The sequence below is a fragment of the Poecilia latipinna genome, unplaced genomic scaffold, assembly GCF_001443285.1.
Source record: "Poecilia latipinna isolate Pla-1442-1.1 unplaced genomic scaffold, P_latipinna-1.0 Scaffold2195, whole genome shotgun sequence".
Lineage (NCBI taxonomy): Eukaryota > Metazoa > Chordata > Actinopteri > Cyprinodontiformes > Poeciliidae > Poecilia > Poecilia latipinna.
Window position 1 is genome coordinate 35,290 of NW_015114811.1, and position 63,872 is coordinate 99,161.

The 63,872-nt window shown below is 40.4% G+C and overlaps 3 protein-coding genes and 1 long non-coding RNA gene across 10 annotated transcripts; 1 reads left to right on the forward strand and 3 right to left on the reverse strand.

Moving 5' to 3' along the window:
* Positions 1 to 16,899: 16,899 nt before the first annotated feature.
* Positions 16,900 to 24,998, reverse strand: gmeb1 (glucocorticoid modulatory element binding protein 1). Of its 3 annotated transcripts, none has more exons than XM_015017815.1 (10): positions 24,698 to 24,998; positions 22,636 to 22,811; positions 22,444 to 22,496; positions 22,242 to 22,357; positions 21,276 to 21,379; positions 20,950 to 21,098; positions 20,303 to 20,428; positions 20,057 to 20,194; positions 19,680 to 19,817; positions 16,900 to 18,702 (listed from the first exon to the last, which is right to left on the reverse strand). In XM_015017815.1, the coding sequence occupies exons 2-10, from the start codon at positions 22,761 to 22,763 to the stop codon at positions 17,849 to 17,851; spliced, it is 1,806 nt and encodes a 601-aa protein (XP_014873301.1). In that variant the 5' UTR covers positions 22,764 to 22,811; positions 24,698 to 24,998; the 3' UTR covers positions 16,900 to 17,848. The 3 variants fall into 3 exon arrangements, with proteins under 3 accessions (XP_014873301.1, XP_014873303.1, XP_014873302.1); XM_015017817.1 differs by having other exon boundaries at positions 19,680 to 19,802; positions 24,698 to 24,997; XM_015017816.1 differs by lacking the exon at positions 24,698 to 24,998 and adding an exon at positions 24,514 to 24,537.
* Positions 24,999 to 27,233: 2,235 nt separating this feature from the next.
* rab42a (RAB42, member RAS oncogene family a) lies at positions 27,234 to 37,489 on the reverse strand. Its single transcript, XM_015017823.1, has 2 exons — positions 36,165 to 37,489; positions 27,234 to 32,036 (listed from the first exon to the last, which is right to left on the reverse strand). The coding sequence occupies exons 1-2, from the start codon at positions 36,521 to 36,523 to the stop codon at positions 31,595 to 31,597; spliced, it is 801 nt and encodes a 266-aa protein (XP_014873309.1). The 5' UTR covers positions 36,524 to 37,489; the 3' UTR covers positions 27,234 to 31,594.
* A 1,007-nt stretch (positions 37,490 to 38,496) lies between these two features.
* Positions 38,497 to 40,287, forward strand: LOC106936682 (uncharacterized). Of its 2 annotated transcripts, XR_001422190.1 has the most exons (6): positions 38,497 to 38,650; positions 39,170 to 39,219; positions 39,444 to 39,481; positions 39,648 to 39,700; positions 39,912 to 39,972; positions 40,127 to 40,287. It is a non-coding gene; the product is annotated as an uncharacterized LOC106936682 (long non-coding RNA). The 2 variants fall into 2 exon arrangements; XR_001422189.1 differs by having other exon boundaries at positions 39,648 to 39,972.
* Positions 40,288 to 40,376: 89 nt separating this feature from the next.
* Positions 40,377 to 55,413, reverse strand: LOC106936680 (CTP synthase 1). 4 transcript variants are annotated; one of them, XM_015017820.1, is made up of 19 exons: positions 49,860 to 50,159; positions 48,974 to 48,980; positions 48,150 to 48,331; positions 47,914 to 48,084; positions 46,805 to 46,905; positions 46,569 to 46,685; positions 46,350 to 46,433; positions 44,000 to 44,080; positions 43,774 to 43,925; positions 43,555 to 43,687; positions 43,009 to 43,097; positions 42,836 to 42,930; positions 42,684 to 42,746; positions 42,546 to 42,589; positions 42,365 to 42,461; positions 42,234 to 42,289; positions 40,844 to 40,940; positions 40,629 to 40,773; positions 40,377 to 40,557 (listed from the first exon to the last, which is right to left on the reverse strand). In XM_015017820.1, the coding sequence occupies exons 3-19, from the start codon at positions 48,316 to 48,318 to the stop codon at positions 40,488 to 40,490; spliced, it is 1,764 nt and encodes a 587-aa protein (XP_014873306.1). In that variant the 5' UTR covers positions 48,319 to 48,331; positions 48,974 to 48,980; positions 49,860 to 50,159; the 3' UTR covers positions 40,377 to 40,487. The 4 variants fall into 4 exon arrangements, with proteins under 4 accessions (XP_014873306.1, XP_014873307.1, XP_014873304.1 ...); XM_015017821.1 differs by lacking the exons at positions 48,974 to 48,980; positions 49,860 to 50,159 and adding an exon at positions 55,399 to 55,413; XM_015017818.1 differs by lacking the exon at positions 48,974 to 48,980 and having other exon boundaries at positions 49,858 to 50,158.
* Positions 55,414 to 63,872: the final 8,459 nt, after the last annotated feature.

Below are 63,872 nucleotides of genomic sequence, written 5' to 3' on the forward strand. Positions count from 1 at the left end.
TCCCTCTCTCTCTCTCTCTCTCTCTCTCTCGTGCTTGTTTGGATGCATAAAATCTCAGAAACGGGGCGCCGCCACAGGGGCCCCTGCAGCTGTAGACAGTGGCTCTTCTGTGTTCAAAGGGTGGACAGAAAATTCTCTATCTACCCCACCGTGACTAAACAGACCCATCTTTCCTCTAACCTCACTTATTTATTCTCTTCCAAGTTAGCATAATTGACCATTTCTTACCCATTTTTTAGCTATTTTGCTCTGACCACCTATATGTCTTTGTCCTCTTTAGTTGAAAAGCCGTAGTTTTGCTTTTGTAATTATTTTTCTTCAGTAGCGTACTACCAAGCAGCTACAAAAGAGATTTAAATCTTCCAGAAGAGCCTGCCAGCACTGCTGTATTGACTCACTGAGGCGAAATAAATCCAGGAGCCTCCAGTCTTGCCTTTCAGCGGACCCCCATCCCTGAAACCAAGGCCAGAACAACTCCAGAGCAATGAACCTGAACGGCCTTCCTTTGGGATGTTTAGCTTCTCTCCCTCTCTTGATCATCTACCCTGCCTTCACAAAGAATGACTTGAGCTGCTTAATTAACGAGAAAAAACCCCTACACCCAGCTCGCAGTTTCTGCTGCGACCCCGCTTCCCTCCTCCTCTTCATCCTCCTCTTCCTTTTCCACCATGCACATTTCACATAGAAGACATTTTTTTGTTTTCCATGATGATAAGAGAGCTTCTGATTGCTACAAACAAGAATATCTGAAATGCCAACATTATTAAAACCAACTGTCAAAGTTAGTTACAGTGAGAGGGTCTCACCACTCAGAAATAATTCATGGCAGAGTTAAGTTTTATTCATTTACATCCATTTGTATTGATTTAAAAACTCATATTTTTATGCCTTCACATTAATTATTATCTACAGCAATTCCAAAATGTATTGAATGTAATTACTTAATATATACTAACAGTTTGGACAATTAAAGTTGTAAAACAAACAAGTTTATGTTATTTAAAATTTACGTGAATGGTTTTCATTGAACTTATGAGAAGTGAAAGGGGGAAAACAGAAACCATGTTCTGCACCAGTAGGTGGCAGTGATGTCCCTTTAAACTGGCTGCCAACTATCTTAAAAACAGCAAAAGAAGAAGAGGACATCCTTCACTTCCACGAGTCGCCAGCACTCAGGTCCATGTGATTTTAAGCAATCTGATAATGTTGTATTACTTCTAAATGTCCTAATTGTGCAATTTATGTCACTTCAATATCATTTACATCGTTTATTTGATAGATTTGTGTTAAAATTATCTAAAAAAAAAAAAAGCAGTAAATGGGAATATGTCAGGTAATAAAGTTACATAAATCTTAAGTTAGGGTTAAATATTCCTGTGAATGTACCTGCCTAATCATTAAAACCCCAATGCCAGGTCTTAACAACCACCAAAAAAAAAAAAAACTGTTGAAAAACTGTTTTTTTTTTTCCTGCCAGTGAGCTGCAAACATCCACCCACATCCACAAGTGTCCATAGGTACAATCTCAATGACAGACTCTGCCAATGACCGGACATTGATATTCAAGCCCGTGGCGAGGTCAAAACTCTCACCCTCACTTTGTGCCCACACACTGGCTGAATCCATTTAACCATCTCCAGCAGAGACACGAGGCACCGCAAAACACCCAGGCTGCCCTCTGGCAATTTCTGTCGCCAACAACGCTTTGACAACACAGATCTCCTGTTGCACCAGCAAAAGTTAGAGGTCAGCCATGAGTCAAGACACCAGAGGTGCTGTCAGCTCCACAGAACCAGGATTTTTAACTGGGTGTTGGATTTAGTGCTGGAAACGCATGTGGGAGCTTTTTTTTTAAATGTATTTATTTACCCAAAAGGGATAATACAATGAATGAAAAATAGCACAGTAAATATGCCAGGAGGAGCCAGAAGGCTATTTTACATCTGTAGTGCCCAGCAGGTCAGCAGGTCAACAATCAATTCACCACAGCATTGAGCGAGAAAGAAAAGGAAAATACTAACATAAATTGGTAATGAATTAACGGTCAAACAACTGATTCCCCATCCGGATTCAAATGAAGTGTTATGTTCTCTTACTGCAGCTACAGTCGCTACCCTTCACTGATAACACATGCTAACTGAATGTTGTGCCTCTAAAAAGTAGAGTGGACCCCGACTATTCATAAATAGCTGAAAACTTGAGACTCCCTCTAAAAACTTTTATATCTGCCTATATATATGCACACAGAGTTAGTCTTTAGCCAGTTGGTAGACCAACCTCATACCATGATGAGGTAGGCAAAGAAGAGGGAACAAAGATAATCCACAAAGAAGGAATTGCACCCTCAAAAGGTAGAGTAGCATATGGTGAGGAGAACTAAAAGTACCACAGGCAGCACAGACATCACCTGGTCAAACAAGATTTGTGTCCAGTGTCACCATATAGGTAGAAAGTTGGAAGTCAAAATCAAGTAACCCAATTGTCAGAAAGGGAATACAAAAGGAGCTTTTCCACTGGACCACCTCTAACTGGTCCGCCTCGACCAGATGAAGCGCCATCAGCTGGAGATTGGCACCAGCAGCCCTCACAACCCCACTTGAGATAAGTGGGCATGGTGGACGGACGGATGGATGGACAGAGGTCTAAAATATAACTTTAAGTAGGTTTCAAACACCAACAAGAAAGCAGTTACTGCACCCAGGGTTTTTAGTTTGTTTACCTCAGTTTTCTTAATGCTTAGTAAGAACATTGGTTATGTAAGGTAAGGTAACGTAAGGTAATTTAATTTATATAGCATATTTTACATGAATTAGAGGAAATACAACAAAACAACAAACTAAAGGAAAGAGCAAAGGAAGAAAAATAAAATAAACAAAAAAATATATAAGGATAAGTAGTCCGTGATTTATAAACTAGTAGGGCTGTGTCTGGATTCTTGTTCTGATCATGTTGATCTAAGGTAATGAGTAGTTTATCCAGATAAACTAATAAAGAGTTTCTCTGGATTCCAAGTCTGCTCTATTTCCTGTTCTGGGTTGAGTGAAGTATGTAAACTAAATGTTCCTGCTCTGGGTTGCTAATCAGAATAAGAATAGACCCTCTGGATGTTTTGTTCTAACTAATAGGTTTGATTCCTGTTCTGGGTTGAGTGAATACATAAACTAGATGGTCCTGTTATAAGTAAAAGTGCTCCATAATTTATAAGCAAGACTTTAGTTCATTCATTAGTGCAGTCACATCCTCAACAAAGGTCAGAGCTGCTGTGTGCTCAACCAACTGAGCCACCGACTACTCCAAGGTTTTCTTTTTTTATATTGTTAGCTGAACAATTTAAGTGTCAAGAGCTAATTTCTTGTTTAACATTCAACACCAATAAAAAACGCACTCATTAATTGTTCAAGTGAGCAACATTTACCTGACCTTGTCCTGTGATCCATGTTTTGTGGTTTTAACTTTAACACAGTGGAGACAAGGGGGGTAACCCCATAACTGTCAGTCCCAAAATGCTTACATGTTACAGAAAGGGTCCGTGAGGATTCCTGTGTCCTCATGACAGTAAAGGGGGTTTAAAAACAATCCAACTAAATATTAACCACAGACAGGAAAAGTGCTGCACTCCTCTTTCCTTAAACCCAATCCCTATTTCTCAGAATTATTCAATACCACTTTCTGACATCTGACACGATTCCTAATCTGTGACTCCTGTTAACTGCAGCTACCTCCTTACACACACATTTACACACAAAACTGTTGCTGTCCGCTGAAATGAAGACGTGACTGACTCGATTACCATAGAGCACACAGCAGAGTGTCTCCTAGAAACCTCTTTATCCTCTTTTCCCTCCCCCGACTCCTCTGTGACTGATGGGTTTAATTAACAACTGGTCCTCTGTCCCGGCCAAAAAACTGGGTAACGGAGCTGACAAGTGGTTTAGGGGGAGTGAGGGTGGAGGGAGGTGAAGTGGAGATATGAAAACAATCCATAGCCCACTTTTGTGTGCATGTCATTAGAGATATGTGGGATTTGTGCCAGAAAGGTTGCGGGTGTGACGGCACTGTTTTCAACAAGTAATTTATGCTGGAATAACAATGACAAACATGTCACACATTGTTCAGAATGCATACTGGTGTCAAGTGTATCGAGAGCCACTGTGGCCCCAACCTGCATCTACAATTAATCACAAAATGATTCACGCCCCTCCCAGAAGGGGCAATATTTCAATTTGAACAATAGATTTCCTCTGTTTGGAAGTAATGTGAAGAGTTTTTAAACGCTTCAACCAGAGTCCAGATCTATGGAGAGATGATGGCATGGAGACTTTTTGAGAAATGGTTGAAATACCAGTAAAGACATGGAAGACACTGGTCAGGATTTGATTACTGTAAAGTAAATGTTATGTTTTTCCACTCATTAGAGAGAAGGGTGATAACTTTAACATGGTGTTTTCTTAAAATAAGTGGATCTTCAAAAAAGTTTTTCCCTAAAAATTGATGCCGTTTTGTGTTTTGTGTAGTTCTTTGTCTCATTTTCTATCACAAACTTCGTTGTTGAAAAAAATTTAATGTTGAAATTTGCTAAGCGTATGACTAATTTTGGACCTAATTGTATTTAAAGGGTTAAATTGAAATTATATTGCAGGTTGTAGTAAACTTTACTTAGTGAAGAGGGCCAACATTCTGCACAACAAAAATATTTAATGTAAATTTAGCATATGTTTAAAAAATCTACATTTTAGATTGAGTCTGATTATTGAATGTGAAATATATAATTTCAATAGTTGTCCAGTAATCACTATGTTGAGATATTTTTGCAATTATCTGCTGCTTTTCCAAATTAAATATATAATGTAGATTTCAGTTTTATTTATTTATTTTACTGTACAGTGAGCTAATCAAATAATTCTTGCATTTTATAAAACTGTTTGATTTTTCACTCCCCCTGAGCTAAAATCATGACATGCTTCTCAAATTGTCAGGATTTCGGAGGTTGAAATGTTTTTGATGAAGATTTTAGTAACTATGCCAGAAGTAGTATGAACACTTTAGCAATCAAAACTCAATTTAAGGAAGACAAATTCTGTTCTTGCTTCCTATTATGAAATTGCATTATTTCGTCAAGGTGACCAAAGATGGGTGGTGGTGGAAATGGCAGCAGGATCCTGGGTTCCTCTCACACAGGAAACCCTCCTAGGATGAGCATGTATAGACTGGTACAGAATAGTAAACTGAGCAACATTTCTCACACAGTGTGAGCCTCAGTCCAGTTACCTGCCGGAAGCAAAAAACATGTTTTCTTTAGTCTCATGATATATTAATTCCAGTCTAAACCTTCCTCAGGAAGCATGGAAAAGGAAAAAAAAAAAAAGAATTAATGGTATGCTTTCTTCTGCTTTCTCATCACTTTTCACATATTTAGATGATTTCACCAACAACAAAAGCATGTAAAATGCTTCCGTTAATTATAATAAAAACAAAAAGTAGATCTGGCTCTAATCTCTCTTGGGTCATCTTCGCTCCGGTGGTGTCTGGGCCGGCATCATCATCCTCTCGTCCCATGTTATTATTGTGTGTGTGTCTGCTGACCCAGGCCATCATGCCATCTGCTCACACTCTATTGATGCCGAGATTAGGGGTGTAGGCCACAACAGCAAAGGGAAACACATGTTCAGACCAGAGAATTACTGTCACCCAAAGGTGGCCGCTTAGATTAGACCAACAGGCCATGGCGGATGCAACGTCAACAGCCGCGGCTCAGACAGGAATCTGTCTGCCACCTGATTTCCAAGCTGTGTTCACCAAATTAATATCAATGCTGTCAATAACCTCCCCGCTCATCTTGCTCTCCACATACTCATCTTTTTATCTCTCCAGGTTCAACATCTTGGTTCTCACTTTCAGGGCTTTGAATGTTCCATCACCGACACACACCACAGAACTGTTACTGGACGCCCACTCATGTGACCGAGAGCTTCTAGTTGGACAGCTGAAAGCTAAATGTGACAGACTTGAGCAGTAAACCTAAATGTCCTGATTGTTGTTAATGGTCAGAAAGGTAGAACACATTTGTTAAACTACTATAAATCATTTAATACTGTGAAATTTAAATTCATGCGTGAAAAGTTTCTAATTTACCAAAAGGAATGTTTAATTTTTAGGATGTGAAAGCATTACATTTCCACAAAATGTGAGTTATTTTTCTATTGAACTGTTCAAACTAATAACTATTATGATTAGATACTTCCTTTGTGATACATGGAATTAGGAAAAAATTAAAATGGAGGATCTGAAATATTGATTTCAGCTTTGGACCATCGACATACAAAGGACCACATCTGCCCTCAAAGACCTCAAGACCCCCCTACACACTTATAGCTCCCTGTTTTAATATTTCAACCACCAAATATACCTTAATACAGTTTAATATGCACCATGGAAACCAGCATAGCATTACCACAGAATCAAACACAAACAGTCTTCAATCAGCCAATCAGCAACAAGGACAATAAATTTGCTGCTTTGCAAAACCCAACCAATAGAATGTCAGGTAGCATTGTGGTGACGTATTTTAGATGCCCAAGCTGCATTCTAGATATGTGCTACTAGAAAAATCCATAAATATGTAAATATAAATATAAATCATTTGGAGTTACAATACACAGAAGAAACCGTGAAAAGGTGAAACTGTGTATAATTGTCAATATGTGGGGGTCTATTAAAGGGAACATTTTCTTGCACATTAGTTGTAAACAAATCTAACCAACAGGATTCCTCATCCTTGGTTGTTCCAAACTTTTTACTTTATCCAGAAATCTGATTCAGACCTTTCTTAGAATCCGAAGTCAGCCGCAGAAAACTTCCCGAGCTTTGAAAACCCACAACTTCACAAAATCTTTGACGTATGTGCCTGAAGTCGTCTTTGACCAAACCAACACGTTACCCCATGAGAATAATACTACAGGCCCTTCTGTCCAATGTAGGACCAGGTCACTTCCTTCATGTGAATGCTTTGCACGGTGCAAAGACCAAACGGGCTGGAACCCACCACACTCACTTCATGGCCTTCAGAAGGCAAACGGAGGAGGTAAATTTCTACAGGTAAATTAGCACTGTTGCAGGAATCATTGCGAGAAAGAAGCGAGAAAGAAGACGGAACATGTTTAAAAAGTGCATACCGAGTTGTTAAAAGAGAAAGAAGTAGAACAGATGGGTTGAGAGGCAAAAGGGTGAAGATAAGGATGCTATAAGCTATCTGAGGTTCAACTCTCAGAAGGTACACCCACACTGGAAGAGTTTGCTGCATTCATTTCAGATTGAAGTTTGTTTATTCAGAAAAATATGGCTTATTTTAACACCTTTTCTTTCCCTAAAACTGCCTCAACTTCCTGCAGTCACACCAGGCTGCTCGGTAGAAAGGTGTCAGGATGTTTGATAATGGTAAAGGAGCCAGTTTGGCCTGGAAGACCAATTATTTTAGAGCTGTTAGACAAGCCTGCTGCAGCTGACCAGGGTGCAAAGAAATTACGTAATCACTAAAGTAATTTAAACTGCGCTGCTAGTCACATAATGGAACTGTTGTTTTTGTTTCAGTTGTAGTGTCTGAACACTAAAACTGAGATACATTTTAAAGTTTATTTTTGTTTAAACAAAACAATTTTTTTTTCCCCTTTCAAATTTAAAAATGTTCACTACTTTGTATTGGTCCATCTTTGTTGTTCCAACGAGACTAAATGTGGAAAATCTCAAGGAGTATGAATACTTTAGCAGGAAGCAGTTATCTCTTGTGGTGTTCTACACAAAATACATTCAAAAACCATCAGAACTTCTCTTCTTCTATTCAACTGTATAGAAAATCTGACCTCAGGATGCGCACACTGGCATCTTACCAAACTAGACCTTCAGACGCCTCAGCAAAAACTTTTCTGAGATGAATTATTTCTTGACTAAACTGTCAAGAAATAATTCAGACTGAACTTAACTAAACTGTTGTCAAATCAGTCATTATCAGCTGAAAGCTAGCAGATGCACATTTCCATTCTGCTGATTAAACCGCTCTTTTTTATTTGATCAAACATTGTTGAGTTTGATGCTGCCTATAAAAATCTCAGGCACCAATCAATCCACATGGTGAGGCTGAGAGTCAGGTTATAAACAAAGACAGACCTGACCTACCTCCACCCTGCCTTGGGTGGGGTTTTCCATGCCATCTATTTTAATAGAGGTAAACCTGGTGTGTGTCCTCCATCCTAATGCTGCTGCTACGTTTAGGAGAAAATTGACGAGTAAAAGACGGCTCTCACTTTGTGGTTTGATTTAAGTCAATTTTATCCATTTCAGCATGAGTGCATCCATATTCCTACAGTAATCTGACTGTAAGCCGAATAAAAGCAGGAGTGTTGACTATGCAGGGTATGAAATGTAGCCCAGTTGCTCTGCAGGCTCAGATGTGTCTGCTGAACAATATGGACAGATCAGCTTTACTTCCTGGCACTGAATCAATTTTTTTGTTTCCGTGCCGTTCCATTATCATATTCTATAATAACGCTGTCTTTTTTTTTTTCTCGACACTATCCGGTTATTTTACAAACCATAACTGTTCTGCTGAAGACTTGTGTTATTTTCTCCTAAAACATCCAATTTCATCATTAGCAACAAGACGCTCTATTTTCTCAAGTCACCCCGTCATGTTTGCCTCCTGAGAGCTGTGTATGCATGTGTGTGTGCATGTGTGCGTGCGTCCGTGTGTGTGTGCATGTGTGTTTGTCAAAATAATGCTTAGGTGGATCCACACTGCTAAATGCAGAGATCCCCCAGCCCCCTCCGCTCTAGCAGACCACCTGTTTGTGGTACCACCTGTTCTCAGTGTATTCTAAGATTCATCCGACTTTCACTCAGTGTGTGGGACTGCATGTTGAAGCTCACTCACATGACTTCATTCCAAAATTAGAGTGTTTTCACACCTGATAGTCCGGTAGACTCAGTTGGATTGGAAACCAACGTTGCAACATTTATTCCATTTCCAGCTACTGTTCTCTCTCTGCCTGTTCCCCCTCCTCACCTGTGGTGGCGCTGTACCAAGAACCACTATAGGAAACCACACAAAAACCTCTGAAGAAGACACTGACTTCCTTCATACAATGCAGAAAGCAACGGATTGGCGTCAGATTTTTTGCGGTTTTAGGATTTTGTTCCATTCGCACCAAACTCTCCATCTAATCTGGCTAATCTTGAGCTACTTTGATCAATTTTAAAGGAATGTTAACATTAAACTTTTAATATTGGAGCAAGACCTAGAGAAACTCCTGTTAGTTTACAATTCTAGAACAAACTCAGAAAGTACCATCTAGTTTAATCAGAACAAGAAACCAGAGAAACCCCTACAGACTACTCTTTCTTAAACATGAGAAACTAATTTGTAGTTTTATGCTTTTTTTGTTTTCTCTTATTTCCCTTTGCTCTTTCCTTTGGTTTGTTGTTTTGTTGAATTGTCTTCTAATTCATGTAAAGCACTTTGAATCGCTTTGTTGCTTAAAATGTGCTATATAAATGACACTGCCTTACCTTACCTTAGCATCTAGAAACGCCAACCTCATACAGGCATGCATGTGACTGCAGTTTATGGCCTTTGCAATTCTACTACATTTTGTGTTGGTAAGCCAGAAACCTACCAATAAAACAGCCTGAAGTCATTACTTTAAGAAGGTGTGGAAAAAACTTTGTATCCAGGTTTCAGCCTGAGGTTTGGTAGAGAAATGAAGCTCTCTCCGTACCTATTCTGTTCATGCTAATTATCTTCATCAAGTGTCTGCGTGTGATGACAGAGCTGACCTCCACGAAGGGAGCTAAATCCACGCCAAGGTGTGTCAAAGTCCTTTTTCCCGCAGCCCTATTCATTTGAAAGGTTGCTTGTTACATTAACTCTTCCCAGTAAAGCCCAGTTGATCCTGTGGAGCAGGGAGTGGTTTAGTTCGGTCTGTTCAGCAGCTGCTTCTGCTTATCATGGAACTGACATCCATGTGGCAGAATATTTATAGCCCATGTCACAAAGGAAGAAGGAAAGAAAGAAAGAAAAAAACAAAACAAAAAAAAAAACAGCTGACACTTTCACTTGTCAGCCATGTCACTGGGGGCACTTCTCTTCAAAACCACAGAAGATAATGTTTGGAGGAATTCAGGAATTGTCACAATGTGTCGCAGCGATTTAATGTCAAAGTAGCCACAGGCGAACATGGAGAGGACTGGAAGTCGTGTCTGAAGCAGGCTCTGTGGATGCCAGGTACTGTCGTAGCCCCAAATCCCCCGTTCTGAACATTGAGCGTCTGTCAGAGTACGACTGACACACACACACACACACACACGTCTGGATCAGCACCGAGGTAACAAAAGCTCTTGAACAGTCACACATTCTGGATGCATTTGGACATGTTTAGTGGTTACAAAGTGAGCAGGAACATGTTGGTCAGACTGAAAGAGCGCCACCTATCTCTTTTATTAGGCAACACTGGTTTTGGACTACAGTCTGCAAGTGAACAGCATGTCTTTGACTGCAGCAAAAAGGTACTGTATCCAGAGCAATAAGCACTACTTAAATTAGTTCTCAATCAGTTCTCTATTTTCTTTGTCTAACATAAATATCAATTCTTCATAATGATAAAAAAAAACTAGATTTTTTTTTCTGCAGCAATAGAAATTTTCATCGTTATATGTTTTTATGTTTATTTTTCCTTCAGATATTTTATTTTTGCTAAAGGTTATTAGTTCAGCTCATCTGATTTTTATTTGTAACTGGAAACAGCTAATAAACAAAAAAACTAATCCCTAATTCAGCTTCTTCAGTATTCTCACCTCCATCCTGCTTCAGGAACACCAAAACAAAGAATCCAAGTCATTCAGAGGAAGGAAAGTGAGGAGATCTTTTCCAGAAAATATACATTTTTTATTATTATTAAAAAATCACCAACTGACTGAGGGAGAACTCTATCAATGTTTCCTGACAGGCAACTTTGTGGTTACTGATCCACATTCCACTTTTATGTTACAGATTCCTCTCTTAGATCTAAAAGTGAGGAACTTTCTCAGGATGATGATATTTATGATGGCACCAATGACAAATCTAAGACAGCCCAGTGATCTGCAAACAGCTCATTTACAATTAGCACACCGAAGTTCAAGACGCCCAAACGCTTTAAGAGGAGGAATTATCTCAGCAACGCCTGACACACGGCCAGGTAAAAGTGACTTTCTAGCCTCAGTGCGAACTTTAAGACTTCACAGCAGAATCTCTCCGCCATGTCTGCTTTACCTGTTGGTCGCTCCAGGTTGTCTGCGCAGATCCGGACGGCCAGCATCAGTAGCAGCGCTGCTGAATACATGTCGGCGGGTCGCGAAAGTAGTAAAGGTCCAGTCCGGCTCGTCACAACAAGCAAATCCTAGAGAGAAGTGTTGCCGCAGCTTGAGCGGCGGAACGGCGGCTGAAGAGAAGTTGTGGGGTGAGCTCCATTCAGGGGGGCGGCCGCCTGCTTCCTCCACAGCCCGCTCTGGGTGCTCTTCATCCGCAGCTGAGGGATTCAAAAAAGCCCCCCCATCCCTCCGACTACTTTTTTTTTGACTGTCAGGCGAGCAGTTGGGACGCAGAAATGTGAGTCAGCGGCGCCTCCATGTGGCGAGACTGCGCACACTGCTAAAACCACAAGTTTACATAAACCGAATAACAACAAAAAACACCATTATTTTCTCACCGTCTGAAGTTAAATCAGACCAAACTTCTCATGTTTTTTATCTCGCTCAAAATGACCTAAATTATTTCTATTTGCTAACAGGCACAATAATGACAGAAATAATATGGCGGAGATGTATATTAACGTCTTCAAGATCATAAGTTTACATACAGAATGAGTACTGTCTCTTTAAACAATGAGAGCAAGAGCAAATAATGGCGTCACGACGTCATAAACGTCATAAACCTTTGACAGGTAACTGACACATTTAAAATTTTATTATGCAGGCGCTAAAACATTGATTTTAGATGCTTTTTTTTAACATGTGTGTCCTGTACAATAAACATGTTACATCAACAGCTTACTACTGATTAAGGGAGGAGCGGCCATATTGAAATACAAAGTTGGTTTTAACTAGTCGGATTCGCTCCGAGTGTCCCAGTGGGAACTCTGACTTCAGAGGGTGTTCCAGTTGATTTTTCAGACTGTAAAGTCGGATTCCCAGTTCCAAGTACAAATGGAACCACAGGTAACAGAGAACTGGTCCTGGAGGCTTTGCTGGCCACAAGGTTCCACTGATGGATTGCACCATAGGCGTATTGGAGGGGTTGACGAGGCGCACGAGACCCTGCGACACGATGCGTGCGACGGGGTCGGCGCGTGCCCGCTTCAACGCTCACAATGAACCACAATAATTTCACCTTAGTTGCAATAAACTTTTGATTTAGAAATTGTCCACTCATGTGATTTCAAGGTGAGCCCGCTCCTAATGAGTTCGGTGTACATAGAAATGTGAAACTGGCTGCCCCAGTCATTGTTGACTCATGGTTGCATAAAGTTTTACAAGACCGACTGATTTTAGTGAAATTGTGAGTGTAAAATATTGAATAAAATGTTATGCTATGTGACTGGCATTATCTTTACTCTTCCATTTCACTCTATGACACGCAAAATTACAAGAGAATCGTCCTTATTGTCTCCAAGTGTATTCTGAGTAAAACTTGTCATCAGGCTTCCACCAACGTTATCATTAGTCTCTTTGCAACAGATGGCAAACTAGCTAAACCATTTTTTTGGACTAAGTTAACAGGAGTGGAGCTCCATCGAGCAGTAAAGTGAACAGGATGGGGAAAAAAAGCCCCCTCTAGGCCCGGGCCAGGGGCCTGCTTTTGATTCCACAGTCATATTTTGTCAGGACTCATGTTTCAGAAACTGAAACAATCATGTAATTATCTTTATCTGAAAAATAACATTTGAATGATGATGAAAATAAAAAGTAATTACATATTGTAAATACTTAATTACTGACAACTAAGTATTGTCAGTAATTAAGTGCATTCATCCAACCCCATTGCCCCTAGTGGGAGACCCACTAGGGGGAACATTTCAGACGAAACATTCCTCCAGATGTTCCCCAGTGAACATTTAGGAGCGAGAGGCAGCTTACAAGCCAACACAGAGACAGACAGGACAAACAACCATACACACACACATACACACCTACCTAAGGAGAATTTAGAGACCAATTAACCTGACAGTCATGTTTTTGGACTGTGGGAGGAAGCCGGAGTACCCGGAGAGAACCCACGCATGCACAGGGAGAACATGCAAACTCCATGCAGAAAGGCCGGGAATCGAACCCACAACCTTCTTGTTGCAAGGCAACAGCTCTACCAACTGCGCCACTGTGCAGCCCGGTATAAACCCTCTAATAAACACTTTTAAGTCATTCAATACTTACGTCACGAGGGAACTTTTGACGCAGCTTGGACCCTGTGACGTGTTTGACCCATTCCATTCTGTTCTATGTGACAACACCGCCCTCTGCTGGTCTTGTTTTGTTCCTCCTACTCATGGACTTTCACTGGCTGCATTCTGTGAAGTCCTCTCCGCTGTTCTGATTTGCTTGATCACTTTATATTTCAACATGAAAACTAAGAGTCAAGTAAAACGAGAGAAACTAAGATATTTAATTTAAATGTCTGCAACTTTTAAAGAAGTTGTGGTTCTTCTGTGGTTCCAATTCTGTCAGATTGGAACCACAAACTCCATCCATACGTCCATCTATCCATCCATCCATCCATCCATCCACTCATTTTTAAGACTAGGCTATAGTAGACCGATTTGTCATTTAAGTAATTTATTTACAAAAATGGTTTGAACTTTCTCTCCTTTCTCTGGATCCATTCAGTCTCTGTTTCAGCTCCTCTAGGAGTTTGGGGTCAGAGTTCACAGATTGCTTGAGCTTTCGGGATGCAATTTAGCTGTGTCAGGACTTAGTGTCAGGACTCATGTTTCAGAAAATCTAGTTTCTGAAACATGAGTCTCCAGTGAACATTTCGGGAGTGAGGCGGGTTACACCCTGGACAGGTCGCCAGTCTGTCACAGGGCAACATAGAGACAGACAGGACAAACAACCATACACACACACTCACACCTAAGGAGTGTAATTGGTCTCTAATTTAGAGACAGTCATGTTTTTGGACTGTGGGAGGGAGCTGGAGTACTGCAAATAAACTGAACCAACATACACCATACTGCACACTGATTGGTCATTAGTTAGTGTAAAGCTTAATAAATGTGGGAAAAGACCCTATCATTCTGCCTTGTGAAGCAGACTACAGTAGATCATGAGGATTTGCACACAATAGATTAAAACAGAAATCATTGTGAATAATCGTTTTGAATTGAAAATCGATTTTGAATTGAACCGTGACTCCAAAAATTTAAATCAAATCGTGAGATTGTTAAAGATTCCCACTGCTAGTGTTTACTCCATCTACATAATCCGGTCTGCATAATGACTCATGTATCAGCAACCTGTGACCAGAAAGTTAATGTCTTTTGTTATTTTCCATAATTAAAATCTACAATCACCCAGGTAATTGAATTGCAGATTTATATGACTTAAATATTTCCTTTTATTTTTTATTTTTTTTTTGCAGGCAGAGTGGAACGATGATTTATTAGGTTCCATTCTGAGGCCAGAAGAGGAATTGGGCATTCCTTTGGAATGCTTAAAACACCATGGCACTGCATCTTTCTGTGGGTAAATTACCTTTCTGTGATGTTGTCATGTTTTTCATTTTGTTTTTCAGTTATCAAAACAAATCAAAGAGAAGTCAGAAGTTGTTCAAAATCATTCAAAATCGTTTACTGATCTACAGCATTTTATAATTTCATCTTGTAACAACGTGGAGGATCTTAATCAAAGGAAATGTCTATATGAATCACATAACTCTAAACTCATATCAGCACACATGACTAACTAGAAGAGATTGTTTTAATTGCTGATTTTGACAAGCAGATTCACACTTCATCATCTCTATCTGCCGAGCAGAATCCAATGGAAAAGGTTCCAGAACAGAACAATCAGAAATGACCCTGATGAATCACAATTTTCTCCAGGAACTACTGAAAGGTTTTTACATTAGAAAAATAAAGAAAAGAAAAGAAAAGAAAAGAAAAGAAAAGAAAAGAAAAGAAGAAGATATGCCATTATTACCATACAGTAGTCAAATTGTAGTAAGATGATATGCTTTTTCTGTTAACATTCTTCCGCTACCACAATCATAGTATTATAACACTGTTTTCATAATTTTATATATATATATATATATATATATATATATATATATATATATATATATATATATATACTTACTTCATAAATGCATGACGGCCATTGCAGATAGAAAAAAAAAGTAGATTTCCATGAACAAATTCAGAACATTTTAGATCATAAATTGTTTAGAAAAAAAAGGAAACGTCTGAGTATCAAGTCAAAAATATATTTTTTTTCTAGAAAGTGTTTTTTCTATAAATATTCTGAGATAAATCACAAAACTTCAGAGTTTTATCTAGTCATTTTTTGACTTTTGGAGCTGAGACATTTTGTAGCATTTTCTAGAAAATTTCTGAGATTTTGGCTGAAATATATTCCTCCTTTTTTTTCTATCTACACTGGCCCTAATACGCTACTGTGTAAATAACTTTCTTGTATTTTCTTTTTGAAGAAGAATCCTCATCAGCGGCACAGTCGACACATAACTCTCTCCAAGAGCCTTTTTGCAGTGGGTCAAATAGCAAAACATTCCTGTTCTGCAGGAGAAGAGGAAGAATTTAACACTCAATGTCATCTCAACAAAACAATGTTTGGGAACTCTACCTAGCTCTGGCCTGGACCTGTACAGGACCTGGGTGGAGGGAACGTCAGCCATGCTGAGTTTTCTGCGCAAACACAGATCTTAACTGAAAACAATTGGAAGAGACAGATCCAATAAAGACGCTAGCAATGAATCTGTAAGCAGCTAATGCTAGGAGTCAACTAATCAAAGCTGGCTGCAATTCAATCTGTGGGTATCTCACTATTTGCAGATGATGGGATTATTTGGATTAGGGGGAGAAATGCAGAAATTCTTAAAGGAATTACACAATGTAGAATCTTGTGTACGGCACTGGAGATTTAGATTTTCCACATCCAAAGAAAAAGTTGTCTCTACAAATATGAAATCAAATCTTCATATTTATCTCAAATTGTAGGAGAGTACCATTTTAGCCTATAATATACTGTATTACATTCGATCTAGGCAAATTCAATCTCAAAAGATCACAATGAACATCTTCCTCTGCAGATTGTTCTTGCATCACACTGTGTGGCATGTGGTGAACACATGGTACACTCTGGTGGCGAAACACACAAACAACACCTTCAGTTTGTTTGTTTCTTTTAATCTGATATTAAAACACATTACAAATTCAGTATGCAAATGCTCTCATTTGTTAAATTAAATTATTGAACAGGTCTTTGTTGGTGCAAGCTGTAGCAAAGAACTTAAATTAATTCATCCACATCTGCACATCAAACAGGCCAAACCTCTACAGCTTGAAAACTAATAAATATATCAGTAATTTACAGGCAAATCAGACCTCAGGCATGTCCGTTCTTTCAGTTCATAACCTAGCTGTCCCTTGAGCTCAGACAGTTCATCACAATGAGAGGAACGGAAGATCGGGAGCAGGTGAGGAAACCACTGCAGGCCCGGTGAGGAGATCAGCCTGTGTAGACAAAAACACTTGGGACGCCCCAAGAAACGGGGCCACATTCTGAAGAAATGTCTACATTGTCCAAAAGTCTTTAAAGACATCACACAGTGCAAAAAAAACAAAAACAAAAAACAACTGAACCTGGCTGAAAACCCCACATGAAGCAAATCGGTTCACCAACACCAACACTGTTCTTGGTAATAAGTCCTATGGAGAGCAGAGAGAGAGGCACCCAGCTGGGCTAACATGTAGAGCACAAAGTTGGCCCTGGAGGGCCGGGATCCTGCATGTTTTAGTTCTCTCTCTGGTGGTAGTAACGACCTTCTCACCAGGTCAATGTTCTTCTTAGTCCTTCTAATGGGCCATCATTTGATGCAGGTGTGTTAAACCAGGGAGAAAACTAAAACATGAAGTCCCTCCAGGACCGACTTTGGGCACCACTGATGTAGAGTCACCTCAATCTTTGGCTTGTTCACAAGTCTGATTCAGTACAACTTGGTTCTCATCTTAATGTTTGACATTTTTAATCAGAAAGAAAGAATTGCTTGGTTCCATCAGCAGTGGAACAGTAGTTATTGGATGGTTTCTGAAGCATCCAACAGTGAGTGAGTGAAGATCAGGGGACTCCTAGTGGGCGTCAGACAGCACTACAACAACTCGATGGCGTTTGAAAAAGGTAACATTTTGGACTCTAAGCTGGACCCTTATATGGCTGTCCAGATTCTAGGCCCAACAAGTTTTGCAGTAGCCTGATGTTGAAACCCACATGAGGGTTTATCTAAATAGAAGTCTTTATTTGCAACAAACCAATAAAGACTTTTTTAGACTTTGCTGTTCTAAACAGTAAAACTGATCAGAGTTGAGGGCTCTACCAACAAAGTCAAATCAGAACAGACCTCCATAGGATTCTGTTAGTTCACTGTTGTTGAGGGCAAAGGTACTAGCATAAGAACCAAGTTGCAATGAACCAGACTCATCTTTAAGATTAACAAACCCAAACATTGAGCTCCTTTTAGCTGTGAAATTAAATTCTGTTGCAGTGTTTCAAACACACAGCAGTGAGAGTGACCAGAGAGTCCGTCTTGGCCTTATTTGGCCTTGTTGTCATCCTGAGTATTTTCCTCTATCACCACGATCTGCACCCCTGATAGCTGTCCACTAGCATCCAGCTGCAGCCCCTGAACAGCCTCAGTCTGTGCCTCCTGCAACTGGCACTGCGTGTCCTCTGCGTCCGCCGCCATGGTTACCTCGATCCCGCTCTGGACCACCATGGCGGTGGCGTCCCTGCCCGGCTCGTCGGCCAGCTGCAGCTCCATCATCCCCACCGTTTGCTCTACAGGGGTGGGGTTGATCTCGATGACTGTGTGCTCCTGGCCAGCTTCCATGTCCCCTTGCATCACCTCCTGCTGCACCAGCATGGTGCCGTCCACCACTTGACCTTCAATGGGGACCATCTCCGCGGCACCGGCGTGCTGGCTCAGGTGCACCAGCTCCACAGGGCTCATCACCGTACCAAGCTGGCTGGAGTCTTGAACTGCAGTGGCGCCTACAAGCGTGAGGCCCGAGGAAGGGTGCAAAGTGATGGCATCTCCCTTTCCATCTCCGGCCACCATGTAGCGAGTGAAGAGCTGGGAGCCGGCAGGGAGCAGGGTGACTGTGTTGGAGGACTGGGCTAAGGAGGCGATGGGCAGCCCTGCCACGGTGAACGGCTGCCCTACAGAGGACAGGGAGATGGGGGAGAGTACAGTGAACTGCTGGGGCTGCAGGGTGGTCTGCTGGCTGATGGGGGACGTCAGGAGGGTGGTGGTGGAGGCCGGCCTGTGGAGGCGGGGACGCTTGGTTGGACGCTTAGCGGTGGCTTTGCTTTTGACCGCTTGAGGGGAGGAGAGCAGCGCTCGCACCTGCTGCTGCTTTTTTTGTTCTTCCAACTGAACTTCCAGGTCTGCAGAAACACAAGATCAGATTTGTTAGCTTACCCTCATATCAGGACACATCTGACATTCGACAAATCTCAATAACATATTTGGGAATATGTTAAAAACCATCCATACATAACATACATTTGGTATCAATGTGAAAGCACTAAACAATGTTTGTCATAATCTCCCAAAGACATTTTATCTGTTGCATGAAGGTGACTGCAATCTAAAACAAATCTCTGAAGTAGTACTGAGACAGCTGAGGGGGGAAATATGACTCTTGCTGAACAGCACTGAACCGGTCTCTGTCCTTTCAACCCGTCTGTCTCTACAGCGTCATGTTCTCACTCAGATACATGTTGAATGAGATTCAAATTAGGTCTACCTCAAATCTGTGCTATGTAACTTTTATAATTTTTTTTACATATTTGTTGATGTTATGAGACAAGATCATCTGAGAAAGGATCGATCTCCTCTGACTCCTCCCTGACCTATTGTTGATGACGTCTGAAGAAACGCACTGCTCCTGACCAAGAGCAACCAATCAGAGCCAGGGGGAGGGTCTTACCGCTGTCAATCAACCCTCATGTACTCACTCCTCTCTGCCATTATGTGCTAATGGCAGAGAAAAAACTTACTGTTACAGGACAACTATTTATCCACCTCATCTGTGGCCATACTAACTATCCTTGACATTCACAACAGGCTGTGCCAGCTGCATCGCAGCAGAGAGTAAGAGGGTGACAGAGAGGTGGGGATGGGCAGCGCCACACGGAGAGGTGATTAACATCACTAAAACCCGGCTCCTTGCTCTGATAGGTTGTTTCTCGTTAGCACTGGGAGAAGGTGGAGGAACTCGGTTTTTTCTCAGATTATTTGTCTCATACCATAATGTCATGACATTTCAATAAATATGTAAAAAAATATATAATTTTTATAAAAGTTTTATGCCTTGATGTAATGAATAATCATTCTTGGGCAGTTTTCTGGCTGTACTCACGGGTGAGGGTGCTGAGGATCTGCTCCTGGCTGGGGTCCGTCTGCTGTTTCCTCTTCTCCAGAATCTTCTTGACCGAGTCCAGCAGGCCGAAGACTTGGGCAAGGTTACTGAGTACAGCCACCTCTACCAGACAGGAATCTGGGATCAGTGTGGCAACCAATCAAAGGGTCACTTGGTCAGTCAGAAAGGAGGAACAACTTAAGCTGCTGTATCCAGTAAATCCATCATTTGCTCATTACTGCTATAAAAACCATATTTGAAAGCAACATAAGATGTTTTCCAACAGCAGCAGAGTTTGTTCTTTCTTTCAGATAATTTCATACACTTCAGAGTATAGTAGGGCCCAGCGTCCTCACGTTGATGGCCTGCTTTCCTACCTGTGTCCTGTACGGCATTTTGCTCTCTGCGCTGGAGCACGCCGTCCAGCATCTGGATCAGCTCCGTGTTGATGTTGGTCACCACTTCCCCCAGTAGACCCACATCAGCAATGCCCTTCCAGAAATTCAGCGTGTCCTCTGTGGACAAGCAGGAAAGCCTCAGTCAGAAAATGCCTATTGATATAGAAACAGTGCTGAGACTTCCTCTGTTGTAACAGAGATCAGTTCAAGGCGGATCATTGTGACCTGAGATCTCACTGGATCCCTTCTTATCTCCGGACTCCATAGAGCTGGAGCTCCAGTCCAACTTCCTGCCCATTATCTCGGCTCGATCGTCAGTCACCGTACCGCCGTTACCCAGGACCGTGTGAACTGCAGGTCACACAAGACAGCACACACTGGACATATTACAGGTAGGCTGGCAGCAATCATTAAAGGAAGAAAACACCTAACAGGTCTTGTTTTGTTGGAACATTAGAGGGTAAGTATGTCATTCAAACTGGGGTGAAGATTCCTCTTCCAGCAGGTCAACCACACTATCACAGAGCCACAACAATTTACATTAAAGCTGCAACATTAACCTGTTGGTCTCAGGTTGTCATTCACAATGACAGGGGTGTCAAACTCTAGTTAGCATGGCCAGCAATGACGGTAGATAAATGATTTTCCTCTAACTCTAAGTTGATTGACGGTGATTAGACCCTCCTCTGATTGGTTGTTTTTGGTCGGGAGCAGTGACATGAAGCTGAAGCGACCAATAGGGAGAGACTTTTACAGTAAACACCACATCACTTCCAGAGCAAAAATTGACTTTTAAACTGAAGCAAACTTCCTGAATAATTGTTAAATATGTGAATAAACTACAGCAGTCTGTTAAATCTGAGCCTTCTCACCCTGAGAGGATGTGGGCGTAGTAAGGCCGGTGCTGTCCGGAGGGAAGCGAGTGTTGTTGATTAATAGGTCAAACTTGGTACTGCGGCATGTGTTGGTACATAGGGTGCTGTGCTGATAGAAGTCCAGCTGACCTGAATCCATCATTTTCCTGCAGGGTACAAACAGGGAACGCTTAAAGAACAAGGAAACAGTCTCTCCTCTGAGCTTGTCATTTTCAATGCATAAATCTTATGTGAGCTTGCTCTAAATGCAACAACAGAAAGAGGCAGACAATAAGGTACCCATGTGGTATTGTATCACCTGTTTTTTTACCCCCTGCCCTCACCTTAGCATGACTCCCCCCATCCTGATGGCTCTCTTCCAGTCCTTCAGAGTGGCTTTTCCAGACAGGTGCACAAACTGCTTTGGACTGATCAACTGGTCTTCATACTACAGAAAACAGCATTACAACAGTTAATACACTATAGACTATGAGCTAATTTTTGTTATAAACTGTTAGCTTACTAAATGCAAATAGTTAATGGTAGTCAACAGACTTGTGATAACCCACATGCTTAAGTTACCATTTTACCATTTTAGCTAACACTAGCATTTAACTGATTTTAGTTTACGTGTAGCTGTTAGCATTCTAAATTGACTATGTTAATTTAAGTCAGCAGGCTAGTGACAGCCTAAATGCTAATGTCAGCATTTGAGCTGATAGTAGAACTTAGCTGTCATGATTAGAATCAGTTAATGATAGACAACAGGCTAGTGATTGCCCACATGCTTATGTTATCATTTTAGCTAACATTAACATTTGAATTAATTTTATTTTACATATAGCTGCTGGCACATTAGATTGACTAAGTTAATTTAAGTCAAGAGGTTACATGCTAATGTAACCTATTAGCATGTAACCTAACAGCTAGCATTTTAGCTAGCTGTTAACTAAAATTTTAAGGCACACATTTAGTTTTTTTTGTTGATAAAAATAACTAGCTAGCTAAAATGCTAGTGTTAGCATTTTAGCTAACACTAGCATTTTTACAAATTTTGGTTTACATGTTGTTTGCATAACAGATAGATCAGGTTAATGTAGTCAAAAGGATAGTGAGCAGCATTTGAGCTAGCTAACAGAATTTTAGCTAATTTTAGCTTAAGAGGTGAAGTATGCATACTGAACGGAATACGTTTATGTGATCCAACAGAACAGTATTTGCTAAAGTAAGCATAACCCACATGCTAACGTTAAAATTTCGTTTCATTTTGGTGACTTTGTAGAATTTTACAGCATTAAGCTTCGATATACCTTAACACATTTCACGTTGATTCCAGGGCACACAAATTTTTTCACAAGCAACACAGCTTTACAATCACCACAGGTTATAGGACAGCCAATTTCAACATCATCCCCCTCTGTCTGCTCTGTAGGAAAGAAACAAACACACTTGTAGAGACAAAAACATCTGTGCCATTTTTCCTGGACATAAATTATTTTGACAACCTCTCACCTGATTGAGCTTCCACAGCCATAACAGCTGCATCGGTTTCAGCTGACTCATCGCTACAGAAGAAGACAATTCACATATCTTCACTATGGAACACAGTATCATGACCAACTTGTGCATGTTGACGGCTTTAAGGCAGTCTATAGTTCTGAATGGGAATGTAGATTTCATAAGAATCCTGGTAGTAGTACATACCCAGTGCTGATTGGCTGGAGCTGCAGGATGACCTGAGTCTTATTGGGGTCATCTGAATCACCTTCATCCTCATTCTTCACCATCACCATGTCCCCCACAGACACCGTCACCTCATTTGTGTTTGCCATTGCTCTCACAACAGAACACTAGAGTGGGTGGCAGCATTTGTGCAACATCTGTAATGGAGGCCCAACATACAGTATACACTTTACTCAGTCATCCATGTTGAAATCCAGACTTGGGTCTTCAAGATGCTGGTTGTTCTCTACTGTTGTCTACTCAGATTACATTACAAACACATGAAGTCTTTGTGACTGAGGTGGTTTCTGAAGGCAGCTGGTTGCACAGACAGGTCTCAGCAAAAAGGGATCTGAATCACACTTTAGGGATGTACTAAAATGCAAAGTCCAGATTGTGAATCTGTGCCAAAGATCTATCCAATTTAACCAAGCTTGAAGTTTTTTGCAAAAAGATTTAATCCGATTTACTCAGATGTGCAAATTTATGAAACATTCTAACTCAAAGGCCTGCTGCTGCTTCCTCAACAAAGAGCTTTAAAAAAACAAACTAACAAAAAAACCATTTGGGCTGGTCATAAAAATGCCAATAAATACTGTCAAGTTTATGGTTGTAAGATGATAAAACTTTGAAAGGTTCAAGCAATACGAATATCACCATGCATGTACTCTAAAATCTTAAAGTTTAATCAATAAGTATCAAGAATATAATGGTTAGCTTTTGAATGTGTATGTTTGTTAATTGCAGTGAAATTAACAGTAGTTTAAATCCATATTAATGTATTGCTCCTAGGAATAATTCAACCACCTTGAAAATCAAGTTGAGCCAATCAATATCTTAGTTAGTAAGGTCAAATATAGTCGCTTTGTTAGCATGTTGAACATATATCTTAAGTGTTTAGGGTTTTCTGGACTTTTTAATGTTTTATTTGAAACCCTCTTTTACCAGGGTGAAAGGACAAAATTCCAACAATTATTAGAACGTTTCATGTTCTAACTCATTTGTGTGTTTCCCCCTAATCTACACAGGCTACTTTTAGGAATTTGGAGGTAGTCTTTCTGAATAATTGTTCAATCCAACAGCCTCACAGCGTGATACTGACACTAGCTGGTAGTGTTCTGAGGTTTGAAAGCTTCACGTTGACTCCTCCATATATACTTTGACAAAGTCTGTGTCGCCTTTCCATAAAACCGTCCTTGAGAAGATATTAGTTGTGACGTTCGACTGGCCCAAAATGAGGTCATAGCTTCTAATACTAAAAGCGTATTATTTCTTGAGTTTAGTTTCATATTGTCCATAAACATTGTCTAAACAGCCCTATGGCTGTTTAAACCAAAGGACAAGATGTTAAATAGCGATATACTGCATTTAACTTTAAAACTTTAACATGTCAGTTTGAACGCGCGTGGGTAGTGGGTTCTCCATGCGCAGCGGGGGGTGGGGGTTATAAAATCGCAGTTTAGCTCCAAGTGAGGGGAAATTTGACTATTTTCGTTCGATCTCTAAGGCCACACGACACCTAAAGCTATTCGTTCTAGTTAAATATCAAGACTTGTAGCTCCAGAAGTTGTCGGGCTGTCATCGCCTCAAAAACCAAACCCAAATGTGAGTCGTTTAGAACCACCGAGCTACACAGTCTCAGTTTGGTGGTAGCCATTACAGCTAATGCAGCAGCGTCGTTTCATATGTAGGAAGCTGGACAATAGTACAGAACTCTACCGTCCGAGACGGGTAAACCTTTGCATTTAAAGTGTGACGGCTACGTGCCGCTTGTCTATGAACCGTACGTCCCCTCGTAACTCTGCATTTTAACTCTCCGCTCCCCCTCAAAATGACGTCTCCCTGTGCGGCGGCACGTACAGCAAACAACGGCACGGCGACGGCGGCGTTGCCCCTCCATTCTGCGAGAGGCTGGCTGACTGAACCCCCTTCCGCGATTTAAGCTAACCTCTGCGGCTAAAATCACCGTTTGTGTCGCTGGAACAATGTTACTCTGCAGTAATATATATTAAAATTCACATTGTGGAAAAAGGCCCGTCCTTACCGTTTTATGAAGACAAACACATCCCTAGATTGTGGGGAGCTTCGGCGCATGCGTACTTGCCTCTTGTAGCCGTACTTCCTGCTAAACAGCGCTCGCCCTGTTTTAAGCTTACTTGCGAAAGGCAACAATGTCAGAAAGTCACTTGATCAGACGGGACTGAACGATTCCCACAATATAACACATTCATGCAAATGGACAGATTGTTAAGTCTGGTGATCTGCTACGTTTTATACCCTTATTTACGGGATTGTGTCAGTCAATCTACAGGTTCCGATAAAATCTTTGATTTCATTCGCAACAGAAATAAACCTAACTGCGTTAGCACTAACATCATCACATAAAGTGAAGCTTGGCATGAGTTTCTTAAAATACATTGAGGAGGCGCCAGAACAAATGGTTACTAGCAGCCTCAGATTTTAAAAATTATGCTTCCGAAATCTCTTGATGGCGATTCCGCAAAGAGGATGAGACTCCCTCACCCTCCCTGTGTCAATCACGACAGAAGCCCTTTTTAGTATGAGCTGGTTCTGACCACGTCTATATGATCACTGGGATTATCTGTTTCACTTAGAGTTTCAATGTTACCCCTGACGTCAAAATATATAATCATGAAAATTGGTGGTGCCTCACAACGTTAATAAAACTACTAGTTTTCTGGTTTAATATTATAATAAATGTTGATAATATATAAATATTTTTTCTATTTCAATAGCAAAGTAAACCACCCGAAACGCATGATGGGTAAAGAAAGGGCGTGACCCTCTTCACTCTTGATATGCTATTGGTTGTTGTGTTCAGCCGACGCAGTGTTTTGATGAATCTACAATAAATATTTAAAACGACTGTTAAAAAGTGACTATCGTCATGAAAGGGCATTTTCACAATTGTAGAAGTTGTTATACTTTCACTCGTGTTAGTGGTAGGAAATGCAAAAATTAAACATGATCAAAAATACCAACGTTTTAAAACCCTTCAAATTTCACTTAATTTATTAGTTTACTTGAATCATGACTGGACAAAACAACAAGGTATGACCAGGTTTAAATTAAAAAAAAGTTCACCAACATACACTACACTGAAACTATTCCTCACTCACCCTTCACAGGAATAAGCACAAAATGTTTTCATAATAGTAGGAAGGAATACAGTATTTGTGATTTAAGAACTGATTTATAATCACTCTTAAGCACAAATGGCCTCCTGTTTGTCCTGTGTTTTTTTTTTTTTTTTCAATCCAATTCAGCACCAATTCTCAGACATTATATTCTAGTTTATAAAACAGCATGTTGTGATTGATTGGGTTGAAACTGCGTATTTATTTTAACTGAGGTTACAGTGTCTGTAAAATCTATTCACCTTCTTGAATGTTTTACCCTTTTTATTGCTTTCACAAATCAATTGTGAAAAATAAATAGAAAAGCATCCATTAATGTCAAAGTTAAAACAGATTTCAACATAACAAGAACAAATAAAAATATTAAATGAAATGTAACATAAAATAAGTGATTGCATCTATTGACATTTTTATTCACCCCCTTTATAGTCCATCCATCCATCCATCCATTTTCTGAACACCCTTGTCCCTCAGTGGGGTCGGGAGGGGTGCTGGTGCCTATCTCCAGCTAACGTTCCGGGCGAGAGGCGGGGTACACCCTGGACAGGTCGCCAGTCTGTCGCAGGGCCCCCTTTATAGTGTCTGATCAAATTAATAGCAAGTTTTACTGAAAAGCAAAAAAACCCAATATAATAATAGTAAGCAGGGCATGAAATCTGTCATTCACATAAAAAGAGAAACGCAGCACAACGAATTGCTCTGGCCTCAGGCCAGGGATAAACGAGGACTCTGTGGAGCTACAAAAATGAGGAATTCAGACCAAAGCATTGCCGTTCTATTTTATATAAACCATAAGTGAATGATTTACATATGAAAAGGAAGGACTTTAAAGCATGATATGTCCACTTCATGTTATTTTGTGAAGACAAATTTGAAAAATTTGTTGACATTCAAATCTGGTAGAGACATATCCCTAAAAGACTTGCAGCAGTCATTGCATCACAAGGTTGTTTAGTATTGATGGTACTGGATAATGCAAATATTCCAATAGAATACACTGTGGTCATAATGTAACAAAATCAGAAAAAATTCAATGTGTTTGAATATTTTTGTAAGCCACAATATCATATGAATCATATATATGTATATATATGAATATAAATGAGTTGAATCTCATACCTTAATAAGTATGGTAACCCTTACATGCACAACAGTCTAGTTTTAATATCGGATGACTTATGTGATTTGTCCACTAGTCAGGCTAAGTGGAAATTAAAAAGCAGTGCAGTAGCTACAACACACACATCACTGTATATCTTCACCTGTAGACTGAGATGTATACCAGTACTGGGCAAGGTTAGGGTTTGGATTAGGCCACTCAAGTTAATAGAAAGTTCCAATAAAGACTGAAATGCAAATTCATGTGTATGTGAGTGTTTGTGATGATGGGTGTAGGAGAGCTACAAGTAACCAGTCCAAATATGATATATTGAACATCTATTTATTTATTCTTTTATCAGTCACTGACATTACATCACCCCCAAAAAAATATTTTAAGTAACAAATTAAAAAAAGTAAAGTCATGAATTCTAACCTCTGAAGAGTTTGTGATTTAGTTCCACAAGTGCATTTTCTTTATCATGAAAAGTGATTTAGACCAGTTTGTACAACATATGAGAATCTTAACATTTTCTCTTCTTCAAAGCCTTGTGCAAACTGAAAATAAAGTTTGGTGACTAATTAAGAAACATGTGATTGTTACCAGAAAAAAACAACAACTTTAAAATAAAGTGACATAATAGAATCTGAAAAAATACTCCTAGCCAACAGCTGTGCTAAACTAGCCTTAGCAAAATCTGACTGAGCCACTTTCTTGTTCTCACTTCCTAAACTGATTCCTCAGCTAGTAGTTATACAGTTAATCCTATTAACTGTATAACTTAGTTATACAGTTATATTAACTGTATAACTATTAGCTATACAGTTAATAGTTAATCCTATTAACTGTATAACTAAGCTGATCTTAAATGAATATGTATATGTAGCCTAATCAGTTTGAAAATGAAGTGTAGTTCAAAACCTAACTAGCATGGCTTAGCAGATGCTTTTCCAACTTTTTCTCCAGTACTCGTCCTTGGACTTAGTATACATGCTGCAAAGTAAGGCTGCCTCTAGCTCTAGATTCAACCCCCACACATACGTATGAGTGGCAACAATATTCTCCGATCACATTTCAAAGCCAAACATGCAGATTTCTGTAAAAACGTAACTTATTTCTACATATTACGTGACAAAAGAAGCTGGGTTTGCAGTGGAAAGTGACAATGATTTGCATCGCCTACATCACACCTAATATAGTAATATGACTTGAGACGTTATTTTCAATGTTACTCTTAGTTGATTCCCATTGGTGGCTAAAGAGGCATTTGATTCAAAAATGAAGTCTTTCAGAAATAATATTTGATCATCCTTCGAAGTTAAAAAGGCATGATCTTTATCTACTGTGGTTAATAAATTGAAAAGTTGGGTAAAAAGAGCAGCAGACTGAAACGATGGAGTCAGTAAAGAATGACAGCATGTTATTCATCATGAGCAGCTTGACCCTGTATAAAGGAGGAGACAAGGAAAAAGGTAATAACTGGAGCATAGTCAGAAATACTCATTTAAATTGAATCTATCAAGGCAAAGAACCTGTAAGATAAAGTCTTCCTGTGCACTCAGAACATATATACTGTATATAATATGCATGAACAAAAATATATAGAAAAGTGAATTTGAGTGTAAGAGTAAAAAATAAAGGGATGCTGCAGATGTAGCATACTATCGTCCTTATATTACACTGTGCTATAACACATATTGTATGCTGAATTAACTAAATATTCTATATTATAGAACAGAATAAATGTCTGGCAATCTTGTGTTTGGTGGTGGAGGTTTAGTAGGTGGTGAAGACGAGTGAATTCCTAAGAGTTCTGGGTTATCAGGCTGTTTAAAACCTCTTTAGTCCAAAAGAATTCTGAAACCTGGGAAGACTGCATGTCATGCTTTGTTATAATTACATTTCACTCTTCGCTAAGTATGGCATTGTAGAAGGAAGTGTGGTGGCTAAATTAGTCATGAGTTTTGGGTTACTTTTAGGGATGCACCGATTGCAGTTTTCTTGCTGGTCGCAGATTGCCAATGACCTGGGAATTCTAATAGCAAGAAAGTCGCTGAGTTGGCAACAGTAAAGTAACTATTCTTAACTGCAAACATGCAGACATGATATGGTGGGTCAGTCTGACAGTCAAACCTCTCTTGTGGCAGAGTAAGAGAACAGTGACTGATTTTTAGACCTTTACCCAGGTAGATAAGATCAGAGGACAACATCAGCTTCATATGTAAGTATCAGCCGATCACTGATCTCTGAAAATGAGGGAAATCAGGGCTGAGTGATTGGTTCACCTCTAGTAACTTTAGTAGTAAGTTTATATACTTTAGAATATAATTTAGAATCCCAACAAATACATATTTTTTCTACAATTAAGGTGCAAAAATAATCTTCTCTCTTGACTAATGAGACACAGTTTGGGTTTTGAGAATTTTGAGAATACATTAATAGTAACAATTTCAAATGTTGATGAAACATTTAAATTTTTCCTCTTGCAAGATTTAACAAGATGAATGTGTTCACTTCACACTATAAGAAAGCTTCTTGTCTGTTTTACCTTGAAGAATTGAAGCAGAGACATCTTACCTGGGCTTCACACATGGAGACATTGACCCAGAAGTATACTAGCACACTTATTTGTCATATATCAGAAGTCTGCAAAAGACAAAAAGCAGTAGAAAACAACCCTTTTCATTTGGTAGCTGGCTGGCTAATATGTTATCTTAAAGCTAAAGTTAAAATAATTGATCCCATAAAAGTCATTGTTAGATAGACCATCAAACTAAAAGGAAGAACACAGTGGACAGACTTTTGTTTGGAAACATGCACCAATCACTTTCAAACGCAAGCAAGTTCAAAGAATAGCTCAGAATAGCAGTCACTGACAAAGACCTGAATGAACCATCAAATATTATCTTAGACCTTATCAAGATATAGGTTGATTTAAAAAAAAATCTGATGAACATGACATTATTTCAAGTCATGAAAATTATCTAAAACACTGCAGTAACCATGCCAGACCTGCAGGCGGCAGTGCAACACCGCCATGACAAAAAACACCCAAAACAGAGGAATGAACCTGAAGGTCACATGTTTATGTTCTTGAGGTTGAGAGTTGCGTTAGAGCTGGGGTAATGACGTCAGGGTCTTTAGCTAAATGTTTTGTGGTTATCGACATGAAAACTCAAAGGTGGCATAAAGGGAAACACCAGGTTGGCACTGAAAGACCTTTTCAGATCTACAGTTTTCACGGCTCCTAAAGCATGTTTTTTGTTAGAATGCAAAGCTGAAACAATAACAGCTTTTTATGTACTTTGCGTGATGTTATTCCTGTGAGAAGAGCGGTTCAGTAGAAGCTAGTTATGCAATAGCTGTCCAGTATCTTCTGTGTAGATCCACCCACAGAAGATATCTAATCTCTACGCTGTAAGATTTGACTTACAACTTGAATGTTGCAAAAGATGTGCTAATTTTATGATGGTTGAAAGAAAAACTTTAAAAATAAGTAGAGCAAGGAAAAGTTTTGTAGTCATGTAACAAGTGACAGAAAACAAGTTTCACTGAGGGTGTGAAGGGGAGAAGCCTAATGAGGAATTCACCCACCTAACACTGTCAGTGCCTCCACTTGGAAAGTTGAAGTTACTACACCCTATAAAGCCATTCGCTTTCAACTGTGACTTTCAGAAAGGGCTTAAAAGAGAGCTGAAGAAGTTTTTGTTTGAGTTACTTACTCTTGTGTTTTTGTAAGATGAAACTGGTCAGAAAATCGTTCCAAACCTTCAGTTTTTCCCAGTTAACACAGTGGGTGGGAACAACTAGTCTCACAGCATCTCTCACAATTTTCCCATGATTCCAGTTTTCTCTCAGTGTCATCTTTCCCAATAAAGCTGTTACAGTTTTATCAATGTTACCCTAAGTGAGTGAATGCTTATAGAAAAAAAAATAAGAAATTATTTTCCTTTACCAATTCAAGCAATTCTTAGTGAGACATTAACACCTCTAGTGTCCATCTTATTACTAGTGTTATTTACAGATGCCTTAAATGGAACCACTAATCTTAGTACCATGGTCTATCTGTATGTAAACATCTTAACTACAAATATCCTCAGATTCTGATGGTATGCATCTATTTACAAGATGATTAAAGGTTTAAAATCAGTTTGGTGTTAGTGCACACAGTTTACAATAACAGGAGGAGCAGCACACTGATTTACACTTATTGCAGTATGCTGTGTGTCTTTACACTATCAACTCCAACAGCTTCCTGTGATCTCTTTGCACACCATCTCTATAGTTTTTATTATCTATGAGAGTTACAACAGAGTGTAGGCAAAACATTGCACGAACTTTGACAGGTAGACCTTACAATCATAAGTCCGTTTGCTCCTGTACTGAGAGAAGGGCATATGGCTAGGTTCTGTTTTTCACATTGGGTAAGGCTCTATGCACCTGGTGTTATGCCTCACTACATAGATTCCACCTGCCAATAAGACTGGAATGCACATTTCCTGGCAATAATCCCAGCTCTTAGAATGACCCAAACAAAGACAAGGGCACAAGTCACAAAGTAAGGAAGGAACAGTGGCTACATCACAGGGTGCTGACCCAGAGTGGTCTGGTTTCTATGGACGGCCGCAAGACGAGGTGAGATCTCAGTGCGATGGGACAGTTTATGAACACAAAGAATCAACAGTTAGCAGTGGCAGCCCTTCTCTGGGGAAGCAGTCGCAAGATCCTCTTCGTCGTCGCCCGGGTAGAGGACCTTTGCAGTGAGGCCACTTTTAACGCCATCCCAGCCATCACGGGTAACGATCTCCCCCATCTTCATCAGCTCGAAGATATCTCTGGTCAGCAGCTCGAACGCCCGGTCCACATTGCTGTTGCACTTAGCCGACGTCTCGATGTAGCGGATTCCCAGATCGGCGGCTAGCTGCTCGGCCTCATCCCGGCTCACCTTGCGGTCCTTGTTGAGGTCGCTCTTGTGGCCGATGAGAATGTAGACCATGTGGTGGGGAAGGATGTGCTCGCTCACCTCCTTGTGCCATTCTTTCACATGGTCAAAGGTCTTGCGGTTGGTGAGGTCAAAGACTAGCAGTCCCCCAACAGAGTTGCGGTAGTATGATGTTGTGATAGACCTAGGGAAAAAAGAAATTATTGATAAATTCATAACTCAGAACAAATGTATTCTTCATCAAAGCAGAGCTTATGTTGGTGTGCTCTAGAAAATGACTGGCCATTCTCCTAAAATGAGTGAAAGAAAGTCTGAGAAATTTGAGATAGGGGGTTTAGGGAAATTGAAAAAAAAAAGTTACATTGTCTAGTAATAGACAAATTAAAGTTGTGCAGAATTCACGTCAAAAGTTTCCTAAGCTCCATTTCTTCAGAGACATACAATTCCTGCACTAGCAATCCTGCTTTTAGTGTAGGTCTGAGATTGATGTCTCTTCTGAGGTTCTCCAAACAAGTCCAAATACAATCCGATTCAAGGTTAAAGTTCTTGTCAGATCAAGTGTTGAGTCAGTCTAGAGCTGGTTGAGATCACACCAGTCCCTCAATATTTTACATCATCATTAGAGACAAGCTGATGATGTAAAATAGATTTTGGAAGTCATTTTATAAGGTCTACATGAAAAGATTTAATCAGCCTGTGTTGTGTGGGTTTCAAAGGAAATTCTTAATCAGCTCTGATAAAGACGGTATGATCTCACACTGACAAACTTTGAAAAATCCAACCTCTAAATAGAGAATGTTTATTCAGTGGGGAAAATAATCTATATTAAGAAATAAAATCTTTGTTTACACTGTGGGTTAGTGGAGTTTTTTTTCTACATAAAGGTTCTGGCATTGCTTTTTCTGATAGGTTTTTGTGGACTCAGTCTTCTTTTCGTATCTTTTTCTATTCCGCTGGTCTGAAACCAGGTCATTTATGTTTACTCCCAGTCGGTCGGGACAGATGCCCTCTCGCACTGAGCCTGGTTCTGGTGCTGCTGGAGGTTTCTTCCTGTTAAAGGAGAGTTTTTCCTCTCTACTGTCACTACGTATACATTCTCAGTATGAAGGATTGCTGCAGTCAATGACTCAACTCTACATGAAAGTCCAGGAGGAGTGAACGCTACAAGTCGATAATCTGCTGAGTTTTCTTTGACAAAATTAATTTTACAAATTTGAATAATAAACTGAACTTGATGACACTGATAACTAGGATCAGTTGAAATATATGTACTTGGTCCAGTCATTCTGCCTGTATGACTGGATTTAATTGGCTTTACTTTGTAAAGTACCTTCAGACAATGCTTCTTTTGAACCAGCACATTATACAGTAAATAAACAAAATTGAATAAATTTAACAAAGAAAGAGTCTTTTCTTTTTGACGTAAAATTAACATCCTCACACATACTCCATAACTTTTAGCCTTTCCTGGTTATCAGGACGCAAAGCAAAAGTAATGTTCTGGTAGGAAAACAGAAAATGGAGAAAAAAAAACAGATTTCAACTGAGACCTCTAATTCAGCAAGAAGCAAACTTGATTGACCCAGACAGACACACACCGAGCACCACTACAGAGTGGACACACACCCATGAATGTAGGATCTAAAGTTTCTACAGGTTGTTATGGAGACACTGATTTTAAAACAGGGTCAAAGTCACTCTATGGCCAGCTGTTAATACTAGGTAATTGTGCTGCAAGCTTTTCCAGTGGGTTCAATTTTGAAAATAAAACAACAAAAGCACATTCACCGAGATAAGCAAATCATAACAGTGTGTAGTTCAACTGGGTGAATGCCATCTGCTGTACCATCTGAACTGGCTGTCATGGTAACACTACATGCGGTATGTGTGACTTCACCAGAGTTTCATTATGGCATGGTCCAGCTCTCGGCAGCTTCCTAGTCTGTATTCCTGATATTTATAGTGATTACTGAGTCAGCATTTACACAATGTAAGATGGCAGCAGTTGTGCTATGCTAAATGCAACACTACCACGGTTCATAGTTTAAGAATGACATCAGTAGGTATGCTAATGCATTTGTGGGTCTAAAACTAGTCTGGACAAAGTCAGCTAACTAACTAAAAATCCTTATTTTTAGTTAGTTAGTTACCTCCATGCCCTGCGACAGACTGGTGACCTGTCCAGGTGACCCCGCCTCTCGCCCGAAACGTTCACTGGAGGTAGGCACCAGCACCTCTCCTGACCCCATTAAGGGACAAGGGTGTAAGAAAATGGATGGATGGATGGATGGATGGATGGATGGATGGATGGATGGATGGTTCCCTCCACTAGGATTCCCTACTTTAATTACACCTATGGCAGATGTTCTGCAGTGGACTCCACTAACTGAAAAACATGTTTTTCCATATTCTATATTTCCATGTTCTTGCTGTTATATTTTCCCAACATTAGCAGATTAGCATTAAGAGGTGGAAGTTATTCTCATTTTACAGGTCATTGCTGCTCTGATCCTTACATGCAGAAACTCAAAAGTACATTTCAGAACTGCAGCTTGTTTTGGGGAAAACTGGGAATGTTCTCCAAATATTTGGAGCATTTTTTTTCTGCTAACTCCTGCTTGTCTATAACTAAAACATTTACGAACCGTTAGCTCTTTCAGAGGACTGCACCCAGCTCTTCTGTGTGTGTGTGTATGTTGCATAACCACACACTATTTACTGTGCGGAAGGAGAGCAGGGCTGTTGTGTGAAAGCATTGGTCCTATAGCAGGAGTGAATCATGATGTACAGGATGTGTGATGACCAGGTGAGGTCACAAGGTCAGCATGGGCATGTCCACATGTAGACCACCCAATCAAAACGGCATCTGCTTTTAAAATTCACATCCAGACGTTCTGGAAATATATTATGATGAATTTAGGGACATAATTTAGAAAAAAAAACAACAAAGATTTGTCTCCCTATAATATTAATTAGTGTGAGGGGAAAAAAGACAATGACATTTTTGTTTCTGGGCTGAACTTTGACAACAATTTGTCACATTATAACCAGAGATTATAGTTTGTTTTATTGAGATTTTATGACAGTGGAAGGAAAATGAGATGTAGTCTCAACATTTCTCTCATATAATAAATTTCAGAATTGTGGCTTGCATTTGTACTCAGCCTTTCCAAGAAGCAGCACCTTACAGAGGAACCTTCCTCTGAACTACCGCTCTGACTCTACCAGCTGTGAACATCTGCAGACTGACCTTTGAACCTATCCTGTCTGAGAACTCCGGCTCAGGCAGATTGGACGGAGAATAAAAATATTTTTACCAAAGCTGCAACTAATGATTATGTTAGTAACTGATTATGCTGATAATTAATCAGTTAACCAGATGAAAAATTGTTACTTACTACAGATTTTGTTTTTCATTTAACCACGTCAGCCTTTTTTAAAAAAATACAATACAAGGAATGCCTGGAAAGATGCAAATAAACAAACAGTTCAATTTCTTTTTTTAAATAAGAAAAACTTTTTTTGACTAAAAATTAATAGCAGCATTCCTTTTGTAGCAAAAGATACATCTGCAGCTAAAACAACCATCCTAACATCAACATGTGAAAATCTCAGGCCTTTCTGCTGAGGAGTATTCTTTTGATTAACTGATTAATAATTGCACAGCAAAAGGTGCTTAATATGAGATTTATTTTGTTTGTTTTTTTTACAGAATCGCAGGTGAAGCTAAAACTGCCACATGAGGAGTTCTGGAAAACAAACAACATGAATTCTGGTTTTTCTGGGTGAACTACATTACATGAAAAGAAAAAAAAAATCAAAACCGAGAGGAATCCTTGAGCGGAGTGAAGCCTGATGGGAAACACCTTCAAAAGGAAAAGCAGATCTAAGAGCGGAGCTGCTTCTTAAAAACAGAGTCATTTCTGTCCGACAGCCCAGCAAGCATCACAAGCAGCAACAGCTGGCTGACTGCTACAATAGTTACACAAATCTAGATTAGCTCTGACTTTGGCGTTGCCCTGGAGACCGTGGGACTGGATGATGGGGATTCAACCCGCGGCCTAAATAAGAGGAGACTCCCCATTATCCGCGAATGAAATGCTGCGTGTCTGCTGCTGTTCCCCCGGCCGGGCCGTCTGTCATCACAGCCTCGTTATGATTCTCCACACCGAGGCAGAGGAACGGTCTGGGTGAAAAATGACACACAGGGCGAGCTGCCACACACAGGCCCGCATTATCGAACCTAAACCTGGCTCATGATGGCTGCTGCGTCGCGGCTCAGCATTCACATCAGATCTGATCCCCGTCGTACCTGAACCGCTCCTGTCCGGCCGTGTCCCAGAGCTGCAGCTTGATTTTCACCCCGGGCTCGATGTCCAGCGAGCGGGCGTAGAAATCCACCCCGACCGTGGGATCCGCCACGTCGCTGTAAATCCCATCCGTGAAGCGCTTCAGCAGCGACGACTTCCCCACGGTGGAGTCCCCCAGCAGGATGATTCGGAACTGGTATTGCCACAAAGTATCCATGGCATGACTAGAGGCAGAGATGCGGCGGTGGAGGAGGTGTTGTGTGTGTGTCGGGTGGGGGGGAGGGTGCTGGGTGGGAAACAAAGCCGTGTGTTTTCCACGGAGCTCCGGCTGCTGCTGCTGCTGAGCGGCCGCAGCAATCATGTGACAGCTTTACCTCTGCTCCACTCCACAGACACAGACCGGAAACAGGAGCAGGGACGGAACGAGCCAGGCGGCTTGTTAACAAAGCGTATTAATGAAGTATTAACCAGCTGCAGCCTGTAGCATGATGCTAACACTGCTTTATCTTTATTCCCCCTCTGCTGGTAAACCTCTGAGCTCAGAGCCGGAGCTGTCCGCGGTCCTGAAGACTGATGTCACCCCCAGATTAAAACTGCTCTGGTGGTCACGTGCAGATCGAACTATTACTGGCAATAAATGTTGGCGATACCTTATACTGCTGTGTTTTATTATTTGGAAAGTCCAGTTTCTGCTTGGTGAGCTGAGTGACCTCCATTGTTGGTCAGTTGGAGGAAGTCTGGAACCAGCAGGACTCTTCCTGGAGCCGCTGCCTTCTGAACTGAGCCATCAGGTCAGGAGGCCAAGAACCTGATGGTCACTCTGTCAGAGCTGCAGTGTTCCTCTATGGAGAGAGGAGAAACTTCCAGAAGGACAACATGTTCTGTGGCCAGAGAGCCACTCAATAAAAGTGTCATGGCAACCAGTCTGGAGTTCACTAAACAGCACCTGAAGGATCTCAGACCAGGACAAACAAGATTCACTGGTCTGATGAGACAAAAGTTGAACTGTCTGGTGTGAGCGCCAGAAACATCCTGGATGAAAACCCACTGCAGAGCATCCTGACCTCAGACTGGGGCGACATTTCAACCCAAAGCACATGATCCAGATCTGAAAGGCTTCAGAACCAATCTGTGAACGTCCTGAAGGGGCCAAACCAGAGTCCAGACATGAATCTGATTGACATCTCTGGAGAGAGGTGAACATGGCTGACAGACGTCTCCATCCAACCTGATGGAGAAGAACGGAGCAAACAGCCTAAAGAGAGGAGGCTGAGCTGGAGGCTGCAGGTTCAGACTGGAGGCTGTTAAAGCTGCCAGAGGAGATCAACATGTCTGCATATACTTAGAGTAAATGTGATTTCTTTGGTTTCTGTTTTTAATAATTGTTTTTCATTTAATACAATTAAATGAATATTAATGGATTCCTTATAGGACTAGAGTTTGACACATCTTCTAATAAGGATAATAAATATCAGAATCAGAATTATTTTATTGTCATTGTCAGAAAGACAACGAAATTGCAGTTCCAGCACAACCATCCATCCCACATGGGAAGTGGGAGAGAGGGGATAGTTGGCTGAGGCATCGCTGCCCAACAGGCGCCGCCTTGCAGAGGAAATAGGAAAAATAAGAAAAATATGGGTAATAAAAGTACTTTTTTTTCTCTCTTCTTAGAACTGATTTTAAACATTGATGTTCCTCTGTTTATGTCTTCGTGCTCTGCTGTTTCTAACTGATTACAATAATTACAAGCCCCCATTTGATGTTTCCCTTTAAGAACAACAGAACCCCATACGGCCAGCACTCAGACGTTATGTTATTACTTCTTCTCTCCAACTTCCATTCCTACAACTATCAACCCTCACAGTCTTTTGGATGTTATTTGCTACAGGTGTCATTATTACCCCGTTGTTCCTGCCACATCCTAATTATTTTTGTTTTAAACAACAGATAGATTTTTCCCTCACATGCTCAGAGGAATGTCTAATTTAATAACATACTTCAGGGCCTTTTTCGCTTATCTATCTACTTCTGCATTTCTGTCTATACACGAGCAGGAATCCAGACAAATAGATTAAAACTGTTCTTATGATATAGGTGGAACAATATGATATTCTAAGTAGTAGATCAAGTAATGGAACTTGACTATCTGACACAGCTTTAGCTTTGTTTATTCCCCTAATTCTGTCAACAACTAATATTATAAGTTAATTCAACTGGTGCGTAGGTATCCCTGCGCCCAAACTATTCGTTTCACTGGTGTGATTAGCAGGTACCTTCAGGAAGACAGCTATTTGATAAATTCAAAGAAAAACACATATCCCATGATGCCTCTGGGTCATGTGACCTACAAAGACCAATCAGTTAGAGACTACAGCCTGTATAAAAGCAGAGGAGGTGGCGCGTTTCCTTCTTCTTGAGAATCTCCCGAAAGAAGTAGTGCAGTAGTAAAATCAGAAGAAGAAGCAGCAGCGGTTCTGTAGATCTGGTAAGACCTTGTTGAGTTTAGCTAACATTATACTGAACTTTAAAAAGCAACTAGTTGATTAAGTGTGTTTAACTGTTGAGCGCAGGCGGCTAGCTAATGAACAAGATGGGTAGAGCTAGCAGAAGAAGCTACCTCACTGTTGTAGAGTGTGTTGCATTTTAAAGTTTTATTCTCATCTGTATTTATAAATATTGCAATCGAGGTCTGAACAGAGATTAGACATGTTTAGCGTAGCTAATTTAAAGTTAGCTATAGCATGACTGCTAACATTGACCCACGTGCTCCGGCCTGCTCATTCCTCACGCGAGGAGGTGTCGTGCTTCACTCATTTTCCCTGCCGTGCAACAACCAGATCCGTTTACCAGTTCCGGTACCCGACCAAAACCCCTTATTCATTACCAATCCTCAGCACACCTTCAGTTTAAGTCGTTAAATTCAAAGTTTATCTGCAGTGTTGCTGTAATCGTCAGGATTAGCATGTGGAACTAGCCTGATCTGACGGTTGTGCTCTACCTGCAGCTTCCAGTCTTTGCCGTCTCTGCAGTTATGGATCTGAACCCAGGACGCAGGTACGTTCTGCACGGCAGTCGCTCAACCCGGTCCAACACTCAGGCTCCTATCGAAGCCGGTCGTGCTCTGCTGTAGCAGCGGCCGGTCAACAGGAAGCCCAGATGAAATCTTTCACCGACGGTCGCTGTTCAGTTGAATAGTAACTGCTCCAGCAACATTTAGGGAAAGGACACATGGTATGTGTAGAGGTCAGATTGTGACGTCATATTTCCGTTCTGATCAGGTCTCGGTCAGCGCTGGGGGAACCACATGCAGGTCCAGGTGAGCCCCAGAACCAGCTGCTCTGGCTGACAGTCCAGGCTGTGATGATAAACTTGCCCTCACTGAGTATTGATCTGACTGAGTTTTTGTTTACTGAGCCTTAAGTCTCACAAAACACATGGAAGTGTGATTTATTAAAAAGCTGATCTAAGTGGTTTGTGTTTAGGTGATGACCCTGGGTGACATGGACATGAACTGGATGGAGACTGTACGATCCAGGTAATGTTTCTCAGCTCTGCAGCCTTTGGCTAACACAGCAGCATGCTATCCTAAGGATCTGAGCTACATGTGGCTCATGGTTCTCCAAATGCATGCGAGAACATTGGGTGGTCTTTGACTGCTGAGGCCCCTCTGCCTCCAGCAGCCACTCAACCGTCCTACAGGTCAGTAGACGGGTCAGAACCACTGACTCTTCTTCACTCTTTTTCAGAAGGGGTAAATGTTGGTGTACAGGTTGACTGGGAAGTGAGCGCTAGCTCTGCCCTCTAAAGGTATGAACCAAACCCTAACGTAATGTCTGGTCTATGATGACTCTAAAGTGAGCAGACTGTTGGATGAAGCTTGCGGATATGGGACTGAGATCAGACTTGATGATTAGTGCATTTAGATGATACTGTTTACCAAAACTAAAAATGACTGTTTCAGATGTTGGTGTGAGAAGATCACCATGGAGACCAGCTGCAGGCCAGGAGTTCAGAAAGCTGCTGCTTGATGAGAATGTGTGCAAAGAATCCATGACAAATGATTGTGAAACTGATGCTGTAAAACTGTCAGCTGTTGGGTTGGAATAAAAACCACTGAAAATACTTAATATGTCCATTTATTTGAATCTCTACATGCTTTAAAGATGTACAGAAACATGTGTAGCAATATTTACAGTAAGGCCACAGGAGGACAGGTGAATCACTCCAGTACTGGATGAGTTTATTGACCAATTCATACAGAGTTCACACTAAAAGCAGCTGCCACAGCTCACAGCACAGCCAGTATTGAAATTCATGCAGGATCAGTAACAAGTGGGAATCTCTATTTCAGAGTCCGGGGTGCTGCTGCCACTCCTGTCGCTGTACACGTCCCTGGAAACAACACACTTTCAGAATGCAAGCTTATTTTTCCTTTCAAATGAGCAGAAAAGTTGTGGGGTTACCGCAGAGACAGCCGGCAGCCTTTCTGTAGATAACCCTGGAGCTTCCCTGCAGCTGCCAGCAGCAGACCCAGGTACGGAGGAGACGGCTTGATGGGCCGAGACGTGAACTCTGGGTGGTACTGCACTCCAACGAAGTACGGGTGATCTGGAAGACCCAAGCTATTAGAACCTGGAACCAGACAGCTGGAGCTGACCCAACAAGTTTTAGGTTTTACCGTCAAGTTCTATGATCTCCATCCGCTCTCCTTCCACATCCTGTCCAACGAAGTGGAAGCCTTTGTCTTCAAAGTGACTCTTTAGCTCAGGGTTTACCTTAAAACAAGACAGTGTACTGTCAAAACTAATGGGCAATTTAAGTGCTTATTTAATAGAATATCACTCTATTAAACTGTCTATTCTGTTTATAGACAGTGTTTCCAGATTGGGCAAGTTTCCACCTGACCATTCAGATTGCTCAAAGTGTCTGCAATTTCAACGTTCAAAGACAAAAGTCGCATTTTATCCGACTTATGTCACCGATGCGAGACGTGTGTCAGAATAAGCCAGACGTGGTAAATCTGGATGGAAACTATGGCTGAAAATTATGCAAGTATGAAAGCAGTCTGTCAGTGAAGCATATCACAATCCCTCCAGTCCTGGCTCCAACTCCACAACCAGACTTCTCTACAGAAGCAGTGCTCTATAAAAGGCCATCGCCTACATTTTCTATCAGCTCCCTTTGTCTTACGATGTTGTGAGAATACAGTTGTCTCTGAATAATTAAAACTGATCCATAAAAGGCTCCTTCCAACATTACTTCCATAAGCAGTGTGTCATCTACAATCTTCTGCACGTGGGTTGCTTTGAGGTCAAACTGTTCAAGCAGAAGTCTGACTGCGGTTGAATTGAGGCAGCAGCATGAACAACCATGACAAAAAAATAAATAAATAAATCAGAATTGAGCATCAAGATCTACTGTGTGGATGTAGCATAAGGGTGTCACCCTTGAAAGTCTGGTAAACTCTGCTTGACTGGAGACCATAATTGTAACATTTGTTACATTTTCAGGTGGTGTAGTTAACCAAAACTTACCTCCTTACCTGTGGTGGCGCTGCACCAAGAACCAATGGTGCAACAACTAGACGTTCCGATCAGTGAAGACACCGAGTACAGCGTAAACAAAAACAGAGTGGCATCAGGTACTAGCAGCTGCAGAATTTTTCTTTCGTCTTTGGTAAAAGACATTGAGCCATTTCTCCTGCTAGCACTAGACTGGCACATTTGCATTGCTTGTCATTTACCCAGAATGCTCTGCACTGAAGCTCACTTCCTGCTTTGGAGCGGTCCACTTATACATTAGAACCACCCCAGAGTTCACTTCAACCAAACCCACATGTAGGTTTGTTGGCGGACCAGAGTTCACTTTTTTGGTTTTCATCAGAGTTTGGTTACACATTCACACCTCCCCAAACCAACTGGACGATCTAAGCAAACAGGGCTGGTGTGAATGCACCTTTAGCCTTCTTTCAGCCAGCTGACCACCAGAGTACAGCAGCTGGTAAAGGCCAAACAGCTACTCCACCTCATAGAAAAGACATAGTACAATAAAACTGCTGTGGTTTTTACCTCAAAGCGATGTCTGTGCCTCTCCTCCACATATTCTGCGTCTCCATAAAGTTTCCCTAGAAGACAGAGCAGTCATTAGCAACAGCAGCAATAATCAGCTACCCGACAACGAGTAATTAGAGGCTCCCTACGCATAATGCTGTTGCTGGTTTTGAAAATGGTCCGCCTCTTCCCCAGCCTCATGGTTCCGCCCATCTGCCCAGGGTTGTGCTCTGGCATGTCGATCACCTGAGAACATGACAGCCAACAATTAGTCCTATTCACAGGAGGCGAGGCAGCCAGAGATTACTGCTGAACAGGAGGAAGACCCACCACAGGATGTTTTGACTCTGGGTCGAACTCAGTGGAGTTAGCATCTACAAGTCACATAGAATGAGAGCTTATTGGGTTAGTTGCCATCTAGGTTGGTTAAAAGTTTGACTTTATAAAATGTGACACCACCAGTCATACCTGGCCAGCCCAGCACGTTCCTGGCATATTCACACACAGCCAGCTGCATTCCAAGACAGACGCCTGCAGAGGAACAACCAGTCAGAGTTCAATGCGTTTGGTTCTAATAAATCAGCGACACAGGATGGTCCAGTCAGTCAGTGACCTCTCACCTAGGAAGGGTTTCCTCTGCTTCCTTGCCCAGTTGATGGCGTGAATCTTCCCCTCAGTTCCTCTAACACCGAAACCCCCCGGAACAAGAACGCCACTAAACACAGGAGGACGTTAAATGTGCGTCCTTTAAACTTGGAAGCTGTGTGGACTGCAGATGAAACAGGAAACTCACTCAGCACTGCAGAGTTTCTGCCATGCGTCGTGGTACTTCACTGGTTCCTCCTGCAGGGTGGCTGGCTCCAGAGACGCCGAATCAATGTACTGAAAACAAGAGGCGCCATTTAGACAACAGTCCAGGCTGGGATTGAAATATCAGGTGCAACAATGAGGGGCTGTGTGAGATGTTTTACAGCAGGCTCTAGGAAAATCCAATTCAATCAAATATACTTTATTTGATTTGACTTTTGATCCTTGACCAATTCCTACGAACTTGGAGCCAAAATGGGGCGCCATGTTCACCTCAACATCAATCTGATGCTGCGATCCAGCTGTAGTCAGAACTGGGACGATCAACCTGAACCCAGCTCAGAGTTCCAACTTCCCAACTAGCTGGAACGCAGCACAGGAGTGAGAGGAAACTTTTCTGACTAAAGATTAAACTATCCTCACTAGTGTGTTTGAATACAGTAAGCTTCATGATATCCATGCATTTGAGCCAACCAGTGCAAACATCTAAACTTTAAGTGAACACATCAGCCTCATGTGATGACAGGCTCACCTTAACCTCCAGTCTGTGGCTGATGGCCAGAGCAGAATGTTCCAGAGCCTTAATAACCGAAGCATAGGAATCTGAGAACTTGGTGTACTTCCCCACCAGAGCTATGGAACACTGCTCCAGCAGTCTGTCGGACCTGCAACCACACCATCAGCATCAGCATACCACCCGACTCACTGAGGAACAGTGACCCAGACTCCTCCAGAACCCCCCACTGCCCACCTGTCTGACATCTCCTTCCACTTGGTGAGCATGGTCCTGGACTTGGTCTCGATGGGCATGTTGAGTCGGCTGCTCAGGTAGCCCACCACGCCCTGATCCTCCAGCAGAAGGGGGACTCTGTAAATGGACGAGACGTCATGGACGCAGATGACCTGCAGAGACGGAGACAGGAGAGGTTTAGAACCGTAGAGGAACACAGAGACTCAGGCCGTAGCGCTCCACCTACCTGTTGAGGCTCTACATGGCAGAACATGGAGATCTTCTCTTTCACTGAATTCTCCAGAGCGGTGGTGCAACGGCACATGATCTGGAAGAGGTGGAACAGCGGAGATGAGGCTGGACGTCCTCAGAAAGGATTAGACTACAACTGAATGCTAGAGAAGCTCATCCAGAGCTGGTTCAGTCACACTGGTTGACCTTTTATCTCTAAAACGTCCGTGTCAGTGTTGGACCTGCTGTTTTTGCTCTGACTAAATGACTGTTAATGAAGAACCTGCTGTCATCCTGAATCAGCACCGCTGGTCTACAACGCTTCAACTGTTCATGTAACGTTGGAGGTTTCAGTCATGGGACATCATTATGAAAATTTACGGCCATGTCTCGATGGCCATGTTGTTCTTTGACATGAACACAAGGCAATAAATCAATTTTAGAGATTAATTGAATTTCCTGCTTATAGGAATTTGATTTTTAGTGAAAAACATTTTTTTGCATTAGTCTGGCTTCTGTAGTCCATTGATAAGATGGAATTGACCACTCAAATCCATCAAGCTGGACTGCTGGGAGTCAATCTACCAATCAACCCAACATTCTGACTTATCCACTAGTAGCTTCGGCATCATTGGACTTGAACGACAAAATTGCTGCCAGAAATAAAAATGGCAGATTTGTGAAACTGGTTAGCTGGAAGTCCTTAACCTTGTTTGGCAGTTACACAGCAAATAGTGTAAATAACACCCTTCACCATTCACTCTGTTCTTATTAATTTTATTCATTTATCTTTTCACTTCATGTATACGTGTTTTGGCTCACTCGGTTATGTTAAGAAAATATTAATAAATCATGTAGGAGGTGGACTGAATGCCTTGTTCATCATTATGCACTACTTATTTTGTGCTAGTTTTCCTTCATCTTTATCTGTGTCACGCAGATGTGACTTGTGGTATGTGGTATACTAATTCCTGTAGTAATGCCCTTTTCTCTGAATATATATATATATATATATATATATATATATATATATATATATATATATATAATATACTGTAGGGCTGTGTAATAATATCGATTTTGCGATATATATCTATATTCTCTTTCCTAGAAAAAAAAATCGATATTCATCCGCAAGTATCGTAACATCCAACTGTCACCTTGCTCACTCACTGCTTGCTTTGCCGCGAGAGTGATTAGGTCATCAGGCTTAGAGTGATTCCTTCAGATGTTAAGTGTCAAGGTTAAAAAGGTATCAAACTATTCAGAGCAGGTACTTGGTGCACTTTATTTACTTTACAAATGGATGTAAGCTACAGTTTGTACTGGTTCAATTAAAAGAAACATGTTTTCTCACCACTTCTTTGATTCATTTTGTCCAGCTGTCGACTTTAAGTCTTTGTCCATGTCCAACCAGAGCCAGGTATTGTGTAGTTGGTGCTTTTAATCAGTTTTCAGTTAAATTAATTCAGTCCAACTCTATAACAGTCACAAAATGTCACCAAAATCACTCTGTCCCTCTAAAATCTTTCAGAAAATCGCAAGTGTATTGAATTGTACCGTTTGCTGAATATTGCAATATATATCGTATCTTGAGCAGAATACCGTGTATCGTATCGTGAGATTATTGTATCACTACAGCCCTAATATACTGTAATAGTTTGAAAAACATAACAGGGAATAGAGAAAACGGAATAAATTGAAAAAATATGACTGAAACAGAATATAAAGATATCTACGCTGCACCAGGAGAGACTAAATTAAACTCTTCTGCAGTTCAAGAGACTCCAAGTTTACAACAGAATGTGTTTAAGGGCCGAAAAAAATGGATTTTGGATGATATGTCCCCTTTAACAAAAGAAAGGGAGGAAAAAAAGAAAGCCGGCATTGAGACATTGGACTCTCTCTGACTTTAAAGCCTTCGAGAGTTTGGGGGTCATTATTAAAACAGACAACCAATGAGGAAGAAATCCAGTTCAACTTCAAATCAGAGCTGTAATGATTCATCAAATGAATAGAGTACCTTGATTAAGATTCCTCGAGGCAAATTACCTGCCTCCAAGCTTCGTTAAATTAGGTTTTAGCGCCATGTGTTGATTATTTATGTTGCACTACGCTCTTACTTCTGCCTATGTGATGAATACTAAGTGCTGTTAGCACAACGTAGTTTGACCTAACAACCTTTTCCCCCAGGCATATCCACTTTTAACTGGTTTTGTTTTATTTTATAAAATTTTTACTTAATTACTTGTCAGAATAATTGATAGATTACTAAAATAAATGTTTACACCAGCCCAACTTCAACCTTCTACTGTTGTACTGTAACCTGGACTCTTCTAATGGAGGACATGCTTCTGTAAACTCACCAGGTCAGGAGAAAGGCCCAGGCCCCTCAGCTCTCTCACGCTGTTCTGTGTTGGTTTAGTCTTCTGCTCTCCTGTTGCACTGGGCTGTCCACAACAAACACACACACACACACGCACACACACATACACACACGCACGCATGAGGAAGAAGCAGTGGGTTGTGTGAGCAGCAGGGTTCCTAATGAAATGGCGTGAGGTGGTTAGCGGTTTGCATCCTACCTGTGGTATCAGACTGACGTGGATGTTGCAGAAGTTCTCCCTCTTCACTTTAAACTGGAACTGCCTGAACGCCTCGATGAAGGGCATGCTCTCAATGTCGCCGACAGTTCCTCCAAGCTGCAAACGCAAACGGAGATCAGGGTTGACCCTCCCGACAGGCTTTTTAACTCCGGAGGCAGAAACAGTTATCCAAGTCCCCGCAATAAAACCCAAAAGCTGCAAATCGCAGAGTTTACCTCTATGACGCAGACTTGAGGCTCTGTTTCATCCCCGTCAACAGGAACTTTGGCCTGTTTCATCACCCACTCCTGGATGGCATCTGTAATGTGTGGCACCACTGGAAAACAAAGTGCAGCAGGAACATTAGTGTAGTGTAAAACATGGTGATCAGGAGCAACATGTTAATATTTCATAACCACAGACTGGTAGGAGTTAACATGAAGTTTTAACCAGGGCTGTCAATGTTAACTCATTTGTTTAATCTGAAAATTTCAATGCGTCAATATTGCGCAACAAAGATTAATCAAAATACCTAAAAGTCTTTTTGACATGGAGGGTTACCTTGTTCACAGAAGAACATTATGAACTGGACACATAGGGAGCGAAGAACAACAGCCAAATGTGAAAGTTCTTCACGACAGCAACAAAAGTTAAACAATTTTTAGTCTACGTGTTTCAGGTTTCACATGCAGGAATTCTGCTGGTCGCTCAGCCGGTTGAGGACAAGAGACTGTCGCCTCATTGCACAAGTTATTCAGCAAATGATGGAGAGGGACATTTCTAAATTAACATTTAAGAAAAAATGTCTTTCTTTAAACCTTCCTGAATACAAAAAACACAGAAAACTGAAAATCTTCAGATATGCTTGAGACAATAAAACATTTTCTTAAATATGTTTATTGAAAACATGCAGACAGTGGCAGTTTTTGATATGGGATTTATGGGCAGCTGCCCAGGGCGGCATCACAAAGGCTTGGGGCACAAAAATATCTAGAAAATAAAATACATCTCATCTGTCAGTTGAAAAAGCAGCTGAACAAGTTTTCTACTACCAATATGCATGTGTAGTGGAATAAGTTTCTCTTACTGCCTGTTTAGTACTGGTAGGCTACATTACCTGCTTTCTGCTGCTGCAAAAATAAAAAAAATCAGATAACTGCTTGAATTCTAATTAGATGGAGTGGGCAGAAGTAGAGGCTTGCCCATTCCTGCAAGAACCATGATTGTGTGCATATTTATATTTTAAGCTTTCAGAGTAAGGCACAGTGATTATTGAGAGCACTAGAGTCTGATTAGATATTTTTAATGGATTGACAGCAGCAGTTTTAACCCTGGACTCATTTACCCTGCACGGTCTTGCCCAGGTAGTCGCCCCTCCTCTCTTTGTTGATGACCGACTGGTAGATCTTCCCAGTTGTCAGGTTGTTGTCTTTTGTGAGCCGGATGTCAAGAAAGCGTTCGTAGTTACCCAGGTCCAGATCCACCTCGCCGCCATCGTCCAGCACAAACACTTCACCTGGACACGGACAACGTGAGACAACTGTACGCCACAGCGGTAAACTGCCGGGCCTGCAGACGTACCATGCTCGTACGGTGAGAAGGTTCCGGCGTCAATGTTGATGTACGGGTCAATCTTGATGGCGGTCACACGCAGGCCGCAGGACTTGAGGATGGTGCCCACACTGCTCGCGATGATCCCTTTGCCGATGCCTGAGATGACGCCGCCCGTTACTAGGATGTATTTCATCATGGTGCTTTACTGCCTGGAGACGGAATAACACACAGTTCTCATTCCAACGTGGTACTTTAAAAGTATCAGGCAAGCTCTGGTACACAACACCAACGACACAAAGTAAGTTTATTGAACATTAGACTGCGCAGACATTAGGTCAAGTGAGTGTTAATGCTGCTCAGGACGCCGTCTCAAGCTCAGAAGCACTAACTTGCTTTTAAAATAATATACTTTAATTTCATTAAATTATTTAGAACTTTTATCCATTTACCATTTTTTATACCAATCTATTAAAATATACCAGGAAAGCATCTTTCAGTTTTCTGCTATTTGCTTTGACAAAATTATAAAGTTTTTTTTTTTTTTTAAGTCTGCCACCCAATAAGTAAATGAATATCTGAATGCTCCTGGAGTACGTAAGGCAAAAGGTATTTAAGCGTCTTTATTCCCCACAAATTGAGGACAAAAGAATTAGCAAATACGATGTCTTTGATTTAGTGAGGTAAAGGTACAGTAATGCTTAACAATAGCGACTGAAAACTGGTGTTTAACTGATGAAGTAGGTGGGACTCGGTAAGCATTCAATATCTGAACTTTGAGTTGTACAGTTTTACTTGCTGCTGTTGTGCAGGGCTGCATTTTACAGTGCACTATAATGCACAAAATAATATTACGAAAATACGCTATTTGGAACAGTTGAGAACAGCGGACCTTCATAAACAAGTTTCACAGCCTTGATAAGTTGTATCTTGCTGCTCGTTCAGATGTAATCGTTTGTTTTGAGAAAAGTAACTTTTTTACTTATTCCCAGTCTCTCTTGCCGGTTAAGGTTTAATTAATTAATTAAAACCAAATAAAGCTCAATATAAAGGCAAGGAAAACGTTCTAAAACAAAAAATAATGCTGCTTAACCATAAAGATAAAGAAAAAATACCAACTACCGGATTCCTGGTCGATAACGCAGGAACTAAATTGATGCAGCATTTTCCCGGCATAAAGCTGGGCAGGCTTGGGGCGCTCGATTACGTTTGCGTCGCAGTCGTGAAGGGCGGAGAGTCACGCACTACAAAGAAAACGAGGCAAACCGCTCGCCCAAGTTAACCCTGTGGAGGAATATATCCCAGCAGGACCAACCTAATGCCGCCAGTACAATTAGCTTTTTGCTAAGCGTACACGTTAGCAATGCTTCACAGTAGCTCTATAGCGTCACATAGTGAGAAATGCTAAAACATTTGCGAAAAAACCGTTTAAGTCATAGAAGACAAAACGATAGCTCCGTCTGAAGTCTAGCAAACGAATTAGTGCAGTGTACACTGCTTTCAAATTAAGAAGCAAGTTAAAACACAGATCATTCCCACCAGCGTTACAAACTCTGCTGTGTTAAGAGAGGTGTAGCACATTTGATCAACTGTATGAATTACAATTGCCTACGCAATTTACGTATTTGGAAATATTTGTATTACTTTAACCGGATGCTTATCCCAAGTACATATTGTAACCTAACTTGATACAAGCTAACCAACAAACCTGTCTAGACTGCATCACATTTCAACTTACCGAATCCTCAACGATGGCGTCCTACTTTAAGAAATAAACAGCTACACAGAGGCCCAATAAACCTTTACCCGGCGAGTCAGTTTCACGTGCCAAATATTGACGTTTTTCGTAAAAGTGCCTCCTCATAGAGCCATCGACCCCCTCAGATTGTCTCAACACGTGTTAGAAGCACGATACTGGCTGCTACATCACTGATGACAGTCCTATGCTGCCTTCACGGCCACCTCGAAACTAACATTACACGAGGACGTTTTCTGAACACTTGTCCTGGTAGGGTTACTGTGGAAACGATTATAGTTCTTACTTCCGGTAGAAATAGGAGACGGACATGCCGTCTGCTGTCAGAGAGCTATTCAGAACAGAGGAGCGTAATTATGAGTTTAATCAGGAGCAGCGCCAGGAACACGTGGTTAAGTTTTGGAGCAGAATGACCGAGATTTTGCAGCACTGCTAGCTTCTCGTTTCTCTGAATAACGGACAGTAATAAAGAAGAGACAAACGGTGAAGCTCGACAATGTAAAATATCGGAACTACATAATATTAGCATGTGATGTGAATTTTATTTTTTTATTTGGATTTGAAAAAGAATAATAGTCCATTCGTGGCTATTGGTTTACATATTTTGATTGCGTTACCTAAATCTAAAAAGTTACACATTTAAAAAATTAAAGTGTCAAAATTCAGTTATATTTATATCGAAATAATCAGCTGATCTGAGTCTTTATAATTGTATTTGGGCCTGTAATGAATTTCTAATAGACAAAATTAAATATCCTCTGGCTGCTGCTGCAGCACATTTTTTAAGCTGTTACTTTTCTCCTCCAGTGACTAGGGCAGACTTAGTTACTTGTACTTATTACTTACCTAACAGAGGTTCTCATTCCATTCTCATTGCATGTGTTCATTCTCATTCTGTAACAGTCCCCAAATTTATTGGAGCCTGAAGAATAAATCTTATAATCCATTCACCTCAGAATTTACAACTTGGATCTTGGAATGACATTACACTAATTAAACTGTGTTACATTTAGAAGTCGCTACATCTATGGTATTTTTATTATCGTCCTTAGACTGTGACTAACCATTTTATATATCCAGATGCTAAAATGAACTGTGTTCAAGGAAATGTACAAGTGAGTTGCCGAGTTAACGAGTTCTAACGACAGCTTCTATCACCATGAGCCACACTGTATTTTCAGTTGGTGAAAAACATTTGACTTTCTTAGTTTTATTTTTAACTTATTTATTTTTAAATTAAGTCTTGTAGCCTCAAACAAAATACAAAATACATGTTGCTGTAGAATTTGTGTACATAGAACGCAGAGAAATACATCATGTTGCTAACAGTGCATAATTTGATCAGACAAATCCACTGGTTTAGTAGGAAACCATTCTCAGATATTAATTCAGAATTCCAAGGTGCAGTGAATACACCATAAAAAGGGAAGAGATGTTTACAAGACAGTGAGACACACCTGGTGCTTAACATTAAGATTTAATTAATGGACAGTTGTCACAACAGCCATTTAACTTGAAATGTTTTGACTTAACTGATTAATACTCTTCATTTTAAAAGAACAGTGATTTAGTTTGTTATGTCAGGCCATGCTAAACTTGGCATGTATCCCACCAAACTGGATAATATGAGAACATATTACCTGTTGAGAATGTTATTGAGCATGTGCAGCATGTGCAGAATGACATTCCTCCCTCAGATGGCTTTAAACAGGAGAGGAATCCAGCCTGTTCCAATCGTGCTTAGCCCTTCTGACCCCCCTTCTGTCTGTCTGTCTTCATCTTCCCTGAATTTATTTTTAGCATCAAGACATGTGGTTTATGAGTCTATATTACCATAATGTGGCTCCCATGTTTCCGTTTGGAGGGATTTCAGGCTAGCACTAGATGTCCTTATAAGTAGGTTCAAATGGTGTGAATACTTTTACAAACCAGTGTATGTTTAACCTAAAAATGTTTATAGGGTATACATTATTTTAAATCCCATAATAAATTTAAGTTGTTGGTATGTATATATAATTTGATACATATGCACGCTTTGATTTAGTAAACAGAGTCTTCATACCGAAGCTCTTAAAGTTGTAAAGGTTGCTGTATCCCACATTAGATGTTTATTTTTATTTGTAGATCTTGCAGTTGGCCACCAGATGTCGGTATTTCGCTGTCAATTCTGCCATCCAGCCCCGCCCACGCCTTATACTGCGTCACTCAGCATCTGTTTTTAACCTGTAGGGGGAGCTCTTGTCTTGGAATTCTGATGAGTACCTTTTGAGGAGATGGGTGGGGGGGGGGGAGTAGAATATTTGGCACGTATGAAACCCTTTTGTCTACTGATAATAAAAAAAGACGTGTTTGCTTTAAGCTGCAAAGATTCCACCAGCCTCTTACCTGCACTTAGTTCAGTGCCTGATACACTTTGAAGTATAATTATTTCTTTTACTAGAAGAGAATCAAAAATATCTAGCAGGGTTTATGAGAGTGAAAGTTGAAGTGGTCTTAATTCAATCACACCAAACAGAGTGGCTTTCAGCTGGGGCCGTGTATCTGCAGTCATAATGGGAGCCGTTGTTCAGAGGCGACAAAGCAAAGCTGAGTCGGTCCTGCTTCAGAGAGATGTGGGGCTAAAACACAGCGTTTCCTCCCTTTACTCCAGTCACTGCTCAATACTTCTCACTGCTTTGCTCCTTGTAATAAATGGCCACAGTTCAAAGTGGTTAGTTACAGTGTTGTGTGGAAAGGTCGGCAGTCCTGTGATGCCGATTGCTTTCCGCTCTCCTCATTGTTCTCGGTGAAATATGAAGTCCGGCCAGCGCCTGGGCTCGGCTGTACCATGGTGAGTTCAGGTCGTGCATAAAGAGCGCCCCGCTGATTGCTTGGCTCATCTTCAGCCGGGTTCACTGTGTCCACTGTGTGGGTGGGCATGAGCAAATTAAAATAACAAAATGATGGAACTAGCGGTGACTGATTGCTGACTCACAGAGCTCCAAAGCCGAGCATGTAACACCCAAACCTCCACTTGTTAGGCTGGAATACAGGAGGGAGGGGGCTTAATGAGAGTTTTAATTCATTTTTGACCCGAGCTGTGATTGAATTAAACTCCCACAGAAGGGCTGGATCCTCTACCGCACTAAAAGCCATTTCCTCCTATTAGAGATGGAGCAGGAGCCGCAGTCAGGGAGACCAGATGCTTGGAAATGCCAGTTTGTTTGTTTTTTTTTCCAACTTTGTTTAAAGAAAACAACACACTTCATGTTTCAGTAATTAATATATGGAAAGCTGTAAAAAATGAGTAAGCCTCATTTTTTAACCTCTCAGGCTATAAATTTATGTACATTTTTGAGAAACATTTGAGACTTACTGGCAGGTTTGGACTTTTTAAAGGTAGCTATAGGTTAAATATTGTCTTTGCTTTTGTAATTCGATAAATTATGTAAAAAAGGAGACCATATCATTCAATTTGGAAAATAATAAAATTAATATTATAGGGTTTTGGGTTTAGGAAGCTCATTGAAATCAGACAGTGTGATGTTGCACACTAATTTGTACAAAAAGTACTTTTAGTTAAATTTTTGTATAAAGATCTCAGTGCATTTTACAGTCAATCAGTAGAACAGCTTAATGTCACAGCTAAACATAGCAGTCTCTCCCTCCAGGATGTTGACATTTTTTTTTTTTTGTGGCCTAAAATTACTGATTTTATGACACCATTTTTCAAAATGTTGTGGTCAAAGTTGCAATCTTTTCCAGTTTTAGTGAGAAGTCAAGCTCAGTTTATTATTAAAATCAATAATAATAATAATAATAATAATAATAATAATAAAAACATTTTATCTAAAGGAATTCCAACAGATTTTATTGAGTGACCAACTTTGATAAGAACCAAGAATTCCTCAATGTCTGATCTTGAGTAGTTCTATACAAAAGCCAACAACAATGAAATTGAGGCTGCAGTATCCTAAGATGTATAACAACAGGGCTGCAGTAAAATATGGAACCATTAAAGAAACCATTTTAGAAAGGCAAGTGCAAAGACAAAGAACAGTATGTGGTTTGGTGGAGCCACGGTTCCCAAGAGAAATGCCTCCCCACCCCAAAGCCCCGCCCACTTTACACCTACTCCTAAACTTAGCTCTGTGACCGCCTACATTGGTAACGCAGAGGTATTGTTATTTTTATTATATGATGATGATATAAAACACAGCACTCTGTGTAGAACACACAGGGCTTAAAGTCAAAGGTCTACAGTCGGACAAGAACAGAAATAAACAGTTAGCCTTCCTTTGTTTTGGGTTTTAAATCACAGAGAGCAGCATCTCCAAAGGTCACTTGCCCTAAAGCAATTAGTGGATGAAATGAGTGTTGCAGCTGTGGGAGCTTACAGCAGAGGGATGGAGGTGGGATGGGGGAGGGGCTGATTACTTTGTCTAACACTGTGGGGATGATGTCTCTCTCTGCAGACTGTATCCTCTCCTTTCTGCAGATAAAGAAACCAAGGTGCTGTTTTTGTCTCTAATAGGTTGATTCAAACTATGAATATTGTGGGTCTGCTGATTGGAGGATCTGACTGTAGGTTCTCTGTCCTGGTTCAAAAGTGTTGGTGTTACCAGTCACTCTATTTGAGACTGACAATCACATTCCAAGTTTAGCTTATGTTTTTGCTTCTATATCCATTGATTATAAAATCTATCGATATTCTATTTTTTTTTATCTGAAACTTGAATGTTCACTAATGTCAACGTAAATGTTTATCTAGAAATCACATTTAAAACAACAAAAGTCCTACTGAAACACCTGACAAGTACAATGGAGAAAAAAACCCAGTGAAACTAAAGTAGTGGATGAATAACCTAAATACATTGATTTACAGCTAGAATGAACACAGTGGAGAAGGCTACTCTTGATGTTACTGCTTTTGAGGTTGTGGTTGAAAAAGTTGTGACCAGTTATTTTTTAATTTGGTTTTAGGTTTAATGCTTTGAAAAGTGTAATAGCCTCTGGTTTTGTATCCGTAGCACAGCCTGTTGTTTGTGCTATCTGCTTGAGTCTCCGCTGTACTCTGCCTCGCTACGCACTTCATCAGCGTTCACTCTAAGCCAACCATATAGACTAGGCAGCTTCTCCAGGAGGGTGAAAAATGAAAGAAAAGATTGCTAAAATGCAGTCAATTTAAGAATGTCTATTGGTGACCTGAAAAACTATGAAAAACAGTCATTTTCATCAGTCCAATCCTCTGGATGCTTCAGACAGAATAATGAAAAGTGGGCACTTTTGCTCACCCTAAGCTAAGGTAAGATACTTGCTGTTTCCAAAAGTCTAGCCTCCAGTTCAGACAGGAAGTACAGGGACAAGTAAGATATATTAATATCTTTCCCCTTCAATGAATAAATGCTGGAAAAATAGAGGCTAACACAGTTTGTAGCTAAGCTAACTGGATAATCACAAACCAGATCTACCTACCTCTTTTTGAGAAAAACTGGGTTACAAATTGACACCCCTGTCTTCTGTCTTTTTTTTTTTTTTGCTCACCTTGTTTGAAAATCTTTGTTATTTTTCTAGGCACCATGGTATCACTAGCTGTGTTTACATTACAAATGGATATCGGCAAATCTTTGCTGATATTCTGCAAATGTCAAAAAAACACAATTTTGCCACTGAAGTGTTTCTGTTAAAGTGGAGCTTTTTTGGTGCAATGATGATTTAACTCATGCTGTGTGGAACTGCTAGCACACAGCTGTAGGCCCACACTTCCTCCTCATACAGCCTGATCCCTCTATCCTGCTTTCATTTAGTGATTAATGGCATTACCTATTCCTCTGGCCTCTGACGTGTCAGTGGAACATCTAAGGTTTATTTGTGTTGCGCAGGTCATAGGAGCCATAAATCATCTGTCGTCCTGCAGTCACCAACTGAGACAAATGGAAATGAAGAATGAAGGCAGCACTGCAGGATCTTGTCCATATAAATATCCTTGTCTGCATGTGGAAGTCAGAATATCACACACACCATCCTTGGTCGGGTTGTTCCTGTGTGAGGTCAGCCTTGACAAAAACCTGCAGTTTGATAGTGTCCTTTTTCTTATTTAGGAAACCTTGACTAGGACTGTTGAAAATGTCCTCAGAACCTTGGCTTTGAGGCTGGTACGCTTCACAAACTGTACTACAGAGACCAGCCACACACTCTTGCCCTTTAGATAAATTGGTATAATTCTAAATGGTGGTTTGCAATCAGATGCTTGTTCAGTTCTAAAAATGTTAGTTTTAAGACAGGCATTACTTTAGGCAAAATCCAAACGATTGCTTTGTGTGATTTCCAGTGGGAAATCCTTCACATCTACTTGGATGGCATAATTGTTATGGGCAAAGGTTTACAATAAATGCTGCTGCAAACATCATTTAACTCAGATGTTTTTAAAAGTGTCTATTACTCTGGCCTAATGGTGAAACATAAAAGACCCAAAAACAAATTCAACATTGTCTAAAAGTCTTTAAAAAAATTAATCCAAAGAACCCAAAAAAACAAACAAAAAAAACAACAAAAAAATAAAACGGTCTTGAAATCTGGAATGGGTCAAGACTTTGGGACTCCACAGAAACACAGTGAGAAGCAAGAAATATCTAAAAGAAATAAATAAAAAATACTCTGACGATTGTGAGCTGAACAGGATGAAATACGGAACAGTATTAGTACTTTTGCATGACACTATCTTTGTCAGGTGGAGTCTTACATTTCTCCTGATTTGAGATTCAGATGTCTTCAGAACCACACAGCACCTAACTGTTTAGAGTGTCATAAAACTGGCTGGGTGGTAGATTGCGTATCAGATTTTGTGTTTTCCTGACATCATCCTTTCTGTGCTGCTGATGTGGGACACAGTCGCTCCAAGCTTAGCCTCTGATTTGCTCCTTGTGCCTATCTTTAACCAGTCATTGTTCCTCATGAGTCATCTAATTACCCAAACCAAATTTACCCAGAAGCAGGAGTGAAACTCTAGCTCAGGTTACAGTCACAGACACACAGAGATAGTTTGGAAGGTTTAGTAGTAAATGTGTACAGTGAGAAGATTCTTCCAAGTTAATAGTTGTGTTCCTGGATGGCCATCTGGTGATTGAGGTCGATTTTATAATGAAGTGAAAAAAGTTTGTTACTGGCAGAGGAGAAGATGGTGTTTCAGGAAGAGGTGAGTATAATCACAGTAGCTGAAGATGGGAGTGGTGGGGAGGGGGAGAGGTAGTCCTGCTTGTAGTTGCAGAGCAGTGAATGTTGGAGTGGAACATTCAGCCCTCCAACATTCAGAGTGGTGAATGTTGGAGGGTGGACAGGCAGGTGAGGGAGCCTTGGGAAATCCAGGAAGATGGTTCCATGGGACCGAGGGGATTCATGGATGTAAACCTGAGAATTCTCCAAACAGACACTGGGAGTGAAGAAGCAGATGAATGGAGTCCAGCAGCAGAACATCAACAAAGCAAAGGAACATTCTGTAGAAGAGAGAGAGCGAAGCTGAGTGTCAGAACTTGAGGAGTTCTGCCATGCCAAATGTGCACAAACCTTTGTCTATATCCTGCAAATGTTGCAAAACACAATCCTACAATTGCGGAATTTCTATCAAATAAGAAATGCAATTAAAATTACACTTGCAGAAGTTTGTTCATGCAATAAGTCATTAAAAACCATGGAGGCAACAGATATAAACATGAGATATGGTTCAGCCATGTCAGTAGTGCTCATGAGCCATCAGAGAAAACGTTGGCGTCTCATTGAGGTGTTGGAATGGAAAGTCTCTTATACTTGGGAGCAGTTACATTTGCAATGTTTTGAGGAAATTGTAGTTGGTGTTTTTACAGAGAGTTTTGGATTCAACACTTTCAAATGATAAACTTAAGTTCTGATGAATTTTGCGGTGCTGTGAGAGCTCAGGTGGAGCCAGCTGCACGTTGTCTAAGGATATCGGTGCCTACAAATAAACTTGTTGCTGTTGGTTACAAATTGTGTGATGCAAAAGTAAGTGTATCCGTTGCAGTTTTGCAATTTCGAAACGACTCAGACCAACTCATCCTAGCATAAAATATTTTTAATTGAAAGATATTAGGTTTCTCTCCCCCCCAAAATTGTTCTGTTTCCATTAAGCAAATTTATTTTCCTAATTCCTATTTGCACAATTTTATGATCAATGCAAACACAGCGATTGAAGCCTGACTACAATTCCCTTCATCTAACTTACTTTTACTCATATTTAAATTTCTAATTAATATGTATCTTTCATGTACATATTTATTAAATCCAAGAAAATATGTTCTGTGGTTTCCATTTGGCCTCAATGAACACAGCAACCGGTAGCATGTTGGTTCATTATTTTAAGAGTGCTGTGTTACCAAATCTCATAGTTGACATAATATCTTCTTTTTAAATTCAAATACAATACATTTACTGAATTTCCCAACTTTCCTTTTGGTACTACAATAAAATCTAGCATGGTCTCCTCTTTCCTTCCTGCTCCTCCTGAAGCTCCTCCCAATTGACCCCAACGACCTCCAACTGGAGGACACACCTGCTGGCCACACCCCGTAATGAGACCCAGATATTAGAAACTCATCAGTGGATCTAGTCGTTAATTTTGGTAAAACAAAAATAAAAGTTTTAATTAATCAGAAAATGAAATGGGAGAAAGAAACAAGAGGCCTTCGTTTTATAAAATCTAAAAGAAAACAGGAGAAATGAGAAGTAAAGGGAGGACGAGGAGAGACGAGACGATTGTTTCTCGTATCAGATTTGGATACTCTGAGTTCAATAGCACTGTTTTTATTTCAGGAAAACATCTCAGTTGTAAGTGTGACGATTGTGGAATTGATGAGACAATAGAACATGTTACGTTATTCTGTCAAAATTATGAGGAAGAAAGAAAACAATTAATTCAAAACTTAAATAGAATCAAAGTTAAACTGAATTTAATTGATTTATTTAGAAATAACCCGAAAGGTAAAACTGATCAGCTATTTCTTTATCTTATAATAACACAGGTATGTAATAGAATTTAATTTTGAGTGACATTCTGGTCCACACTCCATACCAGACGGTGGCGGTAATGCACCAGTTTCATTGTTTGCCTACTGCCAAAAAACATCCAAGAAGATGAAGCCCCAGGATGCACCAACCTTCACACATCCTTCAGTGAATCAGCCTGTGAAGGACTAACTTTAAGACCACTTTGGCACATTTACCCAAACTAAGAGATCTCACCATTTACCTCAAACTAGTAGATCTTCAGCTCAAGCGCAGAGTGATGTAAGAAGCAGTTATTTGTGTTTGGCTTGTGGAGGAGGTCTGATATTACCAATCTCCCTTCAGCCACCACAGAAAGAAAAACCTAATTTACAATTTCACCCTGAATCCTCTCCTCTCCTGTAATCCGTTCCTCATCATGTGTCCATGTTGGGTTTCAACAGCATTCGTCTCTTTATGAGAATTATTCACGCATTAACCCATCAGCAGCAGTCTGCTGACCGATCCTGGAGGAGCCCATGTGAGGCTGCTCTTACAGGAACCCTGGATGGGTTGTGTAATTGTCTGTTATATAACTAAGTGAATGAGGCAGAGATATGTCTAAAATGGATGGGTGGCACAGAGGAACACTGGGGGGGGGATTCGGTTTTAGTTTGTGTTTTATGGTGTGAAAGATGAACAGACAATTGCTGTAAATAATATGATAAATAATATGAAGAAGTGATGCGCAGCAGAGGAATAAGATGTGGAGGCACGGTGTGACAGCATGACTCATCACAGCTGATGGAGGCGTGGCCTGTGTGTGAAGAGCCTGTTTATGAAAAACTAAACTACACGGAATAATGGACTCATTGTCTACATTTAATCTCTCCTTGTAATTATTTTAAATTGAATAAAAAATAAAACTTCCACCTATATGGAAACATTTCAACCAAAACATCATAGGATCCTTACCAAGAGAAGTAAATATCAGTCTAAATCAGAAATACATAACTACTCCTAAACCCTAAACCCTAAACCTAACCCTAAGACATTGGGACTCTCTCTCTCTCTCTCTCTCTCTCACTCTCTCTCTCTTTATAAAAATATACAAGATATTTTGTAGATATGTGTTGTGCAACAACAGGTTTGGGTTGGCTATGAATCACTATTAATAAGTGCTAAATACAATTATTAATAAAGTTTAACAAGTTATGGCGCCACATATTTCTCAGGAAATAATCTAAACAGCTCTCAGTCTCTGTCAGTTATTGTTTTATGAATACCTGCCTGCTGAGGTGTGTTATTAAATAACTGAGGGAGTGAGTTTGTCCCTAGATGTTCCCAAACAGAATAAACAGACAACTTCTCTCAAGAATATAAGAATTTATGAACAAAAAACTTCCATTGGGAGCTTATACGTATAAAATTGGGGAAACGTTCTGCAATGAGCTCCGATCATTCTTTTGAAGACACACATAGATTTCTCATTATATCAGTGTTTCCATTACAAATGTGCACAAAACTTTGTGGGTATTCCACTCATGTCAAAAACACATAATTTTGCTTTTGGTGCTTCTATTGAATAAGAACTGCAATTTAAAAAAATCATGGGAATAAGCTTGTTCATGCATTCATAAGTCATTTACGAAACATGCATCAGCATCATTATCATAATCCCACCACTTCCTGTTTTCTTCTTTGTCTTTTCCACCAGCAGTAACATCTGGCTGTTGATCATGTGACTTGCGTGATGCAAAAAGTGTGTTTCCATTGCTCTTTTTCAAAATGCGCTAACTTCGTCACAGCTGAAAAACCATTTCATCCCAAAATAAAAAAAACATTTTATGAAAAATAAGAGTCTACTTACAAATTACAAATTTATTTTTGTAATTCCATTTTGCACAATTTTATGGTGAATGGAAACACAGCTAGTGACACCTCTAAAGTGACCTCTGTAGTGACCATGTGATTGGTCAGGTTATCATACTGAACCCTGGTACCTGGCAGACATCCCACTGGACTCCTAACAGCTGTTGCTCCAGTCAACTGACTGTAAAATAAGTTAAACTGGTGAAAGTTATTTTTTGTCCCTTCTCCATTTTGGTTTCATCTCCTCTTAGCAGGCACTATTGCTGCTAGGAAATGGTGCAGCTCACATCTGGTGTTGTGTGAACTAGGTCCCGAGTCACACTCGCCTCAGTGATGTTTCATAATTGATCATCTGTAGTCATTTTTTTTATATCATCTGCTGTAAGAAAACATGATTCTATGACTGTAATAAACAGCAGGAGGTCTTTGAGAACTGGTTTGCTTACTGGTACAAAATGAAAGGGTGCTGGAACAAACTGGGAGATTTATGGAGTGATTTTTGTTACTTGAGTTTTAGTATTTGTATTGTAATTCATGAAACTCCAACATCATCATCTCTCTGACCAACACTGAGCAGCTCACAGACTAAGTTTTGGCTGATTGTGGATGTTTAGGTGATCCTATAACCATGAGGCACAGACCAGCTGAGATACAGTCAGGAAAATCATTGTACAAATTAGTACAATAAAATTAAGGATTCTGACTTTAAAGCAATATAAAGTATTACCCTAATTAGTTTCACATTAGGCGGGAATTCATTCATAAGCAATATCATTAAAGTTATTACAATCATAACTGTAGTCATAAAGTTCTTTATTGTTATGTGCATATAAAAATAGTCTGTATTTGTCAATCTCACATCTAATGTTTGTAACTGATCAGGTAGAAATGTAAACACAGAAGCTGCACCATCACACACAGTCACATAAAGCCGCTGTTACTGTTTGGTTCTTCCTGCTGAGACGTTCTGTACACTCCCCCACCCAGCAGCAGAGGCCATTAACGTCAGCTAAACCTTTCCTTTCTCTGCTGTCGGTGTTCCTCTGTAGTCAAACCTTTTCCTCTCTGCTCCGGTTATCTTAAATGGCAAAACATTAACCACTGACCCTTTCAGATCGCAGAGGAACTGCTCAGCCTTATTTATGTTCCTGCAGAACAGCAGTCACCCAGCTGATGGAGACCACAAAAAAGAGAAATGTCACGCTGCAGAAATGCGTCAACACAACAACAAACGAGTCAGCACTTGTAATTGGTAAGGAGCAAAAATCCAACAACTTGACCAGCATGCACAACTAATTATGTTTAAAGAACCAGGATTATGTAAAATTGACTTTTCTGAGCAGTATGTCATGTTATAATGTTATTCCTTCATCATAAACTTATTTGATGGAGCCTCTGTGGCTCCACCACAGAGACACAGAACTAGATGTAAGAACCCACATCTAGAGAATTACCATTACGCTGAGGTCAGTTAATACCATACAGTCAAAATAGTCATTGACATGAGGTCAAGGGTCACCTTATTGTGACTCAACACGACAATGCAGCGTCGGGCTGTAAGGCCAGGCAGACTTTTAAGACGATTTCTTCTTCCCCTCGGGGCGCTCTGTGCTGTCTCCTTCCATCCCTGCTTGTTTCTGTGGTCAGACATAATTGGTTCTTATCCACAGTAAATAAATCCCTTGAATCTGCTGTGCTGAGAGAGGCTGGATTGTTGCAGTGCTTGTTGTAATTAGACCCAGGGCACAACTTTGCAAAGAGAAACGCTCAATGCAAACAGTAGGCAATCCTTGTTGCTGACTTCTTCAGTTCTAGTAGAGATCAAAAAGTCTCAACAACTGTTTCCCAAAGCCGCCGTCACACTGATTCCTGTATGCTATAACTAAGCAGATTATGTGCCCCAGTTTTGCTTTGTGTTCTGGGATGAAAGGCTGACATGGTACGACTGAAGAGGATGTGGTACTTTCATTTAAGCATTGTTTTCACCTGTTTGATGATCAACTGAGCATCGCTTTGCCCCGGGTGGTCAGATTTCATTTGAAAGAGTTAAATCAGGAAACTGGACTGCTCTCTCAGAGATTCAGCATAGTGAGGTGAGTCAGTTTCAGTAGTGCAGAGTAAAGCATGATATTAAGAGTTTTTGTAATTGTGCATAGCAGATTATTATTAACAAAAAAAAAAACTAAATATTTTCTTTAGACAACTGTCAGCTCCAACTGTGTTAAAGTTATAACTGGTTATGATGAGAGATTACCGGGTTCCTTTTCTATGCCAAACAGTGAACTGGGGTTCTTAGCTTAGGTGGAGTGTCTGCTCTCAGATCCAGTTGGTTTATAGGCGTGGTTTTATAGGATTTTCAGAAAACTTATGGAGGTAAAGCTCTCTTACAGAGCTCATCTTGCTGACAGACGGCTCTGTTTGAGCTTGGCTTTGTTAAGCATAGTATGAGGTCCCCTGTTGTGTCAAGGAAACCCTCAGGGAACGTCTCACACGGGCAAAGACGTGACGTCACAGATACGTTGCGATTGTGGGAGCAACTCTTTAGCAAACACCATCTCTTTAGGGAAACTGACAAACTTATCTTTGAATTTGACTAAACAAGTGTTTAATTAACATTGCATTTGTAACATACAACACCAGCACTGGTAATCTAACATTTTTGATTATGCTCTGTAGATTTCAATTCATTTCCTAAAAGATTTATTATGGAAAGTATTTTTTTCTTTCCGTTTAATATTGTCTTTAAATGCCGGTTCTCTAAGATACAAATACAAGTAAGATGTCTTTCCTAAAAAAAAAACTGAACTGTATTGTTCAATTATTTTGCGGTAGTTTACTGCCAGTCGTCAGTCTTGGTTGTGACAACAGAAGAAGACATCAAATTGACAATATCCTACCGTATTTTGGAATAACAGTATGTTACTGCTGGAATCCTGCTGTAAATTTACAGCCATTTCTAAGAGTGTATCTGCCACAAGCTGTCATACACAAGGAGAAGACAAAAAGAACAAAAGGAAACAGAAGAACCACTTCACAGTTTGTGATTAAGACTTTGACAGCTAAAAGAGAAGCTTGGTAATCACCTGGAATAGAATAGAATAGAATAGAATAGAATAGAATAGAATAGAATAGAATAGAATAGAATAGAATAG

Coding starts and splice junctions, on each gene's coding strand:
- gmeb1 (XM_015017815.1), bottom strand. CDS start 22,763: ATGGCAAACACAAATGAGGTGACGGTGTCTGTGGGGGACATGGTGATG. Junction 22,358..22,443: donor GGCTGTGGAAGCTCAATCAG/GTGAGAGGTTGT, acceptor TCTTTCCTACAG/AGCAGACAGAGGGGGATGAT. Junction 21,099..21,275: donor ATGGGGGGAGTCATGCTAAG/GTGAGGGCAGGG, acceptor TGTACCCTGCAG/GAAAATGATGGATTCAGGTC.
- rab42a (XM_015017823.1), bottom strand. CDS start 36,523: ATGATTGCTGCGGCCGCTCAGCAGCAGCAGCAGCCGGAGCTCCGTGGA. Junction 32,037..36,164: donor GCCGGACAGGAGCGGTTCAG/GTACGACGGGGA, acceptor TTTTTTCCCTAG/GTCTATCACAACATCATACT.
- LOC106936680 (XM_015017821.1), bottom strand. CDS start 48,318: ATGATGAAATACATCCTAGTAACGGGCGGCGTCATCTCAGGCATCGGC. Junction 44,081..46,349: donor TGGGCCTTTCTCCTGACCTG/GTGAGTTTACAG, acceptor CACCTCTTCCAG/ATCATGTGCCGTTGCACCAC. Junction 42,462..42,545: donor CAGAGTCAAAACATCCTGTG/GTGGGTCTTCCT, acceptor TCATGTTCTCAG/GTGATCGACATGCCAGAGCA.